At 37.5% G+C, this 72,089-nt stretch overlaps 1 protein-coding gene across 5 annotated transcripts; it reads right to left on the bottom strand.

Annotated features, from left to right (window-relative positions):
• Positions 1 to 12,836: 12,836 nt before the first annotated feature.
• On the bottom strand, positions 12,837 to 46,749 carry CPSF6 (cleavage and polyadenylation specific factor 6). Of its 5 annotated transcripts, none has more exons than XM_033409569.2 (11): positions 46,596 to 46,749; positions 38,585 to 38,794; positions 36,827 to 36,930; positions 31,952 to 32,097; positions 30,881 to 31,054; positions 30,641 to 30,751; positions 29,682 to 30,186; positions 27,460 to 27,575; positions 26,811 to 26,964; positions 24,331 to 24,523; positions 12,837 to 24,250 (listed from the first exon to the last, which is right to left on the bottom strand). In XM_033409569.2, exons 1-10 carry the CDS (start codon positions 46,653 to 46,655, stop codon positions 24,334 to 24,336), a joined length of 1,770 nt encoding a protein of 589 aa, XP_033265460.1. In that variant the 5' UTR covers positions 46,656 to 46,749; the 3' UTR covers positions 12,837 to 24,250; positions 24,331 to 24,333. The 5 variants fall into 5 exon arrangements, with proteins under 5 accessions (XP_033265460.1, XP_033265459.1, XP_012392907.1 ...); XM_033409568.2 differs by having other exon boundaries at positions 12,837 to 17,699; XM_012537453.3 differs by having other exon boundaries at positions 12,837 to 17,699; positions 24,331 to 24,520.
• Between the last annotated feature and the right edge of the window lie 25,340 nt (positions 46,750 to 72,089).

Raw genomic sequence — 72,089 nt, 5'->3', positions numbered from 1 at the left:
TGTTTTCATCTAGGAGTTTTATAGTTTTAGGAGGAGACGAGGATTGAATACAGTTTTCAGAGGGAACATAGCCCTGTCTACAACTAAATTTCCAAATTCTAGGCCTCAGAACTGTGAGTCAATACATTTATGGTTTTTGTGGTGCATTGTTACAGCAGCACTAGGAAACAAATACAGAGGGTGTCTCTCCTGCCCCCTTGTTGCTCTGGCTGGTTTCTAGAAGGTAGAAGAACTTTGGATCTAAACTGTCATCAAGTTCACTGCCCACTATTATTCTCTACTTTTACAAAAGAATTCTGTTACTAGAATTGCTTACATGATTTCCCAAAAAAGGACTGGGTCCTAATTCCATATGCTAACTCACAAATTATCCTGGATAAATAAATATATATATATAAAATGAGTATATTCGTACATGGAGGCAAATGAACTTCTCCATAGTATAAGTGTGACTGCAATATATAAAGCTATTGAGTTATTGTGCGTTTGTGTCCTTGTCAAGTACTTGCATTGTTAGAAAAAATGGGAAGCTCCATTGTTAGGACTGTGGAGGCCTTAATGAGGTCACTGTTCCAGACTTTTATATACTCTCACTTTTCCCTGACCAGTTAGTAGCTTACTGGAGGGTGGGTATTTTGTAAAAATGTGTGCTCCCTGGGAGCTTCAACTTTATATAAGGCAACAAGTGGAATGGCCTTTCAAATGTGACTTGGCCATTCCTGAATATTCATCATGACACTCGGTTTGTGTCAGACCCCAGACATCCACTGATTAATAATAACATCTCCTTCCAGCTACTTTCCCATTTCTTTGCTCTTTACAACAATACAATACTTTTAAAAACTATCTCCTTTCTCTCCTCCCATTCCCTCCTGAATTCACTCCTTTTATCCTCACCACTCCATTAAAATCATTCCACTCAAAGTCACCAATGAATTCCAGATACCAAACCAAAAGGTCAATTCAGTCTTCATTTTATCGAAACCCTCAGCACATGACACACCTCACTCCCTCTTTTGTGAAACTTGTCTTCTGAAACCCCCCTCATTTTCTCTCCCTCCCTCCTTTCTTCCTTCCTCTTTCTCCCACCCCCCGCCCCCGCCCCCCCCCCCCCCCCCCCCCCCGCCCCCGGCTTCTTTCTCTCCTCTCTCTCTTCCCCGGTTCTCTTACAGGCTGCCGCCTCTGTCTTTTTGGTTGCATCATTCTATTTTCCCTATTTCTAGGCATAGGAGTCCTCTATGGTTCAGGCTGCTGACATTTTTTTCTTTATCTATCATTCTCTCAGTGACCTCATCTGGTCCCACTGCTTTAAATAGTATTTAGACACTGATACCTTGCACAGTCATATCTTTAGCCATGAAATTGTCTCTGAATTCCAGATATGTACATCCAAATGACTACTTGATATCTCCACTTGGTAGTCTAATCGTTCTCTCAAACTCAACATACCCAACATGAAACTTTTTATTCCTGCTCCCACCAGAAAATGTTTCTACCCCACCCTCCAGTCTTCTTTATCTCATTTTTTTATTTCTTAGGTCAAAAACTATAGAGATAGCCTTGATTTCTTTCTCTCACATTCACCTTTTGTCCATCAACAAATGTAGCTGGCTTTAAAATATACTCAGTCTCACTGCTTCTCCACTGCTATTACCTTAATCAAAACCACTTTAGGGACTCCCCGGGTGGTCCAGTGGTTAAGACTTCGCCTTCCATTGCAGGGGGTGCAGGTCTGATCCCTGGTCGGGGAGCTAAGATTCCCACATGCCTTGCAGCCAAAAAACCAAAACATAAAACAGAAGCAATATTGTAACAAATTCAATAAAGACTTTAAAAAAATGGTCCACATCAAAAAAAAGAAAAATCTTAAAAAAAAAAAACCACTTTAATTTCAAACCTACACTAATGCAAAATCATTCCAGTTGGTCTACCTGCTACCACAACTGCTCCCTAACAGCCTCTTCTTCAGATAGCAACCTGTGATAAAACTTAGGATTATATCACTCCTCTACTCATATCTTTCCAAGTTTCCTGTCACACCATGAGTAAAAGCGAAAATCTTTACCATTCCTTATAAAGCCCTACACAATCATGCCCCCAAACACTTCCCTAAACTCATTTCTGACCATTCTCCTCTTCCCTCATCCTACCATCCTTTGCTGCTTCACTTACCCTTTAGGGCATCTCCACTTACCATTCCCTCTGCTAGAATGGTCTTCTCCTTGATATCTACATAGCTGACTCCTTCACTATCTTTGGATCTCTGTTCAAACTGCACCTTATAAAAAAGGGCCTTCCCTGATGAACCTGTATAAAAATATCCTGCCTTATTTCACTTAATAACTTTAACACCAATTGGTATATTTGACCATTGTCTATCTTTCCTCATTAAAAATAAGCTCCAAGAGAAGAGGGATGTTGTCTGTTCCACTCAGTGCTGCATTTCTAGCTCCTAGATCTGTGGTCAGCACATTTGTTAAATGAATGAATCTCTCCTACCTGGAGAGAGATGCTAACTATACAATGTCCTGGTTTGAACACCATATATGACTTCACATAAACCCCTCTTCCAAGACATCCTGAATACTGCAGCACCACCTCTTTTGGGGCTAATCCTTAAAAGCATGCACATAAAAGCACTCAAAAAGTGAAGTTCATGAGCTATATGTTCTTCAGCCAAGTTAGCTCCATAATATCCAAAAATAACTCAGTCATAGAAGATTGGGAGCCCCCCAAATTGATGAAAATATATCCACTGCTTCAGAGAAAAATTACCTTTTCATTTCTTCACTAATCTTGAGATGAAGGAATTTTTTTTTCCAATCTGGCCCTTAGAACAGTGCCTGGCATCTAGTAAGCAACTCAGTAATTCCTGAAAGAATGAATACACAGAACCCATTGGTAATTAAGGCCTTTCAAATATTGGAAGACACTTCACTGCCACCCACATATCGATAGCTTCCCTAACCCATCTTGGCCTGCCACCTAGTGGTAGTTGCTTCCAACACTATGCTAGGGTCCATTCTGTCCTAAGAAGACTCTTTCTGGTAATCTCCATCTTAGCTAATTTCTTCAAGAAGCGGACTCCAACTGAGGTCATCATTCCAAGATTTGGGAGCCGTTAGCACAAGCAGCTGTTTTTCAAAACAGTTTTTGAAAAAAAAGGAGGCACCACATCACCGTAAGGAGGACAGAGATGGTTTGGCACATGTATACTACTAAGAGCAAAGGCTCACCCAGAGTGGCTCTAGGAGGCATAGAACTCCAGAACAGTCTGCTCAACGAGGGAGGACGACTCTTCAGTCTACATCCAAGTACACTGATTGTACTGACCACTGCATCCCATCTAAGACAATGAATACACAAAATATACTTGTGTGCAGCCTGACATGCAACTCAAAGTTTCAGAATGTTTATCTTGTTACTGACCATTGTTGGCAATTGCACTTATCCCAACACCCACTCTAGTACGCTGGGACACTGGTGACCAGGCACGTAGCTTCCTTTAACCAGTATGGTGTTAAGACTAATTTTAAGGCTGTTCGGAGAGCAAGTAGTGTCATAAGCTCACTTCTAATATAAACCTTATGCTTTACATTGATGTTATTTGAAATAAAACACATCAAAGCAATGGTAGTTTTTCCAAACGACACATCTTTCTTTCATGTTGAGAATAGAGCAGGAGGCTAGTTATAACATTATCTGCTATCGCCATGCCCTCAATGGATTGTGCTATCTCCTACTTCAAGTCAACTCGTGCTCAAATAAATTTTCAGATATAAATAGGAAATCAACTGTTTTAGAGTAGCATTTGTAACGTTTTTGGAAAAATACCTTAAGTATTATTTTAAATACTCGTTAGTAGCATTATCTAGGTATGATGATAGCTTGATCTAGAATTCAGTTGCACTTAACAAAAGGCTATTTCTATCACTGCAATTTTATTGTGTATTAAATATATCTAAAATGTATATTTACAGTTCAAAGAGTAAAAACACATGAGTACCAACCATTCCGATTAACAAATACATTATGCCACCTTAGGAGCCTCCTGTGGCATGCTCCCTTGACTGTATTCCTCTACCTCCCTGCCTCCGGAACTATTATGCTAAATGTTGTTCATGACTTCCTGGAACTTTTCTATTGTTTTCTTTACATAGGAATCTCTAATACACACTCAAAATTTTGCCTGTCTTGGAACTTTATATAAATAGAATAATACGGTGTGAATTCTGTGACTTGTTTCTTCCAGTCAATATAATTGTAAGACTCATTTATGGTGTTGTGTGCAGCTAGAGTTCTTGTCTTTCCAGCCTATGTAGTATTTCATTATTATGGATGCCCTGCTATTTATCTACTCTATTGTTGGTGGGCATCTGAGCCATTTCCAGTTTTTTTGCTGTTGGAAATAATGTTGCTATATACATTCTTGTAAATGCCTCCAAGTACAAAGACACAAGTTGCCCTGGTGTATACATGCACATTTACTTTACAAAGCAATGCTAAACTGTTTTCCAAAGTGGTTTTAACAATTCAGACCCTTTCCAGCAGTATTCTTCATTGCACCATCTCCTAGCCAATACTTAGAACTGATTAAACTTTTTTTTGGGGGGGGGCCAATCTAGTAGGTGTGAAATGGTACCTGTGATTTCAATATGCATTTCCTAGATTACTAATGAAGTTGGGTATCATTTCATATATTTATGGAATATTGTGTGAAATATCAGTTCATGTCTGTTGCCCATTTTTCTACTGGGTTTCTGTCATTCTCTTATAGGTCTGTAGCTTATTATATATTCTTGATATTAATCCTTTGTCAGTTTTATGTGTTCCAAGTGTCTTTCCCCAGTTTGGGGCTTCTCTTTTCACTTTGTGGTGTCTTTTAATGAACAGTTCTTAATTTATTCACATTTATCAATCTTTCCTTTTATGATTTGTACTTGTATCTTAAGAAATCCTTCTCTAATCCAAGTTCATAAAATTATTTCCTATATTTTCTTCTTAATAGACTAGCTTTGCCTCTCCCATTAAATCCACATTTAATACACCTAGGATTGATATTTACGTATAACATTAGGTAGATCCCATTTTTCTATTTCAGTATAATCCACAGCATTTCCATCTTAGCATAAAATCTAGCTTTCATATATATGTGGTTTCTGGTCCCTCTATATTGTTTCATGGCCTACTTATTTATTCGTGTACAAAGTCTGCACTATCTTATTACAGGCCTTGGTATGTGACAAGAGCAACTCTTCCCTCTCTTCGTTATCATTTGCTTTTAACTCCGCATAAAGTTTAGATAGAGACTGTCATATCCAGTAAGACCTGACAAACCTCTTGGAATTTTAATTGGATTTGCACTGATGCTAAGTTAACTTGGAGGGAATGGCCATATTTACATTAAATCTTCCTATTCATGAACATGGTATGTCCATTGATTTGGGTCTATATGAACGCCTTCCATTAGAGGTTTAAAACTTTCTCCTAAAGGGCTTGCACATCTTTTATTAGATTTAAAACTAGCTACTTTGTATCTAGTTTCCATATTGATGTTGTGTCCACAAAGCTTTCTAACCTTTTGATTCTAATAATTTATCTGTAGAATCTTTCATACCATCTCCTATCTTCTGTAACTAATGACCAGTAAATCCCACTGTCACATTCTCTAGATTTGCTCTTCTGACCCTAAAGTGGATTACTGCTCTGCTATTTAATCTTCCTAAATTTGTTTCCTCACCTGTAAAATGAGGAACTCCAATGGAATTGATTTGATGCTTACATTAAAAATACCACCTGGGAAAGTGGCCAACATATATTAGTCTCTTCAATGGCTTTCTTCCAGACAGCACATCGTTTTCTTTCTTTGTGTATTCATGGTATTTTGCACATGGCAGTCATTTTGAGTATTCACTGAGTATAAATTACTTTATTTCCTGACTCCCGAAGGGCAAAAAAATATTCCTTGGCTTATGTCCCCTTCCTGAATGCCAATTTTAGCAGAGTGGCCACTCAAACGCTAAAAAAAGATAGGCTTTTTCACCTAAGGTTAAAAACAAAAAAAGTATTATATAGCTAAGTAAAATTAAGCCCACACTCTTATACCTACCACAGAATTCTATTCAGAATGACATTAGAATACTATACTTTTCAAAGAAATGTTAAATATATTCTCCATATAACCTATATATAAATACAAAATTCCTTCCCTTCAAATGACCCTTATTACGTGCACTGAGCAAATTTAGAAATATTTTCAGTATAACGATGGAAATAAAAAAGGTTTTATTAACTGACTTCATCGGAATATTATCATTATTATTTTGATCTTTTGGTTTGACTATATTGCTGTGACTTAACAGGGACAATGATTAGAAAAGAATCCTTCAGATCTTTCTTGGATAAGAGCCTGGCTTGAATTTTTCAGTTCTTGAGTTTGTCCTTAATTAGTTATTACTTTGGGTCCGAATGCATACACTTATCTGTTTCCTCAATTATAAAATGAACTTACTAAATTACAACTTACCCTTTTTTCTTACATAGTTATCACTAGATGGCAGCACACTAATATTTTAAAATATTAAGCCTCGGTAAAAAAAAAATCACAATATTTTAATATATCAATTTTCACCTCTAAAATCGATAATTTTTAAAGCACCCATCATTGAAAAGGATGTGGAGAAATACGCATTTTCACATACAGCTGTGGTGAAGGTCAATCAGAGGGCAACTTCATGTGTCAAAAACCTCAATTGTTCATACTTATTGAATCAAGCACCAAAAGAAACTTTTTGGAAAAGATGTGCATTTAGATTTACTTGTAAGGATTTTCATTATAATATCCTTTATACAAGTCAAAAGTCTAGTGAGATAACCTGAGTACCCAATGCCCTCCACATAACCTACCTGTACAGTCTCTCTATAAAACTGACTTATTAACACAAAATTCATGTCCAAGAACTTCTGCTTACTAATTACATTACATAAGATTCAGTGCGTGTGTTCCTAAACTATATCGATAGTATTTTTTCCTGTGATTTCATGACTTAACATTATGTAAACCAATAAAATGTGAGTGCAAACACAACTGGTTCAATGTAAAGTACGTTAAGTGCTTTGGAAAAACTGGCTAAAGATGAGCCACTTTAAAAATCAGTTGATAAAGAGGGACATTACACAATGAGAAAGAGGTCCATTCTCCAAGAAGACGTAATTCTTTTTTTTTTTTTTTTTTTGTGGTACGCGGGCCTCTCAATGTTGTGGCCTCTCCCGTTGCGGAGCACAGGCTCCGGACGCGCAGGCCCAGCGGCCATGGCTCACAGGCCCAGCCGCTCCGCGGCATGTGGGATCTTCCCGGACCGGGGCACGAACCCGCGTCCCCTGCATCGGCAGGCGGACTCTCAACCACTGCGCCACCAGGGAAGCCCGAAGACATAGTTCTTAATGTGTATGTGCCTAACAACAGAATATCAAACTACATGAGGCGAAAACTGATGGAACTCCAGGAAAAAAAATTAATTAAATAAAAATCACAGTTCACAATGTCATACCTCACACCCAACAAGATGGCTACTAGAAGAAAAATGGAAAATAGGTTTAGTAAAAATGTGGAGAAACTTAAATTCTCATGCATGGCTTGTGGAAATATAAAATGGTATAGCTGTTGTGGAAAAGCTTCAGGGTTCCTCAAAAAGTTAAATATAGAATTACCATATGATCCAACAATTCCACTCCTAGGTATATATCTAAAAGAATTTCAAGAAGAGACTCAAACAGATACTTGTACACCAATGTTCACAGCAGCATTATTCACCACAGCCAAAAGGTGGAAACCACCCAAATGTCCACTGACAAATTGATAAACAAAATGTGGTATATACATACAATGGAATATTCACTCTTAAAAGTAATGAAATTCTAACACATGCTACAATCTGCATTTTGAAAACATTACGCTAAGCGAAATAAGCCAGCACATAGGACCAAATATTGTGTAATTTTACTCATATAATGTACCTAGGACACACAAATTCATAGAAAGTACGGTAGAGGTTGCCAGGCTAGAGGGGCTAGAAGTGGGACAGGAATGGGGAGTTACTGTTTAGTGGGTACAGAATTTGTTTAGGATGTTCAGAAATGTATAGTGGTAATGGCTGCACATTGTGAATGCCACTAAAATGTATATTTAAAATGGTTTAAATGGCAATTTTTGTTATATACAATTTGAAAGATGCTGAATTAGCTCTTTCAACTGTACTACCATAAGCATAAGCTAACAGGATAACGTGGTAGACCTAAACCTTAAGGACATTCATTCATTATTTACTGAACATCTATGTGCCATACCCTTATGTAGGCACTTACAACATATACGCTTTCATGTGCCTGATAGTCAAACAGACAACAAAGATAACATCTTGTGCTAGGTAACAACATATATTATGTTAGGTAACACATAGAAAAATAAAGCAGAACTAAGGGAGATATTGGGTTCCATTCTTCAATAGAAAGGTGAAAATAAATCTCATTAAAATGATACTGTCATGCAGATATCCAAAGCATTCCAAGCAAGGAAAACAGCCCATACAAAGGCTAAGAGAGAGGAATATGCCTGGACTGTTTGAAAAAGGCCAGGGGAATTCCCTGGCTGTTCAGTGGTTAGAACTCTTGAGTTCTCACTGCCGAGGGCCCAGGTTCAACCCCTGGTGGGGGAACTAAGATCTCACAAGCCACGTGGCATGGCCAAAAAAGGAGGCGAGAATGGCTGGAATGCAGCGAACATGGGGAAAGGTACTGGGAGGTCTGGTTAGACAAGTAATAGGAGCCAAATTATGGAGGAACCTTTTAAGGACTGGAGTTTTACTCTAGTACAAATGGGGAGCCATAGCAGGATTCTGAACAGAAACGACAGAAGCTCTGACAGCTGTGCTAAGAACAAACTGCAGGGAGGCAGGAGTGGAAAGCACAGAGAGCTGTTAGGAATCACTGCAGTAATACAGGCAAAGAATGAGCGCAGTGCAAGCAGTAATGGGCTGTCAGATTCTAGGTATTTTCTGTGGTGGACAAGATTTCCTGATGTACTGGATATGGGGTGTGAGAAGAGTCAATAATTTCAGGTTTTGACCCTAAGCATTTGAAATGATGTTGATGTTAGCTGTTAAGGACGACTGCGGGCTGAGCAGGTGGTGGGTAATGGGTGAGGATGAAAGAATTCAACCTTGGCATGTTATGTTTGGGATGCCTGTTTGATATTCAAGCAGAGATGTCGGTAGACACTTAAATCTCCAGTTTGAGAAAAAGGTCTGAATCGGAAATATAAATTTAGAAACTGACAGCATATTAATACTTAGAGCCATGAGACAGGAAAAGAGGACCAAGGAATGCAGGGAGGCTAAGCCTCCTGGAGTACCCCACAATTCAAAGGTTAGGGAAGAGAAACAGAAGACTAAGAAGGATGTAAGGAATAATAAAATTTTAAATTAAAAATCTTCATTTATGACCCCATTTTATCTGCCTATTTATGTTGAACTGATCAACTTCTAATAAGAGGGCATGTTCCATCCTCAACATTCACGTAAGCACGTGAAACAACTGGTAAAAGGTACCTTCAGGTCATCTCACCCAGGGGTGAGGAGTTGTGCCATTTATCTCCCTCCTCCCTTTAGTGTTCATCTACATACTCAGATCATTTAGAAAGCCAAGGACAACATAAAACTGATTACCACAGAAGTTTATAGGTAGGCAGTTTCCCGGTGTGTAGATATACACAGCATGTTGGCTGCCAGCCATCCTGAAACAATTTCTGAGATGCATAAAAATGATTTCAACAAATGTTTACAATGGATACACTATTATTAACTGTGAAAAGCCAGTCATCACTAAATTCAGCAAATAACAATTAGCTCCAGTCTTCAGTCTGCAAATCACTTTCTAATAAAGTGAGCATGTTCTTAGGCTAAGTTAGATGCTTAGTTAGATTCCAGCATTTTGTTTTCATTTTCTCCCTTACTTGGGAAAAGCTGAAGAAAGAGTAATGTAAAATGACTTACCAGTTTCAGGGGAAAAAGAACTAAAGTGGTACACAGTGATACTCGAGTTTCTATACTGCAATGGGGTGCGGCCCAATTCCTGAGTCAATGCCAAATTTTCCCACAATGTTAAATTAACATTTCCACAAATGTTACTCATTGATCTTATATCTAATAGGACAGCTACAGGAATTATGTCAGTAAAACCTGTACAACTATTAATATGAAATTTTTTAAAATAAAAATAACGAGATACAACTGAGTTGCTATGGTCCGTCCTATACAGCACAGTATATTTTACAAAACAGGTATGTTCAGTATTTGTGGAAATGAACATTTTTTGTTTTGTTTTGTTTGGCCGCACTGCACGGCATGTGGGATCTTAGCTCCCTGACCAGGGATCTAAACCCTGCACCTCCCCCCTCCTCCCCCCCTGCCCCGCCCCCGGCGTTGGAACAGCACAGTCCCAAGCACTGGCCGGCCAGGGAAGTCCCAGAAATGAACATTTTAAAGTAATATACTCCTAAATGCTTACAGCTATCAATAAAGTTTTTTAATTTAGCACTTAACAGCAGTGGGGGCTTAGTTTGATAACCATTCAGCACACAAGCTGTGTGGATTTGCAGTCATAAACCTACTCTAACTTCAACTCACCATTCTGCTAGCCATAACCCCTCAGAGCCTGTTGGCCCACTTGTAAAAGGAGAAAACCACCTTGCGTATTCGACAGGGTAAGAAACTCTATCGAGATAACAGGTACAACAGCAATTTTTAAAAAATGCTCATGGATGGACCTTGAGCATATGCTAAGTAAAATAAGCCAGACAAGTACCCTATGATATCATTTATATGCGGAATATAAAAAATCAAACATGTAATGAATCCTGATGGCACTCCCCCCACCCCCCAAAAAACAATGAGGGCATGGGTGATTCTATTCTGCAGCTGGGTTGACAGCCATTAAATTGAAAAATGAAGACTCTCCCCATTATTTAGTTTCTTCTCTATTTTAATTGTTACTACAAAGTTATGGCTTTAATCCACATGTCTTCTAAACTCCAAATCCATAACTAATGAATACATGACTACTTGCTATTTCTTGGATCTCAAAGGCATTAAATTCAGTGTCTATCTTTTTCCAGTGTTTCCCATCTCACGCAATGACATACCTACCACTAAGCTCTAAACATCATCCTTCCAAACTTTCAGTTATTACCAGTTTTGTCTCAAGTCTTTCACCAAATCAACTTTTCTCCACCACTATTATTCCCACTATCTCTCTAGTCAAAGACTCTTGCAATAGTTTCACTGGTTTACCTCATCTATTCTTTACCTGATTTAACGTGCAGCCAAGCTTTCAGAAATGCTTTGACACTACACACACTTCAGTGATGCCACATCATTCCTGGGACAATCTTTAGTGTGATTTACAAGCCCTGCAGTCTTGGTCCTTGTCTGTTTCTTGAGTCCCACACACAGGCCATGTTCTTCACTCCCTACTTCAGTCAAATCAGTATTCTTCCTAATATGCTCCCTCATACCAAAAGGTCTTTTGTGCAAACCTCCCTTTGCCTAGAAGGTATTCCCCTTCCCTTTTCCCCAAGTTAAATCTTATTCCTTCTTCAGGACTCGGTGTAACTTAAGGAAGTAAACTATTTTCTCAAGTTTTCCTATAAGTCATAGGTTTTTTGAAAGGTTTGTAAAAAATATACATGTATTCCTTATCTAACACTGAAAATAGCAACTGACTGGAATTGATATAACATGAAAATTCAAGAACTGTTAGTGAAATATAAAAGAGAAACAAAGATACAAGACAAGACAGCATTGGAAACTATTTCTAATATCATTTACTTTTGGAATTAAAACTAGAAGACTGGGAAAATTCTGTCTACGAATCCTTTATTATTATTATTATTTGGTCGCACCACATAGCTTGCAGGGATCTTAGTTCCCTGCCCAGGGATCGAACCTGTGCCCCTGCAGTGGAAGTTCCGAGTCTTAAGCATTGGACCGCCAAGGAATTCCCTTACAAATCCTTTATTAAAAAGCTCCCTCTTTCACTAAATCAGGCCTTGACTGACTCCTATTAAGTTTTGTGTAGCACCTGATTAAAAGATGTTCCCAATAATCTTTTCTTTCAAATACTCTTCAAGAGACTCAATTAACTCAATGCAAGTGAGGATCAATGAACACAATCCTCTTTAAAATGTAAACATGTAAAAAAGAATATTAGGGAAACTAATAAAACCTCAAGCACAATTTTAATGGGGTCGCAGAAAGAGATCCTAGTAATGGTCATTTATTTCTTATATCGTTATTTCAATTGTTCAGAATTGCTACCTTCAACATAGACTGAATCCTACAGACGAGAAATCTGGGGTCTGATTTAACACCTGGCACACAAATCTTTATTGAAATCATAATTTGTTACTGTTTAAAAAGTACTCTATTACTTCAAAGCTAGTATGAAATATTTTTGCTGCAACCTAGAAACATTTTTACTTGATTAAAGTCTAGTAAGGTTAATAATCCTCTAAAATTAGACAAACATTTTCTGAATCTTAGACTTAAAAATAAAGCAGCCCAGAAATCTTTTAGGTTTCTAAATCCTAATTTAGTCACATATCATCTGCTTTAAAGACCAGCAAAAGGCCAATACAAAAGAAAATGACCAGTATCTAGGAGGCTGGCTTAAAGATAAAATACAAACAGTACAATTTCTGTTATACTGCATATTGCAATTAGATATGAATTATTCACATCTAATTATAATTATAAATCAAACAAACAAGACAAACTGCAAAGTATTATAAAAACTGTGTTTTATTTTCAATACAAGATAAATACCATGCTCATTACTAGTGCAGTTTAAAGGCCAACAATGGCCATATAGCAAACTGCTGAACAGTCACCTAAATGCTAAAGAAAGAAAAGACAGAAAGTAAACATTAAACACAAAATTGCAATTACAAACATTTTAATAAAATGGGATAAGCTTTTTAATAGAAGCGAATATGGAAGTCTACTTCTCAGGGACACCAAAAAGATGTTTATTTGATCAAATATCACCTTACCTTTTGCACAGAAATCTTATTGTGAAGTCACCATAGAGTCAATAGCTAAAATTTTAAGACTTTCTTTGGCCTTCTGGTATTAGTCAAATTATTTACAAACCATGGTTCAGTAATGCATGTATACTGGTAATATGATACAGTTTTTTGTTAAGGGCTTTCGATTAAAAATTGTAAAACAACTTTGTAAGGCTGTACAAGGCTGTAAACTACTTTGCTAATATACCATGGAATGAAGAGGAAGAAGGAATAATAGACCTTTCTTTAAGGCTAAAGTCAATGTTATAGATGCATTCCTTAGAATACATTATGATTTACCCCAAAGGATCCTTTCCCATTAAATACCACCTGAGTACTACAATTTTCAAAGTAAAAAAATAAACACGAATTCACCATTTTAAAATAATTTAACTTACAGAAAGAATGCTGAGAAGTGTTACGCAGTAACAATGAGACAAAAAGAACACATCTTCAAAATGAAATGTTTTCACTAAATGCAGGGTCTGTCCAATTATGAAATTAATGTAAAACATTTACACCCATGGCGGAGTTTTAGGATACTCCCACAGGAAAAACTCTCCGTAGTATTTATTATCTGCAGATACCATTTCAAGATTTGTGTGACTTCAATTAAACTCCACCTAACATTTTAAAAAACTTCCATTACAATATGCTAATTAATATAGCAGGAAGTCTTTAAAACATTAACATCTGTCTATACCTAACCAAGTGTTTGTATGTCCCATACAAAAACCATGGTAGCTGCATACTCAGAGTGAATGCCAACAACCTGAAATTTTAAAGAAATTGGTTAAGACAAACCTAAATCAATCTGAACAAGATACAACTGCCTGAATATTTTGAATATTCATAGAAATTCATATTGCTTCTTTCTAATACCAAGAAAGAAGAGTATAAGAACTTCCTCCCAGAAGCCTAGACATTTTAGACATTTTAACACATTTTCTATTTCAACTTACAATAAGATACTTTAATCCTGAATCTTTTGAGTTCTCTAAATCAAAAATCTCACATTACAAACATAAGGAATGCTATATGTAAGGCCACATCTTAATAAATTTATAATTTTTGGTTGAATATTTATTAAAAAATTAGTCTAAGGCTTCTAAGAGTCAAGTTGCTAAAAAATAAAATACACCAGTGTTTAAACTGAAGGTTAACGTAAAAAACAACACACACACACACTAAAAACAGAAAAATACTTTGCTACAAAAATCCCACTTAATGTATTTTAGCACAAAAATGTCTAATGTGTACAATGGGTAAGCGTGCACTTAAAGTACATACAATTATGGGAAGTATTACAGATGGCTATGGGATGCAAATGAACTTAATGAATAAAATTTAAAAGGCAGTTATCTGTAAAACAGCTAGGATCTCAATACTGTATTCTCAGTAAAGAAACAGAACATAAACTTCCTCTTAAAATAACAAGCTGAAGCTTAAAACACAAAAGTGAAGCCATCTTACAAGATACAGAAAACGCAATGATCATTCAGGTATGAAAACCAAAATGTCAGAGCGCGCCAACAGAAAGTCTTGTAGTAGCATCTCATTGTATAAAACAGTATGTATTTAGGTTATTGGCACATTTAAATACATAAGGGAAAGAAAGTCTTTACCCTTCCAACAAATTTTCCCCCTCACTATAAAATGTTATACAACATTCATTAAAATCTCCATGTTTATTTTAAGAACTGACCTTAAACTAGTAGAAAACAAAGCAATATTCTCCACAGGAGAATTAACTGAAAGTAATACCTTAAGCTACAATCTATAAGTTTTTTGTGAACTCCAAATTGTAGTTAACTGCTTAAGAATATTCTAAGTAAATGGGCTAAACTATGATCATTAGCCACTGTAACTTACTCCGAATCTTGCTTATAAAAATTGACAAAATAAACACTTATAAATTTATACTGGAATATCCTTTCCAAAACCTATGTCCATTAACCAAAAGCAGCACATTCAATTCAAAGTACTGCTTCAAAAGCAATACCATTCAGGTGCTGCATCACTCATTCATAACTTTACTGGCTGAAAGGAATGTGATGGCATAGCACTAACAAGTGCTATGGTTTAAAATTAAATTCAGTTTTGTTTTCATATCCACTATAATTATTATTAAGAAGAAATGAAAAGATCTCTGGGACTCTTTTTTTGGTGTCTATGTAGAGATTTATCTCTTTGGATTGTTTTTAAACATTTAAAAAAATTTTCAAATAACATCAGCCCATTAAAAAAAAAGGGATATGAAGAATAAAACATAGCTTGCATTTTCACCTTCATTGCTATATATTCATGTATCAGATAGAGAAAGACTTGGCAAAAACTGGTCAAATCAAAAAGTTATTCCCTTCTGATAACATTTATAATACACTAACAGCAAACAATTCTAGTACACTCACATTGTCTGCAACAAAAGTCACGTAATGAGATCAGCCAAGTAGGGAGAAGAGTGATATAGTATGAGCAATTAAAGGGTTCCACTGATTAAAAAAAAAAAAAAAATGAAAAGGTAAATGAAGGATTTAATTAGTACAAAATGTCCAGTTTTCATTTCAAGTTCAAGCACAGTTAAGATTTTTATGATCCCATTTTTAAATTGTTCAGAGAAAATTGTATCCTTATGGACATTTACTTACCTTTTAAGCTTACTATTAACTAATTCCCTTGTAATATATTTATGTCCATACTTCTTCGCATTACAGCATTGTAATATAAAAAAAATCTAAGAAATAAAACTAACAACATCTATACACAAAGCAAGAAAACTGACTTTGATACAACTCTCAAATGTTAAAAAGGCAACTGCATTTTCAACAAGATAGAACACTTAAAAAATCATTTCTGAGAGCAAACAGTTCTGACAAACACCAATGATTCCATGCACAAATACTCTAACCACAAAATGTTTTAAAAATAAAGCTGGCAATAATATGGATAATTTAAAACAGCTAATTCTGCAAGAACTGGTATGATGGTGGACAACATGAAAGTAAAGAACTGCAGTTCTCTGGAGGGCTTCTAAGGTTGCACTTACATAATATTTAGGGTGCCTAAACAAGCAACGTCCTAAAATTTGGCTATACGTTTAAAAAAAGAAAAAAAAAGGAAGTGTATTATCAGAAGATCTCTCAAAGATAATCAGATTTTAAAAACATTAAAAAACATATTAACTTGCTTAAGGATTTTAACTCAAATTTCTGAAGTAATGATTCAGAATGAACTTTCTATAAAAATGTCTAATCAAATTGACACTCTGCCTATGCTAATTTTACAATTAAGAACACATGCTAGCCAGGTGCTTTTAATGTGGGCTTATATGCAGGGCAGGTTTGAAAAAAATCTTTGATTAGGTTAACTTTAGCATGAATTAATAGGTTGCATGAATACACAGAACTCCTTAAACTGTGGAGATCGGTACACCTATAATCTCCTATTACACATATAGGAGAATACAACCCAATGTTAATAAACATCACACCCTTCAGAAATCTATTTCCTGTAACTGGAAAATAAAACTAAGGCTTTCTTTACTCACATTTGTCTGCTGCACGGCTGCCTATATTTACGTTGCCCATGGCTTCAACAATAAACCATAAGCACTATCAATATAAAATAGCTAATAATTGCCACATCAAATCAGAACTGTCAAAATATTTCTTCAATGCTAGCAGTTTACAATTAAGCGTTTCAGTACACCTGTGTTGTAATTAAGCTGCATTACTGTAGCAAATCACGTGTGGGTTTTTACTAAAATGTTAAAACCACAAAATCTTTGTTGACCCCTAACACAATGACTGGGGTGTTATGTTGTGAAATTTCAGTTTTTACAAGTTTACATACCATTCAGCAAAGTCACAAGCTTAACTAGGTAAAAACAGCTAGAAAAGCAGAATATAGAAATATTAAATACCCATGTAATCACCTATTCTAATATCAAAATCAAGGGCAAGAGACACTTAATTAGTATGTTTAATTCACTGAACGCAAGATTAGATTGATGCATATCCAAAAATGCTATTGCAATGTTTTTTTAAAGGACAGTATAAATGTCATAGTAACATTATCTTTAGATATTGCTGAACACAAGACTTTCCCTGAGGTGTAAACATCAAATAACTTGAACAGCTTTACACATCAGCCCCATTAAACAGTTTATTACAACACTACATCTATTGTAATCAAAGTGGTGCTGTTTACAGACATTATCGTATGAACATTTTTAACAAGAACAAACTACTATAAAACAAGCATTTACTTGACGTTTTTTTTCCAATTGCTTGCACATTATAATGGCCAAATGTATATAACCAGTAATAAAGTTGCAAAAGCTATAACTTTTTAAATCACACAGGTTTCCTTCAAATAAAACAGGTAAGCAACATAAAAAATAAAAGTAGAGCTACTGGTTACCATTTATGCAGATTTGCTTTATTCAGATCTATTCCTGTTCATTTTATCCATGAATCCTTACAGGTTCAGTTCAATCACAAGAAGCAAACTGCTGGACAAGCGTCATTTTTCCCCCATGAAGACTGTTTTGTCTTGGAAGGTGTTCCTCTTCCTTCAGCTGTAATGTGTCAAAATTTATGATGTAGATTTTGCTATTCCCCATAATACACAGAAAAATGCTGGCTTAACTATACATACACAAGTCGTGCATCTACTTCACTGTTATGTATTCTAACACAAAATAAGAATTAACTGAAACAGTAGCTGCCTTTGTGATGGAGAAAGGCTCCCAAATGTATGTGATTAAAACTGAGACATTCTGATTTCATTCTCCTTAAATATTATTGCCTTATAAATTTAATGACTGAAACGGAAATGAAAATGTAGCAGCTACTGTTTCTGTGAAGATGGAAACATTTATAAGTCATTTTCTAAAGTATGCGTACTACAAAAATAAATGGAAAAACACTTGGATGATTTTAATGTAAATATTATTATCATTCACCCACATAAATTCTATATAACTCATAAACAATTAAATGAGAACTGAATATAAATGCAATAAATTATTTTACAGATTAGTTGTATTTATTTGACATACAGGAACTTCTGCAAATGTTATAAATCAAACGGTCCTCCATGTTACAAAATTTATAAATATAAGCTCAGTATGCACATTTAAATAAATATGACATCCACGTACAAATCTTTAGACATATACAAATTTATAACATTACTGTCCCTCTATTCCACCTACACTGAAATATCTGATGTAAATATATAAACTAAGCCGAAACAAGCTAAATGGGAATCTACAATGATAAATTTCATTGAAAACTCACATAAAGAAATAAAACCCCAATAAATGAGATAACCTAAAGTTTCAGGAGTACATAAATATGCAAACTTCAGGTAGAGGTTCACAAAAGAAACATTCAAGTAACGTGGATATAAGTGATCACTTGAAACACCAGATATTTAAAATATAAATTCCAAGAGAGTGTTTCAATAATATGATGTAAGAGGCAAAAGGGCACAATGTTTAGTGATAGTATTCCATAAAAGTAACTGAAAAATACTTTTTGCTCTACAATTAAGAGTAATTAATATTCTGTCACAACTATAAATCTTCTTCTATGTCCTTTCCTCCTCAATTAGGGTGTAAGCATCTTAAGAGCATCAGTACACATACGCATTCACATTGCCTAGCAGTAAAAACTTAAATTTTACAACTACGAAATGAAAAAGCAGATGTTATAATCCTGGACTTTTAAATAGTTTTTAATTTGCCCATATTTTTCAAATAGATACTTAAGCCATTTCTAATGTTACCTTTCATGTATTTTATCTTATGCTGATAAAGCTTTTGGTGGAATTATTTCATGGAAAAAATCTAGAAAGGTAGCTTCACACATTTTATCTTTACTACTTTGCAATATACGTAAAAAAACTGGTATTGAAGTATTAAAGAGAGACAAGGCATATGTTCTAACCTGAAAAAATAGATTAATGGGAAATTCATAAATCTTATTGCAAAAAGATGTTTATCTCCCTAGTTATTTTATCATGCTGGAAGGGATTTAAATAAGAGGGAAAAATTAAGTCACAGTGAGCAAAACAAAAATACCCAACCCTTCCAAAAAACATGGCATACTCTGCAATTTTATATCACTCCAATGGAGAATTTTTACTATTTTTTAGGTAGAGAATCCTATTGTGAAATTACAACACATATCTTTAGGATGAATGCACTTATCTTTTGTCTTATAGATAGATCTTTACTATTAATAAGTCTCTAATTTTCACCATACAGACAAAATCTGGGGGATAATCTGACAGCTTTTATTTCTATTTCTAAACACTTTACATTTATCCATTTGGAAATACAAAATTTTACAATCTCAAAAAAAAAAAAAAAGAAAAAGCAAATTTGAAGGCAATACAACCCATTTCCAATAACCCAATTCCATATTATAGTCTCAAGTTTCTAAGTAGAAATCTACATAAACACAGATATCAAAAAGAACCTTAAAGTGACAAATACATTCAATGGTCATGTTTTCAGAATACCATGTGGTCAAATCTGTAATGTCAAAGCCACACAATTTCTTGCTTTAGCTATCAGTTATAGAAGGAAGATCTATGTAAGCAGTTGTTAAAAAAACTAAGACAGATGGAATCTATGGCTCTTTAATGAAGTATATAAAGTGAGCACTAAGTTAAAATTTCAATACAGAGAAGCATCTGCATTTTGAGATAATGCAAGATCAAGTCAATACTAACAACTCAAATTACGAGTGTTTCTATTAGAAAACTTATCCAAGCAAATTTACTGGTATCAGTTAATTCACCTTTCAGGTAGAAGATTCAAATATATATTAGATATGGATCTTTTACAGGTTCTCACATTAATACACTGAATAAGAAGGATTCTAATATAATTTTAGAGATATACTTTTATTAATGCAGTATAATAAAATTCACTTTTTTCTTAATGAGAGGAAAGGAGATGAAGTGGGCAAAAGAACTAGAAGTATCTAAATACAAGTGAACTCTTTAAAATCAAAATCCCTTCTTGCATTGACTAGAACATATTACAAAATCCTGTTTGTTGTAGATGTTTACAAAAAACTCCCTTACTACCAAAACATTTCGTACTTTCATCTTTGCATCTCTGCAGATAGTACTTACCTCATTTTAACTAACGCATTTCATTACACTATAAAACATATACAGGATTGTTGCTCTAGGCAGTTCACTAAATAGTAGAAATAAACTTCACAGTTAAAGAATACCCAGCTTTGCCCAAAAAATTTGACAAAATGGACATTTCAAAATAAGCTGCTGTGTGATTTAGATTTCACTGTGAGAGTTAAAACATGCTACCACCAAGGCAAAGTAGTAAATTTGGACACATATATGACACCCTTACTCCTTTTTTGGTTATTAGATTTCCTTTAAACAATGCTAACTATTCATTCAAATCATTATTTTTCAAAACAATCTAATTTACAAACTAGAACAATGGTAGTAAATTTCACACTGAGATGAAGGTGAGAGATCAAGGTGACTCACATTGGCACTGATTTTTATTTTTTAAACAGGGAACATTAATCATTTGTAAACAAAACCATATTCTTAAACCACAGTGAGCAAAACACACACTATACATCCATTCTAGGATCACTTTTTACCCTCTTCTCACTTTAATTAACATAACTGTGTAGTCAGGCAGGTTTTGCAAATAATACTAAAAGCAAGGAAAATTAGAGTGAAAATAATGAAAGCTGGCATATCCAGATGAAGCGGTTAGGATATATGGGGAAACAATAAACACAGGGCTGGACAGTATTAGTCAGATCTCAGATGACTTAAGAGTTGCAGAAATAATTTTTAAATCTCATTACCACCCGTATCATTCATCAGATGATTAGAAGAATTTAATTTTCACATAAGACTCGAAGTTAACATTAACTCTTGAGGAGATAAAAGCATCTTAACATTTACGCAAGAACTTTTGATTCTTTTGGCTTCCCCCTGCCAAATTAATGCAAAGCTATAAATTGAATAAGGAATGCAAAACACCCTAAATCTTGTGCAATGACAACAAAATCTAAGATCATGGTATTTGTGAAAGGAGAAAAGTAATCATACAGCAAAGGAAAGTATAGTTACTTAACCTATAGCCCGTATATGATGCTTAAAATCTAATCAAAGGAATGGATAATGATTTGAGAATGTAAATATCATGTGTCAGAGAGAGGAAAAGCATGAATAGAGTATTAAAAAAAATAATTTCAGTTCATTACTCTTCAGTATACAAAGAAAAGTGGAACTGTTAACAGAAATCGCTGAGTAGGGTCGTTCCCAGCAAGTAATAAGAGGAATACAAAAGAAAACAACTATGGAAACAAAATTATTTCTGTAAAAAGCATATAATCTTAAAACACTGAACTACTTTTGTTTTGCTCAGAGTGGTCTGAGAATAGAGGCAGAAATTACAGAATATGAAGCACAATATATTTACATGCTGAAATTTACAATACCGATATTCCCATTAAAATATTATATATTTGAACTTAGATATTCAATGCTTTTAGAAAAACTAATACATTTTTTAAATGAGAGAATGCAATCAACATTACCAACAGTTCAAACACACAAAAAAATTAAGATGGGACAGACATTAACAGCTTGCCAACATCATTTAAGTTTCCAGTTAAATTAAGAACTTGCCCTTTTAGCCATTCATCATCACTTTAATAATAGATTACATTATTGTTTTATTTGCATACAGACTTACTACTGACATTCACTTTAGCTTCCAAGTTACTCTTATTCCATTCAGTCCATTTAAGATTTACATGAAAGTTCAAAAGGACTCATATTTTAAAACTTCTAAAAAAGGTCAATAGACCTCATTATGATGGTGATTAAATGTGCAGATATTTTTTATTTGCTCAAAAAAGTTTTTCACTCAGATATATTTAATCCCAGTCCCTACCCATTTATTCACATCTATGTTCACAATAAATACTGTTTGGTATAGCAAAGGTACAATATTCCAGGATAACAGAACTTTTTGCACTGGAAATGCTTATGTAAAATTTTGCTTGGATGAAGGCACATAACAATATTACAACTCAATTCTGATTAATGCACAAACAAAACATGGGAATTTTGGTATGGTACACATCAGTGATTAAGAAAAATGTCAACAATAGTTTGCAAGTTAGGAATTCATAGTTAATGTCTGAACGTAATGAAACTCAAACCATGATATAGTTAGGTGTACCCATTACCGGAATGTAATGTTAATTCAAAGTATTTAAAATTAACAATGGACCTTTCAGAAGGAGTTTACTTAACTATGCTAAAACCATTAAGAAGACTTGTTAATTAACTTTGGGTATAAACTGGCTCAGAATGCCCTTGATGGGCATATCCAATCTTGGAGATGACTGAAAATGTATGCAAGTTCCATTATCATGACTTCAGTAACTAGAAGCTTGTTGATAACTGACAAAGTTTAAATAAAAATATAAATTGAAGGACCTGTACCTTACTTTAAATGAAATGGCTGATATACGTTAAACATTTCCCTAAGTTGGCCACAATTCACCTTAAGCACTGATGGGCACTGAGAATTTTTTCATAAGATGGGATCAGATCTATAACTGGGGGGTGGGGTGGGCGGGAGTGGGAGAGGCAGAGGGCTACATCTTTAAAATTTAGCATTTAGTCTTACATGATACAACATTCAGTTCTTACATCCAAAAACACTATCAATTTCAATAAGCTTAGTTTTAAAAATAAAAAGTTTTGCCTCATATTAAAATAATGTTTTGAGAATTATTTATGTTAAGTTCTATAATACAGTACATGGAGAACTATTTTAAAATTAAGGTTTTGATATATATTCAAAATGCATGGAAAAGTATTAAAACTTGCCTTTTTACTTCAAAAAGCCCTTAAAACTGTATAATGTAATAGGTTATTTATGTACCATAAAAATAAGACTTACATGCTTATTTTCTAAGTAATATTACTTAAAAAGGATCTCGTTTGCTAAAATATATCTAAAGAAACTGTTATTTTGTCACAGAATTACATACAATCCTTTGATTTTGCCCATAACAATTTAAATACTAACAATTACCATAATTGAATTTTCAATATTTCCCAATTTTATTTTATGGAAAATAATCATGTAAAGAGTAATTACCAATAAGGGGTTTGTTTTAGCCTAATTTATTTTGGATATGCCACCAACATATGAAGAAAAAAAAAATCTGTTTACAGAATAACCTTTGTGTCACATGCACAAGCCTTATAGTGCCCTCTCCCCACTTTTCACATGAATAAACGCTGTTCACAAATATAAAAATAAAATTACACGTGAAAATGAAGTATAAACAGACAACTCTTCCCGCTTTATGAAAAATGTACACAATAGTTTTAAAATACAGAAAAAAAGACACAATGATTATGGTTTATGAATGAAACATCAAAGAAAATTATTTCAAGGTTATTCTAACCTGGGATGTATGATTTGGTACAATTTAAAATTCTCTATATGGAATACCCTGAATCCATTTTAATTGAGTAACTTTCTTATCTTCTTTGCAAATTAAAGAATACTGTTTCTTTTCTTTTAAAAACAAAACCCAGATGGCAGGAAAAGTGTCTTTTCTAAAAAAAAAAAAAAAAAAAAGAAAAAAAAAAAGTTTTTCTCAATGCTGAGAAACCACCCTCCTATATTCTTCCTGTATTATAAACTATTATACTGTCAGATTTTCTTTAAAATTTTTAGGGATAAATAAAGTTAGTTCAAGGAAAGAAACTTTATTTTTTGAAGTCCAAGCATACTATATATAGTATGAATTAACTCCCTATATTTTATATTTTAAATCACATGAAAACTACGTATGTGATTAAGAGAATTCCAATTTTTAGATTTTTAGAAGTAGACAATGAGTCCTCTTGATTATTTCTTAGGACCATTAACAACCTGAAACCTAAAAGCTGTAGCTCAAGCAAGCAACACAATATTTAAGGATAAGAGGTCAAAATGTTTACCTGTTATTACTCACCTGTCATTTATCTCAGATGTTTCCAGAAGATTAAATTCAGAACAAGTAGTTGAACCATGTAAAATGTGGGTATATACTGCATAAACAATAGCCTCGGAGTTATAATTACTATTAATAATACATATGTTAAATACAACAGGAACAAGGAATACCCACCTTCTAACGATGACGATACTCGCGCTCTCGGTCGCGCTCTCGATCGCGGTCCCGGTCCCGGTCCCGGTGTCTCTCTCGTTCTCTGCTTCTCTCTCTGTAATAATCATCATGACGATCTCTACTGCGGGATTTATGACGCCGACTCTTTTCTCGTGATCTACTATGATCCCTTTCTCTTGATCGTTCACGTCTTCTAAAAGAAATTACTGGATTAATGCTCTCCATAATTAGATAGCTTAAAAAGATATTCAATATTTTGGTGTTTAAAAATACCTACGGCAAAAAATAACTTATAAATCTAATTTAAACTAAAATATCCTGAACTGCCAATAATGATTTACTCACGTACAAGCATGAACTAGAAACCCCATTTTTAAAAACATTCACCCGGGACTTCCCTGGTGGTCCAACGGTTAAGACTCCTCGCTCCCAATGCAGGGGGGTCCTGGGTTTGATCCCTGGTCAGGGAACTAGATCCCGAATGCCACAACTAAAAATCGCATGTGCCGCAACTAAGACCCGGCGCAGCCAAATAAATAAAAATTGGGAACCAGACACACCACGGCAATACACCATATCATCTATTACATCTATTATAACTAGCAGCCTAAAACAGACATGTAGTATTTACTGAATGAAAAGCAGAAAGGTAAAGGAGAGAAAATTTCAAAGGACTTGTGTTTCAAGCTAAAGAACATACAGAAGGTAGTTTTTTAGACACAAAATTCATGAAATCACTCAATATATAATGAGACTTAAATACATAAAACTACCACCCATTAATACATGTTACCTAAACCTATATGTAAATATCAATTTTACATTTAAAACTAGCCAAAATATGGTTCATCATGAGTGTTACCCCACTAAGAAACTTCCTAATGAAATATATTCGTAGGTATCCTTGGGGGGTGGTGGTGGTGCTGAGGTGCATGGTGGGAAGCAGAGAAGAAACTTAGTAAACATGACCACCAGAAAAGACTGAGATACTATTCTCATTTTTATTTAATAAAGAGAAATGTTTCATGAACTGCCTTTAAAAACAACAAAAAACCGGTACTTTAACCAGAGTATGTATCTTAGAAATCCTACTATTCTAAATTCTGAAATTCACAACAAGGAAATAACAACTGGCTATTAGTTTAATCTCTATTTTGTATTTCTGCACCAGACAGCTCAACTTAGCAAACATTATTAAGTGCTAAGCCTGTGATTAAAGTAGAAGTTATTATTCTGGACTTAAATAGTTAAAAGAAGACTATATAAGATACGGTCTTCAGCTGTAACAAATGTGTTCAGGTCCAAACATCTTTATACTGGGTCAAAAAGGTAATAATCATAAAGTTGTGGACTATGACAAAGACAAGCTCTCTTTTCCTAACTTAATGAAGACAACTCTACCACTAGATAAAGTACACTAAAGACCTGAAAGTATCATGTCAAGGTTAAAGATCTACCTTTTGAAAATATGTAAAATTTCAAGGTTAGCAGTAATGCCAAAAAAAGGAACTGCCTAATCAAAATAAAAATACTAAGAAATAGATTATTAACTCCTTTGTTCAAGAAATATTTATTTAGCACCCAATCTGTACCAAGCACTGTTTCATCATTACAAATATTGTAGCGAACAAGACAGGTAAGGTCCTTTCCATCTTTCGATGTGTTCTAGTGAAAAAAATGTGCATTAGTAACAAATAAGAATAGACTGTAGTAAGTATTATGAAAAATAAACAGAATGAACATGACAGAATAACCTGAGAGAAAACCCCTATTAGCAAGTTAGATTGAGTTGAGGCATGAAGGATAAGGAGCCAGCTATTAGAGCCAGGGAAAAGGACTCCCAGCAGAAGAAATACGAAGTACAAAAACAGCAAGGTGGGCATAAATACCAAGTACAAAAACAGTGAGGTGCGGCTTCCCTGGTGGCGCAGTGGTTGAGTCTGCCTGCCGATACAGGGGACATGGGTTTGTGCCCCAGTCCGGGAAGATCCCACATGCCGCGGAGCGGCTGGGCCCGTGAGCCATGGCCACTGAGCCTGCGCGTCCGCAGCCTGTGCTCCACAACGGGAGAGGCCACAACAGTGAGAGGCCCGCGTACCGCAAAAAACAAACCCAAAACAAAACAGTGAGGTGGGCAAGTGCTTGATGTGTCAAGAAGAAAAGGGAGACCAATGTGGCGAGAGAACAGTGAGCCAGAGGAGAGGTACACAGTGAGGCTGAAAAGATAGGTAGAACTATATCACACAGCACTTCAATATTTACAGTCTTATTCTAAGAATAACTGGAAGCCACTGAAGGGTTTTAAGCAAGCAAACACCTAACATTTGATTTAGGGTTTAAACAAAAACAATAACAAGATCACATTAGCTGCTAAGTAAACAGTAATAAGTAAAATCAAAGTCCTATAAAGTCCCAAACACAGTATTTTTTCTATTTGCAAAGCAGCAGTTTTAAACAGACATGAGACAGGAAAGTTTTACCTTGATCCAGAACCATAAGACTTAGATTCAATTCCATGAAGGCAATCTTGCAAAGAGCTAATAAGAACTTTGCAACGATCATCAGCAGATACTTTGGATTGTTTAATTAAAGAAATTGCAGTTACCAATGTCTCAATAGCACTCCCATAATCACCTGTGAGTGGAAGGAGAGGGGCCGAAGTCAAATAAATTTTGTTTTCAAAATACCACCAAACCATTTGGGGCAACCATTTTACAAAAGGAATGCACTTTAAAATCACTACAGAAGATGTCTTAATTTTTCTCAGAGTTTCACCATTCTGAAAGGCTTTAATGTACATGAAGTTAACACCACTTGTTACTATTATAGCTGTGTGAAACACATAATCATTTAGTAAATATGAGAATAAATGAGCTGCCTTAAGGTCCCTGAGCCATTAAATGTCAGGGCTAATATTTAAATTTACACCTAAAATTTTTAAATTAGGAGTTTTTCCACTACACTGTGACATATAGTTCCCTTCAATGCCTTTTAAATAAAGTATAGGTAATGATTTGTAAATATAAAAATAACTACTACATGTAGATGACCCATCTTCAAGACTGTACTTTTTAGGTCATTCCTAATAACATAAATAAGAAATGTTAATACAGAAAGAAATATACAAACCAGCACTGGCATCAGACACAGCTCTTGAAATAGCACTGCTTGAGATTGCCCTATTTCTATTCATGATTTCTTCAAACTCAGCTTCACTCAATGGTGTTCTTGCAGTATCCATTTCCCTGTAAAATCGAAATAAACCTTAAATCATACTCAAAAGATTTTCTAAATTAGTCACAATAGTGTAAAGCAATTCAAATAATTGCTTTTGACAAGTGCCTTAGAGCTAATAGTTACTTTTTCAGATTGAAATGTGATCTTTTTCCTACGAAGAGAAGGTCTAAGCAAAATTCCCTTATCTTTCAGCTGAAATAAAGTAGCAACTTAGAAACCTCATCTTTCTGGAGGCCAGAAATTATGTATTTACGTAAGTATAATATACTATTTTTCAGAGTCATACAAAAACAGATATAATAAATTGTTCTGATGTCCCGACACATATGTATATCTAAACAAAAAATCCTGACTGCAAAAAATACAACCCTACACTATCAAGGGATGGAATTTGGTTTCATTTATATTTGGATCCTCTAGGCGCAAGGCCCAATTCATAAGAGAAGGATAATAAATGTCTGTTGGACTAATAAAATTTCAGGAGGGAGAAGACTTTAGACTTAATCTTGTTTGCCACTGAATCCCTAGAAGGATATCTGGCAAATAAAAGGCACTCAGTACCTGTAAATATTTGTTGGAAAAAAACAATAAAATCCCAAGATTTTCTAAAGCTGCTGGACAACTTTAAAAATTGTGACTGCATGTGCAGTATAGAAAAAGGTAAACTTTTTGCCATCTTAGTTATTAGTTATTAGGTAGGATGTTGAACTGAGGTAAGCAGTAGCAGTTCATTCTAATGAAATGAGGAAACAGCTAATATAACCTTCTTCATGTTTATAAGGTATTATTGTTATTCCCAAAACTTTATAAACAGCCCAACCAAATCACAAGTTGTTCAAAATCCATGTATGATTTCAATTAATTTCTGTGACTCATACCCATCTGATCCCCTAAAAAAAAAAAAAACCACGCAAGATAATCAGTTTTCTCCAATTTTCAATTAAAAATTACTCAATAATAACTAAAAATATATACACAAATGTATTTTAAGAAAAACTGACACTGTAGAAATTCTATTATGTTAAAAAAAAGACATGAGATTCAAATTTTAAACTGTCAAACCAAACCACCTAACCCACCCCTATACACTGAGTGGACACTTAATAGGTAGTTGCTCACTGAAATTAAGCTGAACAGGAGAAAAGTTGTGCTACCTTCCTAGTTATAACGTTTTTCAAAAGAAAACGAAGCAATTTTGGCAGTCACATAAAGACACAAGCTCTATGGTAAATAACTGTCAGGAGACTTTGTTTACAACATCAAATTTATTTCCCTGGCCCTGTGCAACTGTATGGAATTAGGCAGATGCTCAAATCCATCCCTGCAGAACACTGTCAGACAAAACAAAATACAAAGTCATTCAACAGTGATAGTTAAAGAATATAAAATCAAATGATAAACTCAAAAGAAACTGAACGGGGCAAATTCAAGTAGTTCTTAGAGATTAATCTCTAGATTATTACTTGAGTATGGATAGCTTTAAAAGTATTTTGAAAGGGGGCTTAGGGATCACTTAGTTCCACCGTGACTTCCATGCAGCTTTTTTCTAAGGATTGCCATTAACCATTTTAATTTCCATAAAGTCTGTATTTTACAAGTCTTTGTCTACCCAAATATGCTTGTAAATTATTTAATGTTCCCATTTTAATTAAAAGTTAGTAATTCTGCTACTCAGGACTCCTGATAAGCATGAGATAATCAATAGTACCTATCTAATAAACTGACCTAATTCCTAAACCAATGAAGAAACTTTAGCATTCTATGTAATGTCATCAATGGTAAATGAGATTGACTTTAAAACCTTGAAAATAGCTTAAGGATCCCATTTGCTCGCTTAAATTATCTTTATTAACCTCTTTTAACTTAAAAATGATGAAAACAAAGTGACTTGCCCTAAAATCACATGGCTGTATAAGTGGCAGAGCTGGATTATTCCCAACCCCGTTCAGTATGTTTTTCACCATATCACACTGCTTCTTCTAAGAGAAAACAATACAAAAAATTATGTACCTGGGGAAAAGGTCATGATTTTTTTAAAACTTCACTGACAGAGAAAAATACCTTTTGCAGATCAAATACACCATGTCTACTTTTATAGATACATACTAACTTACCTTCCAGGAGGCCCATAGTCACCCCTATCATATGGTGGAGGCCGGCCATATGGATCCGTTGGTGGTGGACCCCGGCTATCTGATGTAGGCATGCCGCTGTTAGTTGGTGGAGGAAAGAAAGCGGGGTTCACATGTGGAGCTGGTGGTGGGGCACCTGGAGGTGGTCCAGGAAGATGCGGAGGAGGAGCGAGTGTAAGGGGTGGCCCAAGAGGGCCAGGTGGGCGAGGTGGAAAGGGGCCTGGAGGTGGAGGTGGTCCCTGTTGTGGAGGTGGTGGACCAGGAGGGGGGCCGTAGCCTGGAACTGGAGGTGGAGGCCCAGGAGGAAGCGGACCCAATGGAGGCTGCCCAAAAGGTTGTCCAGGAAAAAGAACTGGTGGTGGAGGGCGATCTCCTCGATTAGGAGGCCCAGCTAAAGGAGGAGGCAGAACCTGACCAGGAGGTGGAGGACCTGGTGGACCGGGTGGGCCTGGAGGACCTAAGGGTGGACGTGGTGGAGTCTGTCCAGCTATAGAATAAAGGGGGGAGAGAGAGAGAGAGAGAGAGAGAGAAAAAAAAACACTTCAATAAGGCAGTTTATCTTCACGCCAAAATTATACTTTTAAAGCGTAACTCATAGACCAAGACTCTTTCTCTTTAAATGCAACCCATATGGTAAATGCTACACTAACAATTACAAAGGTGAAGTTTATCCTTACACATTTAGCTAGCTCAATTTATGCTTAAGAAAAACTACTGAAACAAAAACTTTAATAGATTACATTGCTTAGAGATAGTTTCCATCTTTCAGCGTACACACACTTCTTACAGTGAAATCACCCACCTTATAGTCTACTCTGATGCCAAGCTAGAAAGTGAAACAAGGAAAAATGGTCTTGAAAGGATTTTTTAAGAGGTAAGAAAATAAGACGGATGTAAATATTCTATATATAAGTCAAGCAAGTTTGGAGAAAAATAAAGACCTTTTAGGCCAAAAATGGGTATTTCCTCTATGCTGTGCCCCATATGCCATGGAATCCTAGTTTCCAGGAACAAAGGCCGAGTTCCTTTAACAAGATGCTTGATCAAATTTCCTGGATTCCAAAAATAGCATAACAAGGAGAGTAAGTCACATTAATAATGCATTACTTGAAAAAGAGAGAAAAGGAAAAGAGGTATTAGGTAGACACATTTTATCCATGGTAATTTAAGAAAAATTTTACCTGGAAAAGGTGGAGGTGGCCCTCCTGGTCCTGCTGGCCCAGGAAATCTGTCCCCACCAGGAACAGCCCCTGGAAAACGGGCCCGTCCTCTACCACCTTGTGGAAAGGCTGCACGTGAACTGCCTCCCGGAGGACCAGCTTTACCTTCCCCAGACATTTGTCCTGACTGTGTAGCTGCAAATATCCAAATACTCATAAATAGCATTTATTAAAATAGCTGATACATAACCACTGTTAGATATTAGAAACAACTCTATTTCAAAGTTCATTTACACTATATACTAACTTGCAGATGCCTTGGGCCTGTCCAAACTACATGAGAAGTACCAGTTTAGGAAAACATTCATATCTATTTAAGTTCTTTTGAAGCCTCAAAAGATCCAGGCTTAAATGTATTTCCAATAAGCAAACATGAGTTACTTTCAAAAAACCAGTACTCTGCAGCGGCCAAGACCAAAATTCTCCAACAGAAATCTAAATGTCAGTAAGTATAAATCATTTAAATTTTGTAACATTCGTCAGTTGAGTGTTAAGTGCTAGAACATTGAAACAACCACTTGAATTTCTGTTAATTGCCTGATCATCCATTTATCTCTTTAAGTGATAACATTTGTAAGTGTATAATGGCAAATCTTCTCTATAGCCACTTTACTAAGTAGTGAAAGGTCTTGGTGCTAAGCAGAAAATCAACAAATACTTTCTGATTATCAATGGTTCCTCCCCCACCATAACAGACACCCACATAACTTTCCTTCAATCTAAGGATTAGAATGTAGTTTCTTCCTTTTTTTACGATGGGAATGACAGGGCTACAGAACTTGCACACTATTGTATAATGCTGGGTCTGTGACATCTAGAGAAAAACGGGAGTAGGTTCCCAGTACACGGGACCAGTCATAATCGGTAATTTAAATCAAATTCAAAGCATGGACTTTCTAAAATGGATTCTCCAATGAACTAAATACTAACTATAAATATTAAGATGACTTCTCCAATATAACATCTAACAAATGCTAGCAAGATTAGTTAAAATGTACAACTTTTAATAAAAGCCTTTGAGGGGTTGCTTACTTTTCCTGGACTGCATTTCAAATTGACTCAGGAACTGTTTATTGCATGGAGTTACAACAGGATTCTGACCATGAAGTTCTCTTTTAGGCAACAGATCCATTAACTTTTTTGAGGATGCTTCAGATCCAACACCAACAAGGGCAAACCTAAAAGATGTTTAAAGGGGTGTGGGTAGAAAGTGAGGAGGGATTAACTGTTATTACTCTTATTAAAAAGGAAATGGTCTGAATTTAATTTTACCTAAGAAAACGGAAAATATTTCTTAGAAATATACAAAGCTCACACTTTGATCTTTAACTTTTTTTTATAACAACACATCATACTACCTACTCACTTTAAGTGTATAGAATTCAGTGGTTTATTTTTTTTAGCATATTCAGAATTTTACAAACATCACCACAATCAATTTTAAAAACAATTTTCATCACTCAAAAAACTCCCCATAACTGTTAGCTGTCACTCCATTTCTTCCCATCCTCCAACCCTAATGAATCACTAATCCACATTCTGTCCCTACAGATTTGCCTATTCTGGACACTTCATATAAATGGAATTATACAGTATGTGGTCTTTTGTGATTGGCTTTTTCCACTAAGCGTAATGTTTTCAAGGTTTATGCATGTTGTAGCATGTGTCAGTGCTTAATTCCTTTTCATGGCTGAATAATATTTCATTATATGGATATACCACATTTCCCAAAAACTGACAGACATTTGGGTTGTTTCCACTTTTTTCATTATTATGAATAATGTCACCATGAAAAGATGCTCAATATCATTAGCCAACAGGGAAATGTAAATTAAAACCACAATGATACCATTTCACATTCACTAACCAAAAAGACAATTAACAAGTGCTGGTGAGGATGTGGAGAAAACTAGAACCCACATACACTGATGGAAAATGTAAAGTAGTGCAGCCACTTTGACAAACATCCCGGCAGCTCCTTAAAAGGTTAAATACAGGGTTAAAAATACAATCCAATAAATCTTCTCTCCTGGGAGTTCCCTGGTGGTCTGTCTAGTGGTTAGGACTTGGCGCTTTCATTGCCGTGGCCCAGGTTCAATCGCTGGTTGGAGAACTGAGATCCTGCAAGCCTCATGGCAGAAAAATAAATCTCCTCGTGTATACGTGTACCTAACAGAATTGCAAATACATGTTCACATAAATTGGTACACGAATATTCACAGGGGCATAATTTATAAGAAAAAAAAGGAAACTATAAATATTTATAAATTTAACTTCTTCCACTAAATATTTGTCTGTCTATATGAAAGGGTGGTTCTGGAACAGTGCCAAATCATATGGGGACTACAGTGTAACCTATCTTTTTTTTCACATGCTATGCTGATGTTATTATTTACCAGTATTATTACAGAGTTCCCTGTTTACACAATTAACATACATAAATCAGGTATAATGTATTGGACCAATAATAAACTTCCCCCCAAACAAGACAAAAAAAGTTAATAGTGCAATTTAACCTATTGTTGGCTCCCAGAGAATTTGCACCTTAGAATGAAGAAGAAATGGGATGCTTTAGTACAGTTTCCACAGTCAGATCTCATCTCCATGTGCTTCTCAAAGTATGAGTAGCTCACTTTGCTTATGATAATCTATCTAGTGTTTAAAAATACAAAATTATTTTTCAAAATTAACATTTTATAAAACAGCCCCAAATTCAAGCTATTTAATCAAGTAGTAGCAGTGGTAGAAGATATAATAACAGTGTAACCTATTTAGATGAAAGAAACAATTTCCTTAAAAAAAAAAAAGAAAATATATGCTCATGCAAAAACTGGTATATGAATATTCATAGGGGTCTTATTCAAAATAGCAAAAATGGAAACAACCCAAATGTCCACCAAATGATGGATGGGATTTTTAAAATGTGGTGTATCCACATGGTGGAATATTATTTAGCTATAAAAAGAAATTAAGTACTGACACATGCTACAACATGATGAACCCTGAAAACATTATGCTAAGTGTAAGACGCTAGTCACATGGGACCACATTCTTTATGATACCATTTCAGAATAGGCAAATCCAGAGACAGATTGCTAATGCATATGGGATTTCCTTTGGGGGTGATTAAATATTCTGGAATTAGACAGTGGTAATGGTTGTATGACTTTATAAATAAACTAAAACCCACTGATTTGAAGACTTTATAATGATGAATTTTATAGTATGTGAATTATATCTCACTAGGAAAAATAAAGTTAAAATAGAAAAAAAAAATGAATAAGCGTCAACTCACAGTTATACAATATTCTAAATTATTCTCAGAAGGACTCTTAGGAGCCTTTTCTCCCTGGTATTCAAAATTGTCCTTTGGGACTTCCCTGGTGGCCCAATGAATAAGACTCCGTGCTCCCAATGCAGGGGACCCAGGTTCGATCCCTAGTGGGGGAACTAGATCCCACACGCACGCCGCAACTAAGAAGCCTCCATGTCGCAACTAAGAAGCCTGCCTACTGCAACTGAGTCCGCATGCTGCAACGAAGATCCCACATGTCACAACTAAGACCCAGCACAGCCAAAATTAATAAATAAATTTTTTTTTTTTTTTTTTTTTTGCGGTACATGGGCCTCTCACTGTTGTGGCCTCTCCCGTTGTGGAGCACAGGCTCTGGACGCACAGGCCCAGCGGCCATGGCTCACGGGCCCAGCCACTCCACGGCACATGGGATCTTCCCGGACCGGGGCACGAACCCGTGTCCCCTGCACTGGCAGGCGGACTCTCAGCCACTGCGCCACCAGGGAAGCCCAATAAATATTTTTTAAAAAACTAGATCCTTGGGGCTTCCCTGGTGGCACAGTGGTTGAGAGTCCGCCTGCATATGCAGGGGACATGGGTTCGTGCCCCGGTCCGGGAAGATCCCACATGCTGCGGAGCGGCTGGGCCCGTGAGCCATGGCTGCTGAGCCTGTGCTCTGCAACGGGATAGGCCACAACAGTGAGAGGTCTGCGTACCGCAAAAAAAAAAAAAACAAAAAACCTAGATCCTTGGGGTTCCTGGTGGTGCAGTGGTTGAGAGTCCGCCTGCCGATGCAGGGGACACGGGTTCGTGCCCCGGTCTGGGAAGATCCCACATGCCGCGGAGCAGCTGGGCCTGTGGGCCATGGCCGCTGAGCCTGCGCATCCGGAGCCTGTGCTCCGCAACGGGAGAGGCCACACAGTGAGAGGCCCGCGTACCACAAAAAAAAAAAAAAAAAACTAGATCCTTGGTCAAAAAAGTCTGCTGTCTGATTCAAGATTATCTTGGGTCACAACATTTAGAAATAATTTAATTAATTCACTAATTTAACAAACATTTATTGAGCACCACCTCCTATATCCCAGGCACCATTCTAGGGTTAGGGATACAACAGTGAGCCAAGCTCTTATGGAGGTTACAATCTAAACCTAGTAGGAGACAAGACAATAAACGAGTAAAATACATCATAAGAAAAACTAAAAAAAGGAAACAGTGATGGGGGCAGAAGGTCTTGCATAGGGTGGCCAGGGAAGGGAACTCAAGCAAAATCCTGAATGAAGTGAAAGATCCCAAATGTTGACATTTTGGGAAAAAATAAACCAAAAAGAAGAAACAGTGTAAAGGTCTTAAGTAGCAATGTGTTTGAGGAACATCAGAGACTAATGTGGCTGAAGCAGCATAGGGAAGGCAAAGAGTAGTAGGAGATGAGGTCAGAGAGGTAGTGGGGAAACTGGTCGTAGTGCCTTGTAGGCCACAGTGAAGATTCTGGGTTTTACTCTGAATAAAATAGATAACCATTAGAAGATTCTGAGCAGGCAAATATTGATGTCACTTTTTTTCAACTTCTGCTATGTGTCATGTATATAGACTGTAGAGAATCAGAGTGAAGGCAGGAACACCACGTAGGAGGCTATTACAGAAGTTCAAGTAAGAGAGAACAGTGGCTCGGATCAGGTAGTAGAAGTGAAGTTCATGAAAAGCAGTCAGACTCTGTACGCATTTTGAAAATATTCCTAGTTACTGAAAACTGGCATATTAAACAATATAAAGTAAGTACATTAAGCATATTTTTTCTTTATTATTCTGCATCTAGCAAATTACCTTTTAAAAAGTCAAAAATCTGAACCTAAAGATTTATATAAAATGAAGCCTGCCACAACATTATTTATAATAGGCAAAAACTGGAAACCCAAATAACCAAAAATTAGAATGGTAAAATAAATTACAGTAGCATACAAGGTATGATGGAAAGAACTTAATACATTAGGGAAGATGTATGTTTAGTGTTAAATATTTGTTTTACTCCGTGTATCAAATACATTATAAAACCTGAGTTGTAATCCTATTGTTTTTGCAGTAAAAATTTAAAAACCTGAAAGTATGTTCACTAAAATGTCAAGAGCGATCATCTATGGATGATGAGATTGTGGCTTTTTATTTTCTTACGTTTCGACATCTGTATTTTATAATGATCCCGTAATGATCCTACCTCATTTGTGTAGTTTAATAGTTTAAAAAAATAAAGCAAAACATCCATGTTACATTATTCTTCAGTTGCCCATCTTCCACTATCCCTTAATTACAGGGATAGCAATGCTTCTTCAAATTGTCATTTCAAAAATCATTTCAACCATAGATGGAGAAAATTCAGGAAAACTGGAAAAGAGACCTAATCTATCTACACTCCCAGCTCCACTAGTTTCAGTGAGGTAGATCACAGGATACATGAAATGAGTATGAATCTTTGTCCAAGAACCTCCTGACAATGTAGAAATAAAACATCCTACACATGTGTAGTTAGCATTAACTTCAAGGAAAGTTACCCCCAAAATTGTAATCACTAGCTACTAACTTCCATTAGGGAAAAAAAAGAATTAAAACAAAATTCTTACCCCTTTGACTGGCCATTTGCCCGATTTTCAAAAAATTTTATCTCCAAAATATCATTTACGCCCAAAGAATGAACTGCTTCAGTTAAGTCTTCATCTGTTGTCCACTGCAAGATATTTCCCCCTCATTAACCATCAAAACATATCCAAGATTTTTATTGTTTCCATTTATTTTTTAAGGGTAAACTCAGGATAAACAAGAGAAAATGCTCAGTGCAAATTAAGTACAATTACTGCCAGTCAGCCTTCAATTTTTAAATAGCACAAAAGCACCTGAGGATATAATTTTATCCCTTGATAAGAGTTTTGGAAATTAGAAGCTACATACCCTTAGAGAGAACATAGATTTTTTTTTTTTTTAAACTCTTAATGAGTTTTTGGTCTCTTCCAGCTTTCAACTGCTACAACTTTAAATTTTCAATAAAACCAATGTCACTTGTCACTTCCTTTCCTTAAAGGAAATTACTTGGGGAAATAAACTCCATCTTATGTTTCAATGCAAGATGGAAAAAAACAAAACAAAACAAAACAAAACACCTAACATGTATTGAGTACCTACCATGTACTTTATATCAACTAATTCTTAAAACATAAAAGTCCTATATCACTCCCATTTTACACATGGGATAGAGAGGTTATAGAGAGGTTAAAGAGCTTTTCCAAGGTTATAAAACTAACATATGTAAAAACTAAGATTCAGAGGCTTACTTAGCAACCATACTCTTCATAACTACATTGCTACTGTCTCCAATATTTAAAAATTGCTCAGGGGCTTCCCTGGCGGTCCAGTGGTTAAAACTTTGCCTTCCAATGCAGGCGGTGTGGGTTCAATCCCTGGTTGGAGAACTAAGATCCCACATGCCTCAGAGCCAAAAAACCAAAACATAAAACAGAAGCAATACTGTAACAAATTCAATAAAGACTTTAAAAATGGTCCATATCAAAAAAAAAAAAAAAAAACCCAAAAAACTTAAAAAAAATTTTCTTCAGACTGGGTAGTGGGAGATAGATCAATTAGTTTTTTAAAAATGTAAACATTTAAAAATAAAATGCTATTAAGGAAATGGAACAGTAACAAGTTTTGATTTCTAGACAACTAAAAAATTTTCAATTATGTGTAACTAATGTTTCTAAGTAGAGATGCAAAAATTCTATAGAACTATTTTAGTAAATATTTAAGATTTAATACTAATAAAATATAGATAACACTGAATATCCAGCTAATGAAACTCCCAACCAATAATAATCCTACTGTCTCATAAATAACCCAAATTAAAATACAATGTACATAGCAGCATTTCCATAAATCAGATTTCAAATTTATGAGCAAAAATGAAACTCAACACGTCTGTAGTATGATTTAGATAATGAAAACTCTTAAAACCAGGAGTTGTACTGTGTTTCTCTCCTGCACTTCTGAATCTCGGTTTGAGACCTTTATGTGAGCATTTTTCTTTGTAAAACTGGGATAGGTGAAGTGTAGGAGTAGTAAAATAAAAAGAATTGATTTGAAGATAAAATCGAACTATATTTAACTGGAATCTCTACCAAAACAAGTTGAATGTCTACAAAATTCAGAACTAGAAGATTTGGAATTTACGGTATTTTAAAGGTACTTGTATTTCCCTCCTCGTTGCATAAGCAAGCATGTAGAACCAATCTAGTAACTTCAAATTCTTATTTTATAAAACTGGAGAAAACCAACTACTGAAGCAGTTTGAAATCAATCACCTATGCTTTTATTCATGTTAAGTCACTTACCCATGTTAGATTTCCAATATATAATGCAATTCTCTTTCCAGTATATGTATAGACAACATTTGGTGCTGCTCCTTTACCCACATCATCACCAACAGTTGGTGGGAGAGTATCCATGTAATCCCGATCTTCTGGGGCATCTCCATTATTTGCAGATGGAGAGATGACATCATCATACAAATCTATCTGATCATGCCCACCATATTCAGCTTCCTGAGATACAGAAATAATGCTCTAGATTATACAATAGTCAGACTACTACTAAACAGATTTGAATGCAAATTCATTCAACTATTTTGTTTCAAACATTTGGTAGAAGACAGAAACAGCCAAAGATCTCAGTACAAATCTTTTCACTTTATGCCACAGACGTATTCTTCTTGAACAGTGCCTATAAAGCGAATTTCTATACAATCAATCCTATTTTCCCACCGATATTTATTATAATACAGGAAATAACATTCCTCTAGGAATAGAATAACATGTAGACAAAATAAAGTAATAATAAAAAACTTTCCATGGAAATAAAATACTCTAAAAGTAACAACACATGAATACAAATAGATGGGCTTACATTTTTTTGACACAAAAATATCACAAAAATCAGAGCCATTACAAATATTTTAATATTTAACAGGAAAATACAACTATTGTTTTCTTTGGTATTCAGTATCTTGCTTCCCAACTCTGAAAGCTATTAGTTTTAGAAAAAGCATAGTGAGCTAAGCCATAGGAAAGGGATAAAGAAATGTGGGTATGTAAATGATTCCGTATGTCACAACAAATGAACAGGGGAAAGAGAAACAATAAATAAAACACAGGTTAAACTATCCAAATTAGTATCTATTAATAGTTTCATTATTCTCCGTCAACAAAGAGTTAATGCTTACCTGACTTCTTAGTCAATTGGCAAAAGATATCTACATAGCCAAGAGAAAAGGGATACGAACAAGGATCTAGTAAAGCTTTGCCATTGTCAGCAGCAGAATTAAAGCAATGCTAGTAGATGCCACTTACATGCCCAAGTGATATGCAAGTAAGAGGTAAACGAAAAAAAAGCAAATATGTGAACAGGAGAAAAATGGAAAAATAGGGTTCAATCTGTAAATAAGCACAAGAAAAATGAAATGCAGGTACTGGCAGAACACTGAACACCATTTAAATTGCCTTTGGTAACAGTTACTGGGCCACAGGCTTGACTAGCCAGTATCAGAGGAAAAGTTCTATTTTTATCTTCCTCCCTTTCCACCGCCAAGTACCTAGATGGATGTGAACTATTTTATTCTTATGAGGTAGAATATTTGAGATAATAAGGGAAGAGAGGCAATTACACTTAGGAAACAATAAACTTAAAGAGTTCAGACATAACTCATATCATCTCCATTAATACAATTCACTAAGGATGAATACAAATGGCACATAAGGAAAAGCTAATAGTTTTAGGGACTATTATATGGATAAAGAATGACACAGAGAAGATATTTGTGATGACTGTGAACAGATCAACAGAATATTTTTATTATAGGCCCCAAGGGAACATGGCTGTTGTTTTGTTATTCAGAAGGGAGCCAGAAAAAGATTTTTTAAAAAAGAAACAGAAAAAGAAGAAAAAAATCTAGAAGGGGAAATACCACTTACAACGCATAGCCAAAGGGACCTGAAATTTGTAAAGTCATTTCAGGTAACCTTCTGCATAATGAAGTTATCCAATTTACTGATTATGTAACAGAATCTCTACATAACATTGTTAACCAGGTTGAATGTCTGTAACATTTAACAAGGAACAAAAATCTCAAGGTAAGTCAGAGAACAAAACCATCATTAGCAATGGGCAGAAACTAAGACCACAAGTCACTGAATAATGCCACAATTTTGTTTGTACAATACCAAAATAACCTTTGAGAACTGAGTTTTCAAAAACCAAGCAACATGATCAAATCGCAGTGATAGCAAAAATTAGAAAAAAGAAGGGTGAGTTTTGTTATGAAGTTTCAGTGTAGCTGAAGCTTCAGGTGGCATGGCTGCAGCAGTGATTCCACACACTTAAGATACTAAAAACCTTCCCGCAAGGGGTAGTGGGCACTTTAGACTCTTTGGCAATCCAGTTCTGTACATCAAGTAGAATTATTATTACTATTATTCAAAAGGAGTTGTGTTTCCATCCTCCTCAGCAGAGACTATAATCACACTATATGGTCTGAGGGAGAGTAAAAGAGAATGCAAGGGTTATTAATAGCAGCACTAAAGTAAAAGTATTTAGATTTACACTTTCATGAAACAGGTTAACACAACATGATTTTTCATTAGTTGTAAATCTAGGAAAATGTTCACATAAGTAGACATCATTTACAAGCATAATTGCAGCTACACTAACCTGGTGAATCACCATGACTTACTATTTTTGTCCATCCACGAATTCCTATGTTGACACCAACCAATTTTCCATACTGATATGATTCTACCAATATTTAGGATCAGCCATTTTGTCTGGTAGCTGGACTGCTTCCAATTGGTTGAAGTATGATGCTAATTGAGACCATGGTCCTGGGGTTTGATCTCCATGTGGACTAGTTAGCTTCGCTCAGTTCCAAGGCCACAGCCTGTACTTCTAGCCCCAATGGTATGCATTTGGACTTGGTGAAAAAATATTAATGAATCTGAATACATTTGCCACCATTACTAAAATGCAACTCAAAACACATACTCTTCTGTAGTATCAGTAATCTTCCTTTTCAGCTTTAGCATATCACACCTATCCTCCAGATTAAGGAAAAAAAAAATATATATATACACACACAGAACACATCCTACTTTCTGTTCCCACTCTAAAAAGGGGGAAAACATGCACATTCAGAAATTATGGAAAATGTATATCATGGGTCACAAATAAAGAAGGTGAGCTCTGACAGTCTATTGGACAAACTTTGTCAAAGAGAGATAGCCCACAGTGTCAAGTTCTACTATGTAGTCTTTTTGATTATTACCATTAGCAAATTTTAATGGCATTCAAAAACAACAACAACAAAAAATAATCAACATTACCCCTCTAATTATTTTAGATACCAAATACTGCCCAATTGTAACTATCTACTTTTCACAGCAGCTAATCACCAATAGAGCTGTACATTACATATAAATTCCAGTAGGCAACAGCTCTTAGGGTTTGTTAAAAAATCCACTAAGTTATTTCATTCCCTACATTCTAATTACTATAATCATTTTAAAGGCAAGGTATCCTTTCAAGATTGTACACTTCAAGATTATGTTCCTCATGATATATGAGTAGCTGTTGCCCAGTCAGAGAAAACACTTAAATTAAGATGGATAGTAAAATAACCAAAATTCAATCAGCTCCTTTTAAAAGCAGTGTTTCTCAACCTTTTTTTCATTATCATTAACCCCTCCCTCCAAAGAATTATTTTTTAGACATACTTTCCCTAATCACCTCCCATAAAATTTTCATGTCACAGATATACTGTATACCATTATTGGGATGACTGTGGTATAGTTGTACTATATTTTCACTCTCCCTGATAGGCCCAAGACTGCTTTTGGTGGTCCTAAAATTGTATTAATACCACTCCTGCATTCTATGATACTACCACTAATGGCACAGGAAAGGCCACTTGTTCAAAGTCTTCGCAGTAAAAAAAAAGGAAATTTAATAGTCATTTCCATTTAGAGAAATATAGCAGGGGGAAAGGTTTTATTTTGCATTTACAAAATGTATTCTATACCATGGAAGAGAATATAATATACCAGCACATAAAATCCAACAGCAAACAATCTAATACATATTTATCTTTTTAAAATACTTCACTTTCTGATTTTGTCTATGTTTCAAGTAGATATTAAAATTAGTTTGTAATCCCTGTAAAAAGCTCAACTAATGGTAAGGAAGCCAACTTGGTACTAAAAATTTGCCACATAAACCACAAAGTGGGCAACTGAATGAACTACTCATAAATAATAAAACTGAGTAAGAAGAGTTCCAGCTCCCCTAAACATTTCTTCTATCCAAGTTTCTGAATCAATCTCTACCTACCTCAGTTTCCACCTTACAAGCCTTATCTTAGAGGGTTCTCTATTCAACATAAATTTATCAGAAATAAGATTTCACTGATATTTGCCTAATAAACTTATTTTCCAAAATTAGCTAGACATTGGCTATAGTAGATACACAATAACTAAATATAAACTATAACGACTCATGATATAAAGGCAAGTAGAGTTATAAGCATGTCTAGGTCTCTAGCTTCCAAATGAATTTTTTCCCACTACCTATATACATTTTCATTTTAAAGTTGGATGGTCAGATTACTAAGTGAGCACTGCTATCAGTGACCTACCACCAGGTACATCAATAACTAAATGCCACATTAAGAGCTTTTGCTCCCCAAACAAGCAAAATACACACTATTTCAACGCACCCAGCATAAGCTTTCCTGAAGTTCATAGAATCTGACTTTCCTCTCCTCTGCCAACAAAAATTCTACAGATAAAGATACACATAAAGGAGCGGTTTCTATAACACATGACCTGTCAGTGTTATATTTATGTATGTGTCTCCCAATCCCACTACAGTGCACTCTAAGGATAGACTATCTAAACTTTGTATCCTTCCTTGTTGGCATATAACAAATACTCAAGATATATTAAACAATTGAGTTAAAAAATTTAATTTAGTTTTGGTCAAAATAAAAATCTATAATTATTAAATATTAGGCTAGTAACTACTACCTTCAAGTACAAATCCCAGTTCAAACTGAATTGATACACACTATAGAGGCTGAAACCACCCACTTTCTTCTCAACTCCAAATCCAAGGTAGAGGTTTGGAAGTTCAAATTCTTCCACTGGAGCAACTGTTCTCAATTTGGTTGGTTACATGCAAAGACCTTCAACTTAAGAACTAAAAGAGCAGCTATAAGGAATAGTTGAGTCCCTTGTGCCTTCTCCCTTTCTCCAATTTCATTCTTCATTCTCCATTCTTAATTCATCTGGTGAAGAAAGGAACTATTCTATAGTTTCACTAACTTTTTCTCACACCATATCCAAATGAAAGTTTCTTCTAAGACAGCAGAATATCTCATATTTTGAAATACGTTTATTATACTGTTCTATACCAAAACACACATGGAAAAAAAAGCATCATAAAAGTATGACCATTTAAAATTAAAAAAATGAAAAATACATGTATTACAAAGAATTTCAAAGCATACTGTGCAATTAAAACTACAGCTCACATTGAAGAACAAAGATTATTTTCAAATGTTTACAGCAGTTTAGAAGCCAAAGTCATGACCCGTTATACTTAGCAAAACATTTTACTCAACTACAACAAAATAAAGAGTCATAGTTGGGACTTCCCTGGTGGCGCAGTGGTTAAGAATCCGCCTGCCAGTGCAGGGGACACGGGATCGAGCCCTGGTCCAGGAAGATCCCACATGCCGCGGAGCAGCTAAGCCCGTGCGCCACAACTACTGAGCCTGCGCTCTAGAGTGCCGCAACTACTGAGCCTGCGCTCTAGAGCCTGTGCTCCGCAACAAGAGAAGCCACGCTCACCGTAACTAGAGAAAGCCTGTGTGCAGCAACGAAGACCCAACACAGCCAAAAAAAAGTCATAGTTTACTACAGCAACCAGCAGAAGTAATGTCAGTGCAAAGTAAGAGTGCAAAATAAAATAATAATTTTGTAGTTGCCTCTAATTCTGATAAAATTTCAGATAAATATTTCAATGATAGTAACATTATTAAAAATGAAGGATGAACCTTAAAACCCACCAACTATCCTTATGTGGCCATATTTTAAACAGGAATTACCACAGCAAGCAGATTACAAAGGCCAGTGATATGCAAAATAATAACAAAAACAAAGTCTCTTTAATCCCATTAACCGATTGAAAAGTATAAATATCTTTCTAGTAAAAATCATGCAACTATGTGTGAAATATAATACTATATGTACAAATCAACAAAAAGTTACATTTTTAAAAGAACCCTTTAAAGCAGTTCCTCATCAGGGTCACAGAATTTTAACCTCTTCTTACCTCCTGCTCAGTCAGCACTAGTTGCTGCACAGGGATAAGCAAGTATCACTACATCCAGCTATACAGGTTAGAGAAATGCCCATTCCAAATTAAACAGGCAAAAGCCTAAAAAATATTTAATTAAAAGGTTCTGAAGAAAGCTCAACTTCTAAAATTGTAGCCCAATTCTTCCTTTATTGTGGGTAGAAAAACAAAGCACATATATTTTCTTGTAAGAAAGCTAATGAAGACTGTCTTGAACATTTAACTCTTCCTTTACTTCCAGATATGGACCCCTTTTCGATGGAATGTTACACTTATTTGATAAATAAAAGGAAAAGAAATTTCCTGAGAAGTCTTCGTCTACTGACCTTAAAAAAGGATTAGAATCTGACTCTGTTTAGCACTCAACGTAATTTTCTAAACTGTCATTGACACAACTCAGGCATCATATATCCAAAATATAAACACAACAAAAAAGAAAAATTTTTAAACTTAATGTTTGATTACAGTGGGTTATCTGAGTAGGAAACATTTAAAGCTAATTGCATTTTTTTTCTAATATTTAAACCAGGGGCACAATCATCCCTCAAAAAAACCAGAAAAGATTTCTAGCTTTCCCTATTTAAAATAAAATCTTTAGCCCCTAGTCAGAAATAAGATCCTTAATGGGAGGGGGAAAAACCCACAAAAACACATTAACCAGAATTTTACTAAGCTTCTCATATGGACCTGGAAAATATAAGAGATAAAGCGATTAGGTGCACTGCAATTACGCACAATTTAATTTTTTAAATGTGTTACTACATAAAAGGGAGTAAAGATGTGTGAGCAGTAGGCTTACAGCTTAAACGTCACTACTCTAGTAACAACCCTTCGCAAGGATGCCCAACATCAGACATCATAGCTCCACAGCTAGTCCTTCTAGGCTACTGTGGCCAGTGAGATACCGGAAAAACCTTGCATTCTCACTTTCTCCAGCCTTTCAAAACCCCTCGGAGGACAGTAAACATTTTGCTTTCGGAAATCGGGTCATAGCTACAATCCTTTATTTTAAAACCAACACCACGTGAATTTCGGGTGAGATTCTTTCATCACACCTCTTATCTCTTGGTGAGCTACCGCCTTTTTTTGTTCCATCCAGCCCTCGGGCGTCCAAGTCTTCCTTTTCGCCCGGGCCACCTATCTTCACAGGTATTTTCATCACAAAGGCCAAGCACGAACGACTGGGCCTCAAAGGCACTACAAGCCCTGGGCCACCGAGGCAGGGAGGCAGCGAACCGACTTTTTAAACACGAGCCATGGGTCCGAAAGTCAAAGGACTTGTTGCAAACTTGCCCGCCACGAAGCCGCCTTCCCGGAGTGTGAGGGGAGGAGGAAGAAGGCGCCACGCCGAAACCTGTCGCAAACACGAGCAGGAGAGCGCAGGAAGCAGAGCGCGCGGGATACAAAGGGCCGTGAATGCGGCCTTCCATGAGGCGACCGTGCGCCGACAGAGACAAAATGGAGCGACCGGAAGAATCGGAGCCCGAGCGGCAGGGCCGGGGGCGAGACGGCGGCCGGCGCGCGCCCCGCCAGGCTTCCTCCTCGCCCCGGCGGCCGGGGAGGGGGCGCAGGGGCGGCCCGTTCTCCCCCCGCGCACAAGCCGCCCCTCCGCCCAGGCCTAACACGGCGGGAAGCGCCCGCCGGCCGCCGCCAACAATGGGGAGCGAGGCAGCGGAGAGGGAGGGGTCGGCGGCGGCTGCACGGCGGCCCGCGTCCGCGCTCGGGGACCCGCGGCGGGTGGCGGCGCCTGCCGCCCGCAAGACGACGTGCTAGAACGAGGGGTGAAGCGGCGCCGCGCCTGGGTCGGGCGGCGCGGCCCACAGGCGCCAAGGGCGCACGGGCTGCAGCCGCGGCGGCTCGCGGCCCACGGTGGGCCCCGGGTCCGCATCCCGGCCGCAGCACCGCCTACTTCGGCGGCGTGGGCCCAGGGCCCTCACGTACCTGGTTGAACTCTTCGCCCACATCCGCGTAAATGTCTATGTGGTCCACACCGTCCGCCATCTTCCCTCGGCCTCGGCCGCCGCCGCTACCTCCTGCAGGTCCGCCCGCCGCGGCAGCAGCAGCGGATCTAGCGGCGGGGGCGGGGCGCGCTGCGTCACTTCCGAGGGCTGAGGCGGGGGCAGCAGGGGGCGTGCGTCTGCTCCGCTGCCGCCAGTTCCGCAGGCGGAGAATCAAAATTGCACCTCGGAGGGCACAAGCGGTTTCTTTTGTGTGTCTGGATTAGGCTTGGGGGGCGGGGCGGGGAGGGACGGGGGTGGTCCCAGTCATTTCCAGAGACTGTGGTTTCACGTTGTCCCTGGTAGACTCAAGCGTTTTGTGATATTTTCATTTCTCGGTTTTTCTTACATTTCTCACAGCCAGGGCTTTTAGAGAGGTGGAAGTTTTATGTCACGATGAAATACAAAGTGTAGCTCCGCTTTCTGTGAGCGCCCAGAGAGGATGTCTCACCCCTGCAACCTCAGAGACCAGCAGAATTTCGTTTGCCTTGTAAACGCTAGTTACCCGTTGATGATTATCTTTAGTTATTTGCATGCTACTTGTGTCATTTGCATGCTGTTTATCTTTCCATCTGTATCATCGGCATCGTCTTCTTTCCTCTCCTCCGCGTCCCACCTCTCCCCCCACCCCCAACCTTTCATCTCTCTTCATTTGTTTCCTCCTTTGAGCTGCAGTTGGTTTTCTCTGGGATAGTTTAAATGCCTCTAACTTGAATGCGGTCCCCCTCGGACCCACCCTATAAGGTGGAGGTATCTTCAGGCAAGGGCTTCACTCTTAGACTCATAGAATGTCAGAAAACTGGAAAAGGTGTCATTAAATCCAAACATCTTTTACAGTTGAGAAAGGGAACAGAGACCTAAAGAATCGGTTTTTCCTAGTGGCATGGTGGTTGGGTGTCCGCCTGCCAATGCAGGGGAGCTGGGTTGGAGCCCTGGTCCGGGAAAATCCCACATGCTGCGGAGCAATTACGCCCGTGCGCCACAACTACTGAGCCTGCGCTCTAGAGCCTGTGAGCCGCAACTACTGAGCCCGTGTGCCACAACTACTGAGGCCAGTGTGCCTAGAGTCTGTGCTCCGCCACCGCAAGAAGCCCGAGTACCGCGACAAAAAGTAGACCTGCTCTTCGCAACTAGAGAAAACCCGTGCACAGCAACGAAGACCCAACGCAGCCAAAAAGAAATAAATAAATAAATTTATTTTTTAAAGAAAGAACCGGGGCTTCCCTGGTGGCGCAGTGGTTGAGAGTCCGCCTGCCGATGCAGGGGACACGGGTTCGTGCCCCGGTCTGGGAAGGTCCCACATGCCGCGGAGCGACTAGACACGTGAGCCATGGCCGCTGAGCCTGCGCGTCCAGAGCCTGTGCTCCGCAAAGGGAGAGGCCACAACAGTGAGAGGCCCGCGTACCGCAAAATAATAATAATAATGAATAAATAAAATAAAAAAAGAACCAAAGTGGTTTAACCGGAGTCACGTGGTTAATAAAGAAAGCTTTTGCCACCAATATAGCAGTCCTCCATTAAAGAGGTTTTCAGTTACCTGGGGTCAACTGCAATCCAAAAATATTAAATGGAAAATTCTGGAAATAGACAATTTCTAAGTTTTAAGTTGCTACCGTTCTTAGTAGTGTCAAGTAATCTTTAGCCATCCCACTCCAACCTGCCCTGGAAATGAATCATCTTTTTGTCTAGCACTTTTTTTTTTAATGTTTTTTTATTGTGGTAAAAGTCACATAATATAAAACATACCATTTTAACCATATTTAACTGTACAGTTCAGTAGCACTCAAATTGTTGTGCAATTCTCACCATCATCCATCTCCCGAATTTTTCACCTTCCTAAACTGAAACTCTGTCCCCTTTAAACACTAACTCCCCATTCCCCCTCCCCACGCCCCTATCCCCTGGCATCTACCAATGCAGTTTCTGACTCTATGAATTTGACTATTCTAGGTACCTCATAAAGTGGAATCAAACAGTATTTGTCTGCATCTAAAGTATATTGGAATGCATTTTTAAGGTTAACTTAATATATGTCCTGCAGACAGATTGTACCTTTTTTTCCCCCGTGCTGTACAGTAGGCACTCACCAGCCATCTACTTCACACATAGTAGTGTACATACGTCAATCCGAATCTCCCAGTCCATCCAACCACCCCTCCCCCCTTGGTGTCCGTACATTTGTTCTCTGCGTCTGTGTCTATTTCCGCTTTGTAAATAGGTTTATCTATACCATTTCTCTAAATTCCACATATGTGTGTTAATACCTATTAGTCCAGGAAAAAACATTGTATACGTAGGGGTCAGTACTATCTGCAGTTTCAGGCATCCACTGGGGTCTTGGAACATATCCCCTCAGGTAAGTGGGGACTACCACACTTTATTCAAAGGTGTCTCTCCAGTTTGAAACCTTCTCCCATTCTTTATTTCTTTTTCACCTTTTTTAAAACCCACCAAGTTAGAGTGTGTTTCATAAGATACATACTGCCCAGAAATTATTCATACAATGATAAGCCAAGCGATAACTGTGCTTAATATGGTAGAAAAGCTTGGTTGGAGTCTTAGAGACCAGTCTGGTGATCTGGATACAAATTTCTAGTCAGACACTTTACCAGCTAGATGACCTCCTTCAAGTTACCTATACTCTCTCATGTTCAATTTCAGAATCTTTAAAATTGGGGTAATAATATTTACCTCACCAAGGTTGAAGGTTGATAGTGGTTTAAATGACATAGTATGAAAAATGCCTATCTGCTTCTGCTTCTTGGAAACACTGATTTCCTTTTTCCTATGGGGCTTCATAGAAAAAAAGAGCCACTCATGATAAAGGGCAAGAGCATTTTTTAGATTGGTAATGTGGTAGGTGCAATAATGGCCCATCATAGAGTTCTACATCCCAATCCCTGGAATCTGTGAATATGTTACCTTACATTCTAAAACAGACTTTGCAGATATGATTAAGTTAGGAATCTTGAGATAGGGAGATTATCCTGGATTTCCTGGTGGGTCCAAAGGAATCACGAGAGTCCTATAAGTGAAAGAGCAAGGCAAGAGTCAGAGGAGAAGTGGGGTAAAAGCAGTTTTTGTTCTTTCAGTACGCTTAAAAATCACTCCAAGATTCTGACTTCTAGTGCTACCTGTGAAAAGTCAGCTGTTAGCATGACTGTTTTTTTGAAGGTCATTGGAGATTTCCCCCTCGGCTGCTTTTAAGATTTTTTTCTCTTACACTTTGGTTTTCTGCTCTTTTACTGTGTATGTCTGGAAGTGTATTTCTTTCTTTCTTTCTTTTTTTAATGAATGAATAAGTGGGATTTATTATAACAAATGCTTTAAATATGAGATTTAAAGTTATTGGAAGTGGATTTCTTTTTATTTATGATGCTTGGAATTCATTGGGCCTCTTGAATATATTGATTGGTGCCTTTCATGAGTTCTGGAAAATTCTCAGACACTATCTCTTCTAATATTGCTTCTGCCCCACTCTTTCTTCTCTCCTATAATTCCAATGAAATGTTTGTTAGATCTTTTCTATCCACTATTTCTCTTACCTTCTCTTTTTAATTTTCCATGCCTTTATCTCCCCCATGCTTCTTTTTTTTTTTTTTTTTTTTTTTTGCGGTACGCAGGCCTCTCGCTGTTGTGACCACTCCCGTTGCGGAGCACAGGCTCCGGACGCGCAGGCTCAGCGGCCATGGCTCACGGGCGTAGCTGCTCCGCGGCATGTGGGATCTTCCCGGACCGGGGCACAAACCCGTGTCCCCTGCATCGGCAGGCGGACTCTTAAACACTGTGCCACCAGGGAAGCCCCCCATGCTTCATTTTGAATAGTTTTTTTTCTGGTTTATTTTCTGGATTACTAATTCTCTCTCCTATAGTGTTAGATTCATCTGTTGAGCTGTTAATTTTGTTTTTTAGCTTTTTTTTTAAATTTTAGGTTCTAAAATTTCTATTTCATTCTTTTTAAAATCTGTTAGGATCATTTTAATGACATCTTTTTTTTTTTTTTTTTTTTTTTGCCAAAACTGTCGATCTTAGGTTTTATCTCTCTGGATATCATAACTGAATCACTTGAAGAAATAATGTGGACATATGATGATTTTTTTTCCATAGAGGATTTTCATTTTCTTCTGGCATGCACCTGGTGATACCAACAAACCCAGATGATTGGGAATCTTGGGGAGATTGCTTTAGTGTGGTTTGCCCTTACCTCTCAGGGTACTGTCCTTGTGAAGACCAGCCCAAAATATGGTTTACCAAAATCACCACTTTTGACAGGTTCATAATTATACTTTTGACAGGTCCTAGACTCCATATTTTGTTCCCCTAGATGTCAAAAGTGGAGTTAAAACTCTCAGCCATCTCTTTTGAATCTAAAAATGCCCCCCAGGACAAAAGCACTCTGAATGTATAGACACTATCCCCTTCTGCTTCTTGGCCAGATAATTCCTTACTCACTTCCTGGTTAGCTTTTTGATTATTTTATTTTATTTTTAAAAGTAATTTTTATAGCTTTTCATTTTAATTTTTGTTTTTATGGCCATGCCACACAACTTGTGGGATCTTAGTTCCCAGACCAGGGATTGAACCCATGCCCTTGGCAGTGAAAGCATGAGTCCTACACACTGGACCACCAGGGAATTCCCATATACAGTTTTTAAAGGTTACTTTCCATTTACGGTTATTACAAAATATTAGCTATATTCCCTGTGTTGTACAATACATCCTTGAGCCTATCTTACACCCAATAGTTTGTACCTCGCACTTCCCCAACTTTCTGATGATTTTAAAATGTTGTTGCAGGGTACTTCCTTATTTGGCCACAAAATGAAACACTATAGTGGGTTACAAAGGAAAATGCATAATAATTATGACAACAATGACAAACTTTTTCGCTTATTGAGTACTTTCTGCATAACAGTCTCTTTGTTAGACATCTGACAGCTGTTAATGTACATAGATGAAAGACAGGAGACTTGGGTTCTTGTCCTGGCTTTACAATTGACTAGTCAAGTAACCTTAGACAAGTCCTTTTCCTCAAGTCCTCCATGAAGGTCCCTCTCAGTTCTGAAATTCTGTTGTTCAGATCTACATAGAATTGAAGGTTCAAGGTGCCTTGGGAGAAATTTGACAATAGTATATGAAATATTGCAGAGGAGTTTCCTTCTAGCTCACCTGCATTAGTTTCCTATTGCTGCTGTAACAGACTACCATAAATTGAGTGACTTGAAGCAATACAAATTTATTATCTTACAGTTTTGGAGATCAGAAGTCTAAAATGGATCTCACTGGGCTAAAGTCAAGGTGTTGACAGGGCTGGATTCTAGGAGGCTCTAGAGGAGAATCCCTTTTCTTGTTTTATCCATCTCCTATAGGCTGCCTACATGCTTTGGCTATGGCCCCCTTTTCACAATCACATCACTCCAATAGTATAAATAATATAAATTAAAATATTTAAGAAGAGTAGCAAAGAGATTGGAAGGGAGATAAGTAATGTTCTAAGGTTCCCTATTGTACATTTGCTTTTTCTCTGTATAGAGGAACTTGCTCTCCTTTTCCATGTACATGGCCTTGCAACAATGGCAACCTCAGCTCCAGAGTTCAAATAACCACTATCCAAGAACATGGCCACCTGTCTTAGTTTCGATTACAAAATCTAAGGAGAAAGCAACTGATTAGCTCAGTTTTAATAGAAGTCTACTCCTAGTCCAATCAAGTTTGTCTAAGGCAGTAGGGTCACAGAGTAACAACTTGGCTTACAAATGCAGGGGATGCGTGTTCGTGCCCCGGTCCGGGAGGATCCCACATGCCGCGGAGCGGCTGGGCCCGTGAGCCATGGCCGCTGGGCCTGCGCGTTCGGAGCCTGCGCTCCGCAACAGGAGAGGCCACAACAGTGAGAGGCCCGCGTACCGCAAAAAAAAAAAAAAAAACAAACAAAAATTTCTAGAAAGCATTCCTATATCAGGATGGCTAGCAATAACTTACACAACATAAATATTTTCTTTTAACCCCAAAGTAAATGTACCCCATCATTCAATTTCCACTTAGACTCAATAAGATGCCCACTGCCATTCCAACCCCCATCCAGCATGAGGGGGCATTGTATGACAGAGGAAAGTGGAGTGGAAAGGAATAGTGGTCTCAAATTGTGGAAAGGGCCCATGAAAGTGAGGAACTTTGAATCATTAACTCCTTTTGCTTCCTACATAATCCCTCCTACTGGGGGCAATTCTGAGGAAAGAGGGGAATTTCCTCCTCAACACAGGGGATTCTAAAAAGATTCCCTCACACAGGCACTTAATACATTTCACTTGCAGTGTATTTCGATACGTGGCAGTTTATGAGAGCCCAGTTATACAGACTTACAGATTATATTCTCTAGCTTTAACCAAACTAACCATAATGAAATGTCCAATCGTCTTAAAAACAATCCTGAGAAACCATGGTTCACAGTTAATACTAATAATGAAAGTACAAGTGAAAGCAGGAAAATGGCAGAACCAACATTATCTACTTCCAATACGAACCCTTGTCAGGTACATATAGATGAAAATAATGATGATGCAATCAGATTTGACAAGCGTAAACCCCAAAATTTCAAGAAGATTTGAAATACGGATGAACATCCACTAATGATAATACTAGGCCATTATGATTAGCAAGACATTTTACTTTTTTTTTTTTTTTTTGCGGTACGCAGGCCTCTCGCTGTTGTGACCTCTCCCGTTGCGGAGCACAGGCTCCGGACGCGCAGGCTCAGCGGCCGTGGCTCACGGGCTCAGCCGCTCCGCGGCATGTGGGATCTTCCCGGACTGGGGCACGAACACGCATCCCCTGCATCGTTATGCGGACCCTCAACCACTGCTCCACCAGGGAAGCCCTCTAGAAATATTTTTATTGCTACTGTGCCAACTCACCCAACTTCTGTGGTACGAAGACACAAGGCCAGATGTCATACTGTGATCTGGGAGTGTCCAACCGTGCTAGGCTCTGGAGGTATGTGGGTAGTGGAGGAGAAACAAAGTTTGAAAGGTATGGAATTATATACTATTCTTTAGAAAATTAATCTAAAGAGACATGCAAAATTTTAAGTGGAAGATCTGGTTCTCATTAATGGCTAGTCAAAATGAAAGTCTCTACTGACAGGAATACACTAAATAATGAGGCATATAAAATTATCAACTCACCATACATTTTTTCCTCTTTTTGAGAAAATCACATGAACTTGAAATTCCTTTTTCTTTTCTTCTTCTAAATAACAATTTGCTTTCATACCTTATTTTGTATTCATAATCTTTTTGTTCTTTTTCTTTAAGAAAGTTCCCCAAATATAGACATATTGGGCCCCAGGAAACCTTGATTCATACCTTCTACATACGTTAGTGACATAAAGCCATTTGACATATGAATTGAGTGAGGACACTAGTGTCAATTCACATATTAAATATTAGTTCAGCTGAAGTTTTCAATTTTTTAAATAAAAATTATAACAGTACATGATCTAATATCTTTCTATATCCCAATGAACAGATTTGTATACTCCACTTCAGAGGCAACGGTTAAACCAACTATTTTGTGATGGGTAAATAAGAAAGACCTATTAAAGTCCAGAAAAGTGAGGCATTCCCTCCTTGAATCAGTCAGTTTCATATTTAAAGCACTGCACTTCCTGTTAACCAAATTCTGTTAGACTGAACCACCTAAAATTGCAGTTTTTATAGGTCAACCGTGGTCTAACATTGGTGAACTCACCCTAATAGATCATTTAGGATGTACTCAGCTGCGAGTAAAAGAAAGAGGACTCAAGTTGACACTGAAAGTAAGAAAATATACTGTGAGGTATCAGTGAACACACAAAATTGACTAAAAGGCTTGAGAACTGAATTTGGAAAACAGGCAGAAGAACCAAAGGAGGCAAAGTAGAGTCAGGATCATGTTGCAGAGAGAAACTGCCTAGGAAGCTTTCACCAGCATTGTTGCCACTAGATAATTGCTGTCACTCGGCTGAACTCCACCCTTAACCGTTGATCCTTGCTAGACTGACACACTTTTTACTGAGCTGAAGCCACCTCGTACCTATTCTGTGTTGTTTTTTTGTACATTCCCTCAAGATTCAAAGTCCAGGGCTGGAACATTAAGCAAAGGATCATGTACACACTGCCAGGATGATCAGATACTGGCCAAAATAAAAAGTTCATCTCAAGTATGTATAGACAAAATACTGGCTACAAAGACATCCAAATGTTAATATCATTTTTGGGCAGTGGAGATCTGAGTATTTTTAGTTTCTTATTTATTTATACACTTCTGTTTTCATTGTTGCTATAATATATATTTATTAACTGCATAATCAAGAAAAATTTAAACTTTAGTTTAAAAAATAAAAACCATAGAATTAAGACTTTATTGTGCAGTATAGCTATTCATTTGGACTCAGGATGGAGTTTGGAATTTAGAAAATTATAATCCTAAGGAGACACACCTGATTAAAAAATAAAACCATCTGAAGGCTACACTGTAGTTTGCCATAGGCTATTTTTCAACATTTGTGTGAAAATATATTTTAAAAAATAAACAGTTCTCGCCATGACTTTAAAGTGTGTTGTTTGTCACAAGTGGCCTTATTTTGTGCTTTGTAAAATGTATTTGTCTTTGCAAACAAATCTTTGCGATTTCTTTCTGGAAATTACTGGAGGTGAAATGGAAATATAAAGTCCATGTGAAGGACTGGACTTCAGCAAAACACAATAACATTAATATGAGTGGAAGTATTTTTTTTAATATCAAAAATCAATTTTTATGGAGCTAATGGGGCTCAAAATTAATAATCATACTGTTTATTTTTTCCTACAACTTATACAGCAACTAAATAAATGTGTAAGTGATGACATAATTTATTCATTCCATTAATCAACACACATATATATAAATTTTTTAGCTGCGTGGCTTGTGGGATCTGACTAGGGATTGAACCTGGGCCCTCAGCAGTGAAAGCACAGAGTCCTAACCACTGGACTGCCAGGGAATTCCTTTAACACATATTTTTAATGCAACTACTATGTGGGGGCCACTGTAGTAGGTAGTAATGAGTGTTACAAATATAAATAAAACTCCATCATGATGTAGTAAGAAGTGGCATGGTAACATGCAATGTGACAGATCTAGGCTTGAGACTCAACACTGTCATTTGAGACCCAAGTGTGACATTTTGGGCAACAGTTACTTAAACTCAATAGGACCTGTTGAAAAAAATAGGGATAATACTATCTACCTCAAATAGAGTGTTAGGATGAGGACAAGAGAAATGGGAAAGAGCCAACAATTATTGAGCATATAGTAATACGTGCCAGCCCCTGAGACAAATGCTTTATAAGCATCAGCTCAAATTAGAAAGTATGGGCTTCCCTGATGGCGCAGTGGTTAAGAATCCGCCTGCCAATGCAGGGAACATGGGTTCAAGCCATGGTCCAGGAAGATCTCTCATGCCGCAGAGCAACTAAGCCCATGCACCACAACTACTGGGCCTGCGCTCTAGAGCCCGCGAGCCACAACTACTGAGCCCGCGTGCCTAGAGCCCGTGCTCTGCAACAAGAGAAGCCACCGCAATGAGAAGCCCGCGCACAGCAACGAAGAGTAGCCCCCGCGCGCTGCAACTAGAGAAAGCCCGCGCAGCAACAAAGACTCAACGCAGCCCAAAGTAAATAAAATAAATAAATTTATAACAAAAATTATAGTATGTGTGGTGTGTGGGATGTGAGGGAACTAGTGGTCCTTAGAAGCAGTGATACTCTTTTGGAATTCTCTGGGAAGATGTGCCAGTCAGAACGCAGCAAGAAAGAGATGCCACACTCAATGCGGAAAAGAGAGATTTTTTTTTTCACACACACACTGTATTTTATTTTTACAAGAGATAAACTGACACCAAGCATTGTAAATGGATGTCCACAACAAAAGCAACAATGATTGCAATTACCAAACATGAAACACACTCATACTATGTCATAATACTGACATTCAGTCCAGTAATCCTCCACTGTAACAGCTCCTTTACTTTGCAGTGAAAATTGATTTGTATATGAAAAGAGAGAATTTAATAGAGCAGTGATTTACGAGTGTGTGGGCAGGGTTAAGAGAAACTAATAAAGGGTGATGAAGCACTGTAGGGCAAGGTTGAAGGGACAAAGAGAGCAATCAGTTACTAAAACTCAGAGAAATCTGTAACTGTAAGAGAAGACCCCTTGCCTAGGCTGTAGCCTTCAGTAGAGGCACACAGTGGAGAGAACCTGGAAAGTAAATACCTGATATTTCTCCGCTCTTGACCTTACATCTCCTGGTAGGGCCTCCTGTTGGATGAACCCAACTGGAAAGGTGGAAGAGGTACCACTGATATGGTCCATAAAGGTCACCCACTGAGGTAGAGAGCAGGGTGGAAAAGGGTAGAAAGTGGATCTGGAGGGTCAAAGAAGAATAAGTAGAATAGAATGTATAGAAATGAGTAAATGTTACCTACCATGTATATTCACTTATGGGGTCAAAAAGCTAGAAGGGATCTTTCTGGGCCAAGCTTACTTTACAACCTTTATTGTTCTAAATTCTAGCCCAAGAGTAATGAGATTAAAGTTTATTAGTCAAATCTGGTTAAGCCTTCCACATGGCCAGTTCAGTGATTTAATTCTTCAATAGTGAGCACTTTTACTAGTTTCTTTCTTTTTTTTTTTAATGCCTCTTCTTCACTCAAGTCAAAAAGAAATGTTTGATCTCAGGAGCTAAGGAAGCTATTATGGAGTTCTGACTAGCAAGCTAGTGTATCTCCAGCTCCACCTCATTTTCATGGATCCTTCCAAAAGGAAGCTAATCCTGCCATTCAATCTTTTTTCTGTATGCTGTCTCCCTTCTTCAAGAAACAATCCCAGGGCTTCCCTGGTGGCGCAGTGGTTAAGAATCCTCCTGCCAATGCAGGGGACATGGGTTCGAGCCCTGGTCCAGGAAGATCCCACATGCCGTGCGCCACAACTACAGAAGCCCGTGCGCCTAGAGCCCGTGCTCCACAACAAGAGAAGCCACTGCAATGAGAAGCCTGCACACCGCAACGAAGAGTAGCCCCCGCTCGCTGCAACCAGAGAAAAGCCCGTGTGCAGCAATGAAAACCCAACGCAGCCAAAAGTAAAATAAATAAAAGAAAAGAAAAGAAAAGAAACAATCCCAATTACATGGAGCCAGGAAAGGAAATACCTAGGGTAAAGTTACAAACGATCTCTGTACTAGGCTACAACAATGTTTGGAAGCAAGCAGGCCTGAAGAAAAGCAGGCCTGATGGTGATGATAGTGATGATGATGATGATAAACCCAAATGTCACACCTATTATACTGTGAATTCCCTGGGGTCAAGGAACACATTTTAGTCATCTCTATATTCCCACAGCATCTTGAAGAATGCCTTAGTTATAAAAGGCATTAAATGAATGATGGCTGAATTGGCTTGTTAAAAAAGAATCAAGAAATTTCAGAGCTAAGAAGGACCTATGAATCCAAGTTCCCCTTTTTTTTCATAGAAGAGAAAACCTAATTCTAAACAGGTTGGTGGTAGAGCAGTGATGATCCCACATAAATCTTTGAATAACCAAGTAAAAGAAATTAGAACTGAGATATAGGTGTTTACTAGGTCATGTTGAAAGAAATGAAAAAAAAAAAAAACTGTTGAAAAGCCTGAGCTCATTCAGTCTCAAAACTGTTAAATTTTTCTTTAACTAGTTCTCAAATACTTTCCATTCTTCTATTATTATTTTGTCCCAGGCCTTCATCACCAACAAAGATGATCTAATATAATGTGCTAGTTTTACAACAGAGGAAAGTGACTTGCTCCAGATCATAATTAGAAGGGATGCATTTGGTTCCCTCTTATAAACCATTATCAAGTTTTGTAAAGTGGGAATGGAATCCTGATCTACTAGCAAATACTGTGTTGCCTTAGTTTTCCTAGCTTCCTTTGCAACTAGAGACTTGGTTCTGGCCAATGCAAGCTAGTTGGAATTCTGCTAGTAGCTTATGAGAAAAGTTTTGCTTTCTTAATAAATAGGATAAAAATAAATAAATAAATAAATAAATAGGATAGATATAAACTTTCACTTCACCTCCCCCCCTCCTTTTTTCTGCCTTGAATGTAAACTTGGTACTAAATGGAGTTATGGCAACCATATGGCAACCATGAGGCAGTAAACATGTATGTAAAAGCCAACGTGATAATGATGCTAGAATAGATAGAAATAGCTTGTGCTAAGGTTCTGTTCTGGACTATGATAGAACTATCGAATAACTTCAGACATAGGTTGAAAAAAATTATATGTTAAATTGTTATATTGTTATATATGTTAAATATGTTACTCAAAAAATTAAAGGTAACCTCCAAAATTAGAGTTCTGGAGGTCAGAAGACTGAAATGGGTCTTGCTGGGCTAAAATCAAAGTGTTGGCAGGACTGTGTTTCTTTTTGGAGGCTTTAGGAGATAATCTGTTTCTATGCCTTTTTGATAAAAGATCAGTCTTCAGCCTTAAAAAATATCTAGCGGAAACATTTGCTGTGTGGTTACTTGCCCAACAACTCCCAAGTCTGCAGCACAGAAATCCCTTTTGAAAACTAAGCAGCCAGCCCCAAGTGGAGCACACTCTACAAAGCCTACTTCAGATGTGGCCACCGAGAAGAATGGACAGGAAGAACCGCCCACAGGACAAAATTTGGGGTCATGGAGAGAAAAGGGCAAGGATTCAGGAAAGAGGTTCCCACTTACCCCACCTGTCCACCCCCAAGCAGCAATAATAGCAACTGCCATATGGGATAACCTAGGGACTCACTCCAGTACCAGTGAAGGGAGTCTTTGCAATTACTGATCTGCAGGATTTGATGATTGCGATGAACCAGAGGCTGCTGTGTCTTTCCCATTCACCTCTTTTCAAATAGATGGTTTAAAAGGGAGGGGAGAAAAATATATATGGAGCAATCTTATTTGTGCTCTACAATTTATAACAGGATGATTGGAGTCAGGTGACTTTCTTTTAGTTTATAGGCTAACAGACCATGAGGAATTATACATGGATGCTCTAAATAGGACTGAGAATTAAACAGAGATTGTGAACTTTGAGCTGGATGCAGAAACTGGATGGGACTTTGGTGGTTTCTTCCCCCAGGGAGGAAATAAATGTGTAAGAAGAAGGGTGCACATGGATATTTGGGTGACTAGAGGGACAGAATGGGCTGGAGGCTGTTAGTTGTCCTTCTACATGTCTTCTCTTCTTTCTTAGTATCAGAAGTCTTGAGTTTGGCACGTGGCTACCGCGGAAGACAGTATACTTCCTTGCCGTGCTTACAGCTAAATTATTCACATAATTAAGTCCAGGGAAATGGGATCTGAGTGGGAGTGATGTTCATGACTCTGGGTTGCACTCTTAAAAGGAGTGGCATATTCCCTTCCTCTTTTCTTTCTTGTTGGTTGAAATGTGATACGATATCACATCTGGGACCGTGAAGGCCAAGAGAACACCATAGGGCTAGGGATGCAATAAGATAGAAGGAACCTGGGCCCCTGACACTGTGGAGTGATTTACCAGACTTACATGAAAGAGAAATACCTTTTCTCCTGTAAAGCCACTATTATTTTAAGTCTTTATGTGTGTGGCTGAAACCATATCTTAACTTTCATATACATGTTGAGTTTGAGGTGCCTTTAAAATTTCTTATGAAAAGTGTCAAACATACACAAAGTAGAAAGGATAGTATGATAATTTCATGCATACTCAACTTTAACTTCAACAGCTACCACTTCATCTATCTGATTTAAGCTAAACCCACACCTCCCCCTCTTTCCACTGACATATTTTGAAGCAAATTCCAAATATCATATCATTTCTTCTATAGATATTTTAGCATGTATCTCTAAAAGACAAGGATTTTTTTTTTTTAAAGAAGAGTTTCAAATGCTTTTGAGTAAAAAAAAATGTAGTTATCTAGTAGGCAGTTGGGCATATCTCTTTAACATTCGGGAGAAAGTTCTGGCCTGAAGGTACTGCTTTGAGAGGTATCCTCATGGATGGTATTTAAAGCCTTGGCAGTAGACGAGATAACCCAGGGAAGGTGGCCCACTGATTTGAAAAGAGAAAAATTATATCAGTTTAGATGAGCAAAGGTTTCTTTACCTGGTGTCACGTAGCATGGGGAGTTGTGAAAGATAAATGCACATGGGTAGGAAACTTGCACAGACATTATTTTCACTACCCCAAATCCATTCCATATCCTGATTTTCTTCAGGGTAGAAAGTTCCAATCTTATTTCCTAGGTACTACTTAGTTGTTCAGGGATGGTCATATATCTTAGCCACAGCTGATGAGACCCAAGGAATGTTTACTGGGACTTCTAAGAAACCCTCTCAGTTCTTGAAGAACTACTTGCATCTGCCTGGATGGTGTGGTGTGATGGAATGTGCTGCAGCCATTTTGTTATCTCGAGAAGATTCTAGAACTACTGAGGGCCTTGTTGTGGAGACTGAGGATGAAGTCAACACTGAGTGCAGAGAGAGAGGAAACCCAGTCCTTAATGATACAATTTGTGCTGCAGGTTAAAGCTTCTTAAAGCCAGCCCTCGCTCTGGATCTTTTGAGTTACGGTTTACAAATTTGCTTTGTTGTTTAAATCATTTTAAATTGGATTTTCTGTCACTTGTAATGCAAAGTGTTCTGACTGATAGAATAGGCCATGAGGTTAATGTTTTTCAAGACCTGGAGGGACATCAGTGCTGGTCATCTCAGTTTCAGCATGGGTCGGTAATATGTTTGCATAAGAAAAATAACAATTCGATGGCCTCCACTCAATATAGTTCCTTGATGTTCAGTATCAATAAACATGGATTGCTTTCTGGCAGATAGGAGGATTTCCTGCAGGCTTTCTCTAGTGGCTTATACCTTCTGCAGGTACTGGCCAGTTGATGGGGGTAATGGTGGTACTTAAAGGTATGGGTAAATAGCAAATGTGGAACCAGCTGCTGTGAAAGAAAGTGTTCTGGGTAGTGAAAGGCAGTGAGTTGTGTATAATATCTGCTTTGGTAATGGGATAGACCTAGTTCTTCTCTGTAGAAGCACAGCATGGAGTATTGCTCTAAGACTTACCTAATACACCCAACCAAATGGACAGTAGGATACAAAAATATATCTTTTTGAACCATATTCTTCAAAACAGCAGCCAACACAGCAGTAGTTAGAGGCGGATATTTCTTTGACAAAATGTTGGGGGGAGGGAGGGTGGATGGTATTGATGGAGGGCTAGAACAGGAGATGAAATGTACCATATTGATACAGGATGACCTCAGCCTTCAAGGCTGCATTGAATTCATGGGGCCATCATTACCTGAATGTGGTTTCATTCTGCAGCACCGACACTTCAAGTAATCATTAAACAAAGAGTGCTCAGTGATGTGGACAATTACTAAAGTCACCCCCTCAGTGATTTTCCTATATGCAGAAAGGGGAATTTCTATTCCTTTTTATGCACCATTGAGAAAAAAATGGTAGCCATGAGGACTATTTTCCAGGTAGAGTACTCACACTTTTTGACAGTGATTTGTCAGGGAAATTAGCTGAGGTCACATATCTCTTATTAGGTAAATGGAAGACAGCATATGAATATTTCAAAAAAGCAATTCATATCTATTTAAATTTAGCTCAGAGTACTAAAGTTTCTTAAAACTCCATAGACAAGGGCCTACAGAGGACAGGCTTATTTTCATTTTTGTTTTAAGTACTTAGAATCCAGCATTTGGAGAAGCCAAAAGGGATTTATAATTTAATTATGAAGTATTTATGAACATTTGCATTAGCCAATCAAGCATCTTCTTTGGAATGTAGATACTAGGATAACTGGATTAGTAACCACATTTGACAATATTAGAGTAGGGAGAGTCAGCTCTCTTAGAAGACAGCAAAATATCTTAAGTGGTAGAGGGAACTCTTGGAGACAAGAGTACAGAGCCCCCTGCTGGCAAAGACAAAGACCAAAGAAAAACAGAGACCAGAAAACAGAGTAGAAATATTCATCGGAAATGCTGTGAGAAATAATGAAGTGGGAGACATAGAGAACAGGCTTGTGGTTGCCAAGGGGGAGGTGGGTGGGGGAGGGAAGGATTGGGAGTTTGGGATTAGCATATGCAAACTATTATATATAGAATGGATAAACAACAAAGTTCTACTGTATAGCACAGGGAACTATATTCAATATCCTGGGGTAAACCATAATGGAAAAAAGGACGAAAGAAAGAAAGAAAGAAAGAAAGAAAGAAAGAAAGGAAGGAAGGAAGGAAGAGAGAGAGAAAGAAAGAAAGGAAGAAGGGAGGGAGGAAGGAAAGAGAGAGAGAGAGAAAGAAAGGGGCTTCTACTCATAAGCAAAAGAAAAAAAAAAGAAAGAAAAAAGAGATAATGAAGTGGATCAGAACGTGACGTTTTAAGGTTGGTAAGGAAGATTAAGATTGTTGTCACCCTTGGCAGGAGAAGCTGAGAGTTTACAAGTGTATCCTGTGAGTCAGGTGTAAAAGTTGACCCATCCAGTACAAATGAAAATGGCAGAGGACCAGAGTGGGAGTCAAAAAATCAGTAAAGAAGTAGAAGTGGCAGTGGTGTGACAAACCAGAGTTACAAGTGTTAGTCTTGCAGGGGACAAAGGAATTGGTCAGCATAGACGTGGCAATCCAGGTCTGAGGGCAAGTTTAGCAGAAAACTTCTCCAGAACTAGAAAGAGTTTTTGAGATGGTAGCCTCTGGATGCTCCTGGCCAGGAACCTAAAGTGCATATTCATCTAAGATCTACCTTCAGCCCCCACTCCCACCCCCATCCCTGGGCCTATTTGTGGAAAAGATTAGGAGATCTGCCTTTATGTTGACTACGGGACCTCAAAGAGGTCACTAATTGCATTTGCTGCCTACTGCTCTTAGGCCCCAAACTTCTGGGCCACCCTCAGGCATTCTATTCCCCTGAAGGCAAGGACTCTGTGTGTGTGTGTGTGTGTGTGTGTGTGTGTGTGTGTGTGTGTGTGTGTGTTAATGTTTTCAGCCCCTACCCTCCCTAATACAATGCCTGGCTCATAGTAGATGTTTAATCCATATTTGTGAGGTAAATGAATAAATCATTAAATCAGACCTGTGGGAGGCCTCTAATTGGGTGAGGTCTCAGAAGAATAATTTACTTATGTATTCATTTTCCTCTCACTTTATTTCTGTTCTGTCCTCTTCCACAAGGGATTCCAAAAGCTTACAAGAATACATATGATCCATTAGAAAATATAAATAATAAAGTCAGGATCATTAAGAACATATATTAAGCAAAAACAAGTCAGTGGAGTGGAATGAGTTATATAAGCAATAGGATTTTATAGAAATATCTAAGCTGAGCCACAGATAAGGATTTGAGTTTTCTGCTGAAAAATGAAGGCCAGTTGTGATTTTTCTTGACTACAAAGGCAAAATGTTCTAGTTGTTCAAGCTTTTATTGGAACTTAGCTCTAAAATAAATTTCTGGTGTGGAGTTTTATATCTGGGACATTGAGTAATGTGGTAAACAGTGTCCTTAATGATATTTTTACAAGAAATTCAATAAGGGTTTTTTTTGTTTGTTTTTGGCCGTGCCACGTAGCATGGGGGATCTAGTTCCACCAGGAATCAAACCCGTGCCGCCTGCATTGGAAGCACAGCGTCCTGACCACTGTACTGCCAGGGAATTCCCTCAATAAGGTGTTTCTAAAGCTGTGTCTTAATAGGGTGCTTCTAAACCTGGTGCATGGTCCGTAGTGTAACTCATTGAAAGCAGTTTTATGGAAGACCAGGGAAATATGGTTTGAGATCAAAACTTTCTAAAATTTTAGCTAAATCAAAGAATACATCTAGAAAATCCAGAGGAGTGCAAGTCCTTCAAACAATTCTCCATTAAGATCACCTCTCTGAACTAGATCTCTTACAAGGGTTGGGAGCAGATCATTGGAGTTTATATCTTCTCTCAGAGCCCGAAGGGTGATTGTTCTATGTTGTTCATTTAGGATGGCAACACATACTATAGTTATCCAAAGAGATTTTTACCAGCTTTTATGAAAATTGAGACACCTAATCAAACCATTCTTCAGAATAGATGTCTAGTTCTCTTTTTTTGTTATCTATCACTGCCTAGCAAACTACCCCAAAACTTAGTGGCTTAAAACAACAATGGTTATTATTAGTATCTGTCATAGTTATAGGGGTTGAATGGGTTTAACTAGGCAGTTCTCGCTCTGCTTTCCTCATGCAGTTGCAGACAGTGACTGGGGCTGGAATCACCTGAAGGTCTGCTCACTCACACATCCGGTACCAGGTTGAGAAGACTCAGTCAGCTGGGAGCTGGAACAGCTGGGCTCCTTGGGCAAGTCTATCTCTATGTAGTCTCTGCATGTAGTCTGTCCAGCAGCAAGGCTTTAGGATAACTGGACTTCTTACATGGTGGCTCAGAATGAGAGGGAGAGAGAGAGAGAGAAAGTCAGGTAGAAGTCATATTACCTTTTTTGACCTAGCCTTGGAAGTCATATACTGTCACTTCTACCACATTCCATCCATTGAGACGTGTACAAACGTCTGCCCAGTTTCAGGAGGAAAGGATGTAGACTCCAGGAGGTATTAATGGGGAAGTGGTAGAGTTTAGAAGAGCATGTGGGACCTAAAATATTGTTGCAGCCATTTTTGTAAAATACAATCTGTCACACCCTCCTCATTTCAAAGGTCCACCAAAGGAGTATCTGTGACAAGAACATTCTTAAGAACCTATTCTGGTCCTTCAATAAATGAACAAATTCAAGTCCCTGAAGTTTCTTTTCTTTTTTTTTTTTCATCATAGAGTATGGACGAGGTGACTTAGCATGGAAGATTTTCAAAAAGGCTTTTACTAATCACTCACCACAGACACAGAAAAAAAGGGCGTAATGCGTCCATGAAAAGTCCAGTTCTGAGCAACTTTGAAGCCATTTCTAATTCATGTCTCCAGCAGAGGGGAATGTACCCAGGTCATCCAAGGGTTTTCTGTCATTCAAAGAGCAGTTGATAAGAAGGTGTGGGAGGTAGAAGAACACCGTCCTGCTTTAGACCCTTCAATGTAGTTATCTGGTTTGCCAGGAGACAGATCTGTCAGAAAACAGATACTGACTCTTGCTAAGATGTTAAAATGCAGCTTTTGTATAAGAACCAAGAGCTGGGAGTTAGTACTGTGCTCAGGAAGCTTAACGTAGTAGAGTTATTCTAGTTCAGGATTAAAGGCAGAGGAAAGGTAAGTCAAAAGGCAAACAGGAAAAACCAACTCTATAATTCATTTACTGTATTTAAGTTTTTAAGTTGTGCCCATTTAATTCCAAGAATGGGAGGCTACTAACAGTCTATTATATTATTCTTGGTAATTTTTTCTGTTAGGTAATAGTGGAGTATCTATGCTTGAAACTTGTATAAAATATTGATCCAGAAATCCTCAGTCTGACGTATCTTAAGGAAGAAATAAGCATCAGGTTTAAATGGACCATTTAATAAACAGATGGGTCTATATTTTAGAGGATGTCATTTGAATAGGCTTTGAATAACTTTGATAGCAGAAGGTCTTCACGTGCTGCTTTATTTAACGTAAGCCTTCTAACCAAATGAAATACATGAGGCGATATTCCTAGGTACCAGTGAAGACTTCAGGAACAGCAAATTTCAATGTAGTTTTAAAATTATACTAACAGGAAGAAAGGGTGACCTCCCAGTTGTCAACTGAGATTTGTGCTTATGTATGCTTACTGTAAATTATTACATCTCCAGATCTATCTTTATTATTGGTTCAGGCAGTAAAAACCCAGGCCTCCCTACAACATTCACTAAGTCAAATTTTAGGCAAAAGGTTTAAATTGAAGGAGATCCTGTCTGATCCTTCATGTTCCTTTTATACACCATTGCACCAAGCCAAGTAAAGCTTAGAGGAGTATTAACTAGAATTCTTAACTCCCAGGACTCCAAATTCCACCAGCCTCTCAGGTGGATGTCCTGAGAAGGTGCTCCTCAGGTTCTTCTCCTTCAGAGACCCAGTGGGAAATGCACTCAGGTAGTGTAGGGAGAGCAGGAACCTCTGTTCTCAGACCCCCTGGAGTGGCTGTGACAGATACTGTTCATTGTACCCAACAGTCCTTAGGAATAGAACCCCCCAGTGTTTGTTTTTTTTTTTTTTACTTTTATAGAGGGATAATACCTAAACACCAAAGGCACCAATTCTAAGAGTATAGCTCAATGAATTGTTGAATCTGTATATACTTGTATCATTACCAAACAGATCAAGATCTAGAAAATTTCCAGCACCTCAAAAGATTCCCTCTTGCTTCTTCCAAGTCTGCATCCCAATTCCATGGAGAGGAAGGGTGGGTAGTCACTATTCTAACTTCTATCATCATTGATTAGTTTTGCCAATTCTTGAACTTTGTATAAGTGTACTCATATGTACCTTTTAAACTTGGCTTCTCTCACTCAGTATCTATGCGATTCATCATGTTCTTGCATGTACCAATGGTTTGTTCCTTTTTATTGCTAAGTAAAATATATTCTATTTTATGAATATACCTCAATTTATTTACCTATTCTTCTGTTGATGGGCATTGAGTTGTTTCTGCTTTGGCTAATACGAATAAAGCTGGGATGAACTTCCTTATGCATGTCCTTTGTGGACATATATACTCACTTCTCTTCAGTAAATTCCTAGAACTGGAATTGCTGTCAAGTGGTTGGATATATTTATTTAGTTTTAGCAGAAACTGTCAGATTTCTGGTTTACAAAGTGGTTATACTGTTTTACATCAGCAATGTATAAGAATCCCAGTTCTTCCACATCCTTGCCATCATTTAACACTATTGATCCGTTTAATTTTAGCCATTATGGTTGGTGTCTAGTGGTATTTCACTGTGGTTTTAAATTGCATTTCCCTAACGAGTAATGATGCTGAGCATCTTTTCATACACTTATTGGATGTTTGGATATCTTATTTTGCAAAAGCCTGTTCAAATCTCATGTCCACTTTTAGTTGGGTTGTTTATTTTTTCCTTATTGATTTGTAGGAGTTATTTACATATTCTGAACATGAATATTTTGACAGAAATATGTATTGTAAATATATTTTCCCAGTGTGATTTGTCTTTTTATTATGTTAATGGTACTTTTTGGGGAATTCCTGAAAGAATTTTAATGAAGTCCAAATTATCAAGTTTTTTCTTTTATAGTAGTGCTTTTTCAGTCTTGGTTAAAAAATCTTTGTTTACCCCAATGCAATGGTATCAGTCAAGTTTCAACCAGATAAGTAGAACCAGTAGATTTATATATTAAGAGATTTATTGCAAGAAATTTTCGTATGTGAAATGGGAGCCTACTAGGCAAATTCAAAGTCCATAGGGAAGGCTATCAGGAAGCATAGGATGGAACTCCTGGCATGGACTGGGGCTGATGTCCACAGGCAGAATTTCTTCTTCATCTGGGAAGCCTCAGCTCTGCTCTTAAGGCCTTCCACTGATTGAATCAGATCCACCCAGATCATCTAGGACATCTCCCTTACTTAAGATCAACTGATTATGAACTGTAATCACATCTACAAAATGCCTTTACTGTAACACTTAGGTTAGTATCTGATTGAATGACTGGGGACTGTAGTCTAGTCAAGATGAGACATTAAAAGATCATCACATGCAAAACAGCATGGAGATTTCTCAGAAAACTAAAAACAGAACTACCGTATGATCCAGCAATTCCTCTCCTGGGTTATATCCTAAAAAAACAAAAACACTAATTCAAAAAGATGCATGCACCCCAATGTTCATAGCAGCATTATTTACAGCTGCCAAAATATGGAAGCGTAGCAAAAAAAAAAATATGGAAGCATGTTTCCATCAATAGAAGAATGGATAAAGAAGATGTGGTATATACATATATATATTTTTTTTACAGTGGAATACTACTCAGCCATAAAAAAGAATGACATTTTGCCATTTGCCACAACATGGATAAACTTGGAGGGTTATATGCTAAGCAAAATAAGTCAGACAGAGAAAGACAAATACTGTATGATATTACGTATATGTGTAATCTAAAATATAAAAGAAACTTGTAGATATAGCAAAAAAGACACAGACTCACGGACGTAGAGAACAAACTAGTGGATAAGAGTGAGCAGAGGAAAGAAGGGAGGGACAAGATAGTGGTAGAGGATTAAGAGATACAAGCTACTATGTATAAAATAAATAAGCTACAAGGATATATTATATAGCACAGGGAACATAGTCAATATTTTATAATAACTGTAAATGGAGTATAACCTTTAAAAATTGTGAATCACTATGTTGTACACCTGAAACTTATATAATATTGTACATCAACTATACCTCAATTAAAAAACATAATCATAGCCATTAACATATTTTCCATGTTTTCTTCTAAAAGTTTTATTGTTTTACTTTTTCATTTAGTTTGATGACCCCCCGTGGAATAATTTTCATGCATGGTCAAGGCTGAATGGGGCATGGTTATGGGGAAACAATATGCTTAGGGAAGATGAGGTCTGGCCCCTGCCTCAGGAGATGAGTCACAGATTGATCCAAGCCAATCATGGTAATTCTATGTCCTTTTCAGTCATTCAGCAAATATCTATTAAGTGCTTACTATGTGCCAAACATATTCTCAGTTCTGAGAATACAACAATGAATAAGACAGATAAGGTGCCTGCTATAGTGGAATTTCCCTTTGCAAGTAATTGATTAAAGATTAGGTATGTGACCCTGTTCTGAGCAATGGAACCTGAAGGGAAGTATGCTCTGAACATCTGGGGAAGATGTTGATTCTTGATGAAAGGGACAGTCACGAAGAAAAACTCCCTGCCTTGCATATAGGAGCACCTGATATTTGGTGTTGCAGCAGTCATGTTCTGACCCTTAGGGTAATACCCACAGAATGACAGAGAAGCCAACCCAGAGTCCTGACATCTTTGAGCTCCTTTATTAACCAATTCTGGAACACCCTATCTCCAGGTTTCTTATGTGACGTAATTAGATATTCTTATTGTTTAAGCCAGACTTGGGCTTTCTATTAGTTGTAGCCACAGATACATAGATTTTGTAGCATGGCACCACTGCTGTCTAGCACATGGGCCATAACTCACCTCTGTTCCTTTCATCATCCATCTCCAACCTTAATTCTGCCTTAATCCTTAAGTCTTAGACACTTAGACCTTCTCCAGCTACCATTCTAACTTGCTTTGGCCTTTAATAAACTAAAGTGATCTCTTCTGCTGAGGTCACTCTACCCCGAAGTGTCCACATCAAAAAAATATCCATCTCAATTTTCCTGCCACATCCATCTTCCCTTTCTAGTTTGTCTTCCACCTCCCCAAACCCCACATACACTAAGCTCCAGTTGAAAAGGTAGGCACTAAATTATGGTTACATAGTGTATGAGCCACAGTTGGTGCATTTTTTGATGGAAAGCCACATGAAGTATAATTCTAAGGAGGAGCAGAAACTAAGAGACTTGCCCAGAAGCCAGACTTCAAAGACCAGAGTGGACCTAGAGCAGAGTTGAGAGAACACGTTGTCCTAGATAGACAGAGAAAGACAGAGAATAGCTGTCCAATGATTCCCAGTTACCATATGGCCTGACTATGCTTATTGCACTTGAGTGCCTTGGAAATCCCCTGTATTCTCATGCTAAAACTCTTTCCTTAAGCCACCCTGAAAGGCTTTCTGTTCCTTGCAAACAAATCACCTTGACTATGTGGTTCTTGTAGTCCCCAAGGGGCCCTATTCTTTCAAGTGTACAATCCCCTCTGTTAGAGAATGTTATCAACTGTTTGGGAGTTAAGCCAGGTATCTGTTTAGTACACTTCCAAGTTGCACCAGCAATAACTTCTGCAGATTCTAGCCTAGGATTCCAAAATAGGGAACAAATCCTTCCTCAGAGTGGGTTCCTAAATTCCTGCAGTTGGCTTTCTTGAGAAGCTGAGGGCAAGCATTTAACTCCTCTCCTGTCTTAATTTGGGTCATTCTTCCCCAAAGCAGAGCCTGGGACTCTGAGTTGACTTGAGTTCAGGTGGTTCATTTGGAAGGTGACGTGAGGAAGAAGGAGAGGGCAAGCAGAGGGTGACACAGGGCAGGAGGAAAAAGTCAGTAAGTGGTACATTATTGGGCTGGTTACCACTGCAGGTGGCTAGGGCTCAGCTCCACTGGAAATGTTATGAAAACCCAAGTAGGAGGTGCCTTAGAATCCACCTGCTCTGTCCACCATTGGTAAGGTTTGTCCCCAGGGTATTAATTCCCCTATCCTTTTGGACTGTCCTGCACAGGCTGAGGGAACTCTTGTGGTTTCAGAAAAACCCCAGAGGCAGAACAGCTGAGAGTTACAGGGGCTCTATGTGGGACGTAGGCAGTGAGCATGGGAACCATTCAGCTTGAGCTGAATTCAGAGGTGGGCTGAGGGGTTGTGCCACAAATCACCTTCTACACCCTGTCTTTGGGTTTTATCCTAGTATCCTTAGACCTGATGATGAGTCCCCAAAAGCAGGGACCCTAGAAGTATGTATGGTAATCTTTTGTGACAGACTGCTATCTGCTAACCAGAACCCCACGTGGTCCTCTTCTTCCTGGGTATTCTGCTGGTCCATATTTCCCAGCCTCCCTTGCAGTTGGGGATGGCCAACTGACAGAGTTCCAACCAATGGAATGTGAGCAGAATTAATGGCCGCTAAAAACCCTCACATGCGTACTTCTCCATGTCCTTTTCCCTTCTGCTGGCTCCATGTTGATTCTCAGGTGACCTTGGAAACCACATGCTGAAGACAGGGAGCCTCTGCCAACCTGGGTCCTCGAATGACTGTGTGTAACCCAGCCTCTCTTCCTCCCCTCCCCCAACATTCGTGCAGCCCCACCTCAGCCACCTGGAACTACCTTGCTCTGAAAGACAGAAGTAAACTTCTATGGTGTTTGGGTCATTATACACTTGGGGATTAATTTTTTATAGCAGCTATTCTACCCTAACTAATTTACCCACCACGACATCTTATCACTCCCTAGGCACAGAATGACTCTTCCGATGTCTCTGAACTACACTATTTATGAAAGACTTGAAAGTTTAGAAAGATAATGATAAATTAATACATACACAGGTAAAAAAAATTAAATACAAGAGAGTCTAAAATCAAAGTAAAAATAAATAAATTAAATCACTAAAAAATGTAAATAAAAATAAAATCAAAGTAAAAATCTCCTGTCTCCCTTCTCACCCCATTTCCAGCCCCATTCCCATTGGGTAACCACTTTAAGCTATTTCCGCCTGTATTTTCCTGATTGTTACCTCTATATTATCTCCTCTGTTTCTGTTTTTATCATCATTAAAAAATATTTAGTG

This window comes from Orcinus orca, chromosome 11, assembly GCF_937001465.1.
Source record: "Orcinus orca chromosome 11, mOrcOrc1.1, whole genome shotgun sequence".
Classification (NCBI taxonomy): Eukaryota; Metazoa; Chordata; class Mammalia; order Artiodactyla; family Delphinidae; genus Orcinus; species Orcinus orca.
The sequence above is the reverse complement of the archived record's forward strand: the minus strand, read 5'-3'. Positions and strand labels throughout refer to the sequence as shown.

Excerpts from the sequence above, each read along its gene's own strand:
- CPSF6 (XM_033409569.2), bottom strand. The coding sequence starts at position 46,655 with ATGGCGGACGGTGTGGACCACATAGACATTTACGCGGATGTGGGCGAA. Across the intron at positions 36,931-38,584 it reads ATATTGGAAATCTAACATGG|TGGACAACAGATGAAGACTT; the intron begins GTAAGTGACTTA and ends AATATCTTGCAG. Across the intron at positions 24,524-26,810 it reads TCTTATGGTTCTGGATCAAG|AAGACGTGAACGATCAAGAG; the intron begins GTAAAACTTTCC and ends AATTTCTTTTAG.